The following is a 64,200-nucleotide window of genomic DNA, read 5'->3' as shown; positions in this document are numbered from 1 at the left end:
GTAATAGTATATATGTATGTATATGGTAAACACTTAATATCGTACTAATATATAATTGGGTTCCACATTAGGCTTACTTGTGGAATAAGAGAGAGAGAGAGAGAGAGATTATTTCAACTATGCTAACTCAACTAAAATCATAAATATATATATAGTATATGGTATATAGCTAATACTCGTATCGAACGATAAAACAGTTAATGCTAATACTAGAAGCGAACTAACAATTAGTACAGGTTTGCATTAGAATAATTAGTAAGTAGACTAATAAGAAATGTAAAGAAAGGCAGTCTTAAGATTCACCTGAATAAAGAAGGACGTCAAAGCTTAAGCTTTTAATTCAGACCATTTCATTTCTTGCGCGCTGCGGCAGATGTTGATCCTGCTGTTGACACCATTGATTCCACCGGTCGGTTGAAATATGCTTCAATAGCAATTTTAGTCGAAAAATTTCGCGTCACTTGACGATTTATGGCTCTGGCTTCAATAATGGGCATACACAATGCTTCAGCCAAACTGCGCAGGATCTGCTTACGCTTGTTGTTTGTTCTCCAAGGCAACATAGGGTTATTCAAATCGTAGACAATGTAGGCTGCAAGAGCTGTAATGTCCAACATGTTGAAGAACATCGCTAGTGGGTATCGTTTTGTTTGTCTTTGTGCTGGATATTCCGCAAACATTTTGTCCATTCGATCAACACCACCTTTGGGACGATTATAATATTCAATTATTTCAGTTTTCCCACTGTCAGCTATTTCAGCATCATTATGCATGGTCGAAAGCAAAATTACTGCTTTATTTTTTTTGGGAACATAAGAGCACATTATTTTTGAAGACAAATGTCGTTGAACCAATTGTCTTGTTTTTGTTCTGCTTCATTTCTTGAGGAATATATGATTTGTTTTTGCGCAAAGTTCCAACGATCGTCAGTTTTCAGGTGAGAAGCTGTTCTGCAACTGGCAAGGTCGTAAACAAATTGTCCATTGTAATGTTTCGGCCACTTCCTTGGTATTTGACAGACAAATCCTTCACCACTCGTTCGCCTTGGTTCGTTTCCCTACCAGTTTCTGCTTGGCCAGTATATATTTGTCCATGCAGTGGATATGCATTTGTGGCATCGCAAATCCACCAAACCTTGACACCATATTTAGCAGGTTTTGACGGTATGTACTGCGTAAACCGTGTGCATCCACGGTAAGGAAATAATTGTTCATCAATCGTCAAGCATGAGCTGGGCTTGTAATGTGCAGCAAGATTATTGTTCATCATCGTCCACAACTCACTGATCGGTGCTGCTTTATCAGTTAGTAAGCGTGTTGCACGAGTGTTTTTATCGTCAAATCTTAGGAACCGCAATATCGAACAGAAACGGTTGACTCCCATTGTGGCGCGATATAAAGGATAGTTTTTGACGCTCCATAAATCTCGAACATGTTCTCCATTGCTATGGTTCGCACCAGTCATAATAAGTATGCCAAAAAATGCATACAGCTCTGTTATTGACACAGGCGTCCATGACTCAGGAGTTGTGTTTGGATGCGCATTGTTGTAAGCATTATAAGTTTCTTTTGATAACTTATTTGTGTGGCGCATAATTATATCAGCCATTTCAACGTTCATGAAACATTTGAATGTTTGCTCTATTGACAACATTTCAGGGCATCTAGCTGGTCCAGAACGTTCTCTTATAATATTTTGTCTAAGTATCTGACGACTTACATTTGGTTCTTTCATCCACTCAGTACTATCACGTGCAACGAATTTTTCGGCACTAGCAGGTAATTCATTATTTTCTTCTACTTCTTCATCGTTTTCTTCATCATCCTCACAGTCCGCATAATCAGTAATACTTCTGCGGCACTTTGCGAAACTTCAGCATCGTCATCAGCAATTTCAATGTCATTGATTTTAATTTCTTCTTCATCTTCTGAGTCAAAGTCATAGGAAGCGTCATCGTCACAAATTTCATCAAATAAAGATTGTATATATGATTCTCGCTGTTCCTCAGTTAGCCTGCATAATAAAAAAAAATTAGTATATGTTTACATTGCTGCTTATTTTACATTTTTTACCTTCAATATGCTGCATTTGATAAACATTCGTTTCTTCTTGAAGTCATTTCGTATCCAGTTATTTATAGTTTCAGTTATATTTATTTTCACTTATATTTTCACTTCTTACACTTTTGAGCACCAAAACAATAATGAAAATATCAACAGGCAGCATTTATAACAACACCTCGTGTGAAAACAACCCTTGCAGCTGCATATAAAATACAAAAACCAGTTATACCAGTGTATTTGCTACCTACGTACCCATACCTTGCGCGACCTTTTTGCACATATCTTTTGAACCAGGTAGATTATTATTAAAAACCAAAATGTGTATTCGTTGTTTCTCTACAAGTATATTATTATAAATTATATTATTTTGTTTTGCATTTATCAGGACAACAACAGAAACAAAAATCCACTGTTGTATGTCCTGACTTTGTTTGCCCATATCGCTGGAACCAGTAGGAATATTCGAATGAAACAAAAGTCAAAATACTTGTTTTGTATTAAAATATGAATTAAAAAAAAATATCATAGAAATCGGTTGAATAAGCATTAAAAAACCGCAAGATAAGGTCCCAGGTGTGTGTTTACGTGGTATTTTCTGGGTGTGTGTTCTCGGGATACATATGTACATACATATGTTTAAACGCTCTAAAAGCCTTTTAGAATTTGTTTGCATTTTCCATTAAATGCTTCGTTTTTGAATCAACAAATTTAGAGGCATGTATGGTAAAAGATTTACCCGAGAAGCAGAAAGAGAGGTGTACCACGTGAAAATAAAAAGACATAATATTTTACACTACTACTAATATAAAAGTAGATATGCTTTTATGATAATTCATATCCTATATTTTGCATAAATAGTACCCAGAAGTCGTTTTATGTAGATCGGATTTTTCCGAATTTCGCAACTCCCTGCCACTTTCCTCGGATTGTGCGGATTTACACTACGGCAGTGTTGGCAGCACTGGGCGTCGGGCGGGTATGTTCGACGTGATATATTTTAGTTAGCATGAATGCCAGAATAAAATAGAATTGACGATTAACTGTTGGAACCAACAAAAATGCGAAATTCGTATATGGCAGAATGTTTTGGTAACAATCTACTGCTTGCGGTTTGTGCAGCAGACTCATTTGTATTGCTTAATCGAAAGCTATAAGTAAAAAGTTGTAAGTTCGCGTTAAGTTGTTTGAATAAGAAAAAAGATAATTGTATATTTAACAATCCAGTGGTCGAATTCAAGGGTAAGTTACAAAATTTACGATTTATCGATAAATCCGTTACAATTTGTGTCAGAAGTGGGATTGTCAAATAAATGCCCAAGGAAATATTTAGAAAATTTTATTTTAGAAAATGCCAAAGTTTAACGGTCTGAAATTTCTACAGGGATACACTGAAAATACCGAAGTTCAAAATGCCGACACATCAAAATACCGACAAATCAAAACACCGACAAATCAAAACACTGACAAGCCAAAATGCCGACATGTGAGAAATTTTTTATCTTTTCCGCCCTTATTTCTTTCGAAGCACAGAAAGAGAATTCTACCGACTAAGGGTTATGATCCTGAGCGTGTTCGTGGATGTACGGATATGCGAGGTGAATTCACAAATAGCAGAGGTGTCCTTACGGATTTCCGAAGAACAAGATAAAATTAAAGCTGAAATGGATAAGTTGAAAAAGCTACAATTATATCGGCCAACTATGTCAATAGCCGCTGCCTAGGTAGGCACAGTTCCGTTTCATGTTTTTTAAGCTTCAAATCGGAAAGACGGCATCTAAAAATAATTAGAACGCTGAAGATAAAGTATCAGCGTTGTTCGTTGCATTAAAAGAATTTGCAGCAGATTTATTACAAACAATTCCAACTGCGAGTTGAATGGTTATGAAACGTTTATGAGTGCTTTAGAAAGGCAGTATAGAATTGAACACATTTGAAAAGTCGTCGTCAGAAAGTCAATGAGTCTCTGCAGGAGTTCTCAATAGAGAGTGATAGTGAGGTTAGCTCACCAAGCTTATGCGCATAAGAAAGTACTAGGAGTTCATCGAGGACACACAAATTCAGACCTACGTTAATTGAATTATTGCTTTCATAAACTGTTTCCTATGCTCTGATACAGGAAAGTGTTCAGCAATTAGAAATAGAAGATAACACCTACATAAGTGAGCCAATTACTTGAAAAAGTTAAAGAACAGTTTCAAAAAGTACCGGAAAGATCTACAGAATCGCGTAGTAAAAATCACCATCATCACCATTATCACCAATGCTTCAATTGCGGAAAAAGTAGTCATATAGTATGCAACTTTAACCAGCCCAATAATTCAGTTGTATGTAAACGCAAAGCTGAGGAAGATCGAGCAAATGTCAAATTCAACCAATCGTTAAAATACCGTTTTTTCTCCATTTCACAAATAACCAGGAATACGAGTATCGTTATCGCTAGTAGATGTGTAGGCGGCAAAAATTGTATACTAACTCTGAATATGGGCGCGTCACATTCCATCATAATATATAATAAAGAAGGAAGACCATTAGCTGGGGTAAAGTTGCGTACTGAAACTAAAGAAAAAGTAACGTGCGAGATCTTATTTGGAAAGGCAACCATGGTACAATATGTCATAGCGTCGATGAAGTTATAATTAGAGTAGACTTTCTTGCAAAGAATAAACATTTTCATGGACAACAGTGTTATGGAATTTGTGGGTTGTTGGGACCACAATAGGAGCTACACCAAACTTACTAAAATCCTAACTATGACTGGGCAAAATAAATGTGTTCAAGTAAGAGTACTTAATGGTACTTGTTGAACTTGTAAAAAAACAAGATGGCAGCGTAAGGTTCTGTGAGAACTGTAAAAGTTGAATTAACGTTTCTGCCAGCTTTGAGAGAGTCCAAGACCACGTTTTAAACTGATTTCACTTAAAGACCTGTTTAGTGTACCTCGGCGATATCATCGTTTTGGGTAAAAGCTTCGATCTACATCATAGGAACTTGGAAGATGTTTTTTAGCGGATAGCTTGTGTTGGACTAAAGCTGAACCTGAGGAAATGTTCCTTTTTCAAAAAAGAAGTAAGCTACTTAGGACACATAATTACAACGGCACAGAAGGACGAAAGACAGAGGAAGTAAGGCCACTCTTAACATTTTATATTAATTACGGAGCTATTTTGAACTATGTACTTATTGTTGATGATTGGTTTCAAATTTTGGAGGCCTAGCTTGTAGCTTACGTGAACTCACTAAAAAGAACAGAGTTTTTGACTATAATAAGGAACTGGAGTGGCTTTCCAAACTCTTAAAATTCGGTTTAGTACCGATGTCAGCAAATCCGTACCCCGGGTCAGCGTATATTTTGGATACAGATACTAGTTGGTATGGAGTAGGAGGCGTTTTTTCACAAATCATTGACAGGCATGAGAATTTGGTGGCGTATTATAGTCAGACAATAAGCACGCCAGAAAGGAATTATCATGAAACTCGGAGGGAGTTACTAGTATTGGGAAAGTATACTTTCTTAAGTACTAAATGGCCAGCGTTTACAAGTCAGGACAGATTATGCAGCATTAAAGTGGCTTCGAAAATTCAGGAACCCAGAAGGACTGTTGGCACATTGGATTGGGATCCAATGTTGCAACATCGCAAAGGTAGTAGTTATGGAAATGCGGATGCGATGTCTCGTCGTTCCTTTAGTTTGGAATGCAGACATTGCTTAACAGCTTAGGTCAAAAATGTCATTATAAATATCCGATCAGATAACATTAGACTGGATTCCGGAGGAACTACAAAAATGTCAACAAAACGATCCAGAAGTTGAATTCGTTAATGCGTAGAGTAGAGATGAAAAAACGTCCAGTTTCAGTCTTAATGTATTACAAAATTCAAATCTCGATCATTCGCTATGGAAGAAACAGCTGCGAAAAGCCCAGTCGGACAGGCATATTGAGCACAATGAAAAAGTTTAAAGGAGCTGCTTGCTTTCTTGCATCACGAGTGGGCAAAGCTCCCGAGAGCTAATGAAAAGTACGGACGTAAGATTTCTCGAAATTTTCAACGAGCTACACAACGATCCAAGTGGAGAATGCATGGAATCACTAAAACCTTGGAGGAATTAAAACAACGATGTTATTTGGTTGGTTGTCGTCAATCAGTTAAGGTGCAGAGTGCATTGCAACTAAAGAACCAAGATCCAGCGTTTCCTACCACTGAATTAGGAAATAGTTATGTTTTGAATATTAGTCATCATTAGTCGTAGACTATTTCAGCAAATGGCTCGAGGTATACGCAATTCCTAACCAAAAGGCAGCAACATTAGCGGATATTTTCATCAACAATTGGATATCGAGATATGGTATTTAAAGCAGATTTTTTTAAGTTTAAAAGAACGAGATTTTCTATTTCTTTTAATTTACATAACTCTCTCGAAAACCATAAATTAGAACTCATTCTTTGAGTAAAAACAAATTTCGGAAATGAATGAAAAATTTAAAATAAATTTAAAATAGTTTCATTAAAATGGGAGACACTAAATTCAATATTGCCACTGTAATCTGGCTTAGTTACTTTAAAAAGTTTGCAATTAATCTTCTTAAAATTAGTTTTCGCAAAGTTGAACCGAGAACAAAATTCTTATGTATTATTATAACTAAGTCGATATTAATTTCCAAAGCAGGATGATACGAGTCCACTGACAGAACCAAAGGATCACATCGAACGACAGAGAGTATTGAATCGTTATCAACGTAAACCAGATCTAAGAACTTACCAAACTTGTTTGAAATTAAATTAATTTGGTTAAGACCCAATTGCGAAATTTCTTCTAAGAACTCGTTGAAACATAAGCGAGTACTAATAGGAATGATGTAATCATCAAAGGATTTCCATGACATACGCTGTAAATTGAAATCTCCCAAAAGAGTCACGGAATCAGTATTATTAGCCATGGAGAAAACATTATTTATTAAAGAAGCATGCAGCATATATACAGATAAGTCCGATTGAGGTGGTATATAAAATAAAGTTAAGTAGATATGGCCAATATTAGCACAAATTCGTATGCATTTAAATTTTATGAAGCCTGCATGCGGAACTTCGACTTCTTCAGATGGAATTGAAGAATGAACAGCAAACACGACACCACCTCCTATTCTGCACAGCCGGTCATATCTAAAGATTTCAAACTCGCTATTGAATATCTCATAATCAAAAATGTGGGGCTTTAGCCAAGTTTCTGTGAAAGCAATGATTTTAAAGTTACAATGAATGCTATTCAAATACAAATCAGCAAGTTTTGTATTAAGCCGTCTAAGATTTTGATAATAAATAATCAGCGAATTATTGTTAATTAGTTTTTTGTATCCACGGGATTTCTTGGCATTTTAGTAATAACTAAATGGGGCTTGTAACGTTTGTGCTCGAATTCACGCACAAAGACCCCAGATGGCCAGAATGAGTTGTAAAGCATCAATCGAAAATTGTCAGGGTATACGTCGATCTGAAACGAGGAAATATCCCTGTTGTATTTGTATAGCGTTTTTAATTTCGACGAGATTTAACCTTTTATATCCTCGACTGTGGTATCCGCAGCAAGTCTCGAGATAAAAATTGCCTTTTTTCGCGGTATTACAACTAAGTTTTTATTAGCTGTCTGGAGGTATTTGGAGGCGGATCTTGAGAAGTTTTCCGCTTACCGTATTCAGTAACAGTTTTCTTTGTGTCCTGAGCAGACAGAACCTTCTCTCCTTGAGGACAAGGGGATGCAAGATTTATGAGGTCAATAGTGGGTGGGGGCATTCTTTTTAAGGAAGCTACAGTGGCATCTTCATCAGACGGACGTTTTCGTTTATGTTTTGGATTCTCTTCCTGAATATTTAGGCATTGAAATGATTGAAACAGTGTTTCATAACGCCTAAATTTTTCAGAAAGGATTTCAAGCTCACGGCCAATCTCCTTGAAACCATTGCGCGCCTGCATAAAAACTTTAAACAATTCAATTTCAGTTGGTCTCATTTCAAGCAAGACCAGCGCAATCTCTTATTGTCAAGAATAGAATCCAATATCCTACCTGTCAGTCCAGCACATTTAAGATGGGCCCATCACAATGCCAACAAGACACAAAGCGTTCCGACTAGCCTTTCACAGAGCAGTTCGGAAAGTTATAAGTCAAAATGAACAAAACCAGTATTAAACCAAAATATATAAAAAAAAATGTTAAATAATAAAAGTAAAAAGCGCAATGACAAAAATATTTATAACAAATGAATGCAATAAAATAGTTGGTTATCAAAGATAACAACCAATGTAGCGAGCAGTTTGAGATGCACTGTAACACACGAAAATTATGAAACTCGCAAACAGCTGTGAATAAAGATGGAAAACAAATAAAAACAAGAAATAAATTTAAGTAAGCAATATAAATTAACACTAGCATATGCACTATTTAAAAATGTAGCAAAAAAAAAGTTGAAAAAGACTCGTTCGAGTTCTAGTTGATATTAGTAAGAGGTTGTAAGCTAAGATAATGAATAATAAGTGTATAGCTATTAAATTGGGACTTTTATTAACAATCCAATGATCGCACTCAAGGGTGAGTTAAAAAGTAAACAATTTATCGACAAACTTGTTGCAAATTACTAGTTTGACGTTTGAAAAGGAAACTCTACCGGTTTTGGGTGTCACGAAAACCAGTTTTATCAGTTTGCTATCAGAAACAAAACGAGAAGAAAGTCGCTGACAGATTTAAAATACAAGTTAATAAATAAATTGTTCCAATGAAATTTATTTTTTGAACATATTCAAAATTAAACCTCGAGTACCCTTGGACTCTTTTACCGATAAAAACGTGTTCCCTTTTATTCGTATATAAATTTTTTACTGTATTGAATAATTTATTATATGAATACCACAGCACTAGTGTTACAAATCTGTAAAGTGAGCATGAAATGCGAAATTTAGCTTACATTTTATGTGTTACGAATATACAAATTAAATTCTTCTTCCAAGTTGTTATAAAAAAAATTTATTTTATAGCTTTTTGGCTATTTTTAAATTGTATTTATTCCACGGAATAACTTACATATCTTGTAGTGACTTATGGAGTAAAGTTACAGAGCTGGAGTATTTTCATCCATTCGGGTGACACGATCTAGCCAGCGTATCCGCTGTCTTTTAATTCGCTGAACTACATCAATGTCGTCGTATATCTCATACAACTCATCGTTCCATCGAAAGCGGCATTCGCGTTGCCAATCCGCAAAGGACCATAAATCTTCCGCAGAACCTTTCTCTCGAAAACTCGTAACGTCAACTCATCAGATGTTGTCATCTGATCTCTGCACCATATAACAGGACGGAAAAAATGAGTGACTTATAGAGTTTGATTTTTATTCGTCGAGAGAAGATTTTACTTCTCAATTGCCACTCACTCCGAAGTAGCACCCGTTGGCAAGAGTTATTCTGCCTTTGATTTCGTTGCTGACATTGTTGTGGCTGGTTCCAAGATATACAAAATTATCTATAAATTCGAAGCTATGAATGTCAACAGTGACGTGGGAGCCTAATCGCGAGTGCGACAACTGTTTGTTTGATGACAGGAGATATATGAGAGAGATATGCAGAACTAACTATGCACTCTTATAGAAGATGGTACCTTATCTTTTCAGTTCTGCAGCTCGAATTATTATCTCCAAAAGTAGATTGATAAAATCTTCCTGGTCCTGACGGCTCAATGTGAGTTTACACAACCTTATTAGTTTTGCGCATTGGCCACAGCGAATACCGCATTCGATGGAATGATGAGCTGTATGAGATGACATGGACATAGTTCAGCGAATTAAAATGCAGCGGCTACGCTGCAATTTTTCGCTACAATACAACACAACGGTTCATAATTTAACGCAGCAGTAATTTACCAGTTGTATACACAGCAAACACTATCAGGTGCAGTTCATTGCAATAGCGGCAGTAAGGCCAAAAGTTCTAGTTTGGATATTGCATAAACACAGTTTAGAAAAAAACTAATTAGTGAGGACTTACTGGAAGACTAAGAAGAGCGAAACCAATCACAGTAGCAGAGGATAATTGGCCAAGTTATTCTGTAATTTTCAAATATAAGTACTCAAAAAAAAATATTTTAAATATACCACATAGCGCTAAATTTGTAATTTTCTTAGAGTAATCAAACTTTAATATGTGCCTCACAGCATAATTGTTCCAAATCCTGGTTTAGTTCGCAGGCTTCAATTCTTATTAACAGAACTAGAAAAAAATATTGACGACTGCGAAATAAATGAAAAATGCTCTCTAGACAGCATATAGAGACTAATAGAAAAAACTCGTGGTACTATGCTAGCACGAAAATGAAGAGTTAACAAGTAAATTCTATGATATAAGAAATATATTTTATAAACTCAAATTAAAATCTATTAGCAAAAATATGTTGCCAATTTTACTTTGCCTCCAGTTGACATTCCCATTTTTTCAGGAGATTACGCTCAGTGGCAAACTTTTAAAGTATTGTTTGAGCAACTTGTAGTCTTTCAAAATGTTTCAGACACGTATAAAATATGAATTACTTTAAATTCACTACAGTCGTTTCTGAAGCATAAAGGGAATGCACTAGAAGCAGCACAAGTCTCAAAAACATCACCAAAATTTCAAAATGCAGAATTTAAATGCATAATGGGATGTAATACTTTACACAATATATTTTATTGTTATAAATTTGAAGCTCTTTCTTCCCAGGACAAATGGGATGCAGTAATGAAAACAAATTATGCACCAAATGTCTTAAAACAGGGCACAATATAAAGGAATGTAAAGGCGAAAGTTGCCTTACATGTCAAGGAAACCAACATTTATGGCTCCACAAACATAAATCCTTTAAGGCAAAAAGCACGGTAATTAAAAATACAAAAAGTGGAAGATTAAAAAGTGATTCTAAACATGTCCTACTAACCACAATTATGGTACAAAATATTGTGTCTCATGTTCACACAAAATTCATTAAAGTTAAAAAAATTCCAGAGAATATAAAACTAGCAGCCGCTTCATTTAATGTTCCAGGTAAAATTGATTTATATTAGATGCGGGCATATTTTTTGATTTATTAAAAGAAGGAAAAATAACTATTGAAAACATGATTACAAACTCCAGAACAGTGTGTTTGGGTGGTTGATATACAGATCAACTAACATAAGCTCCAAATTAGCTCACCGTGGTGTTGTAACATATTTAGATAAAAATCCAGATAATCAACGAAAAAGTTTTGGAAAATAGAATCCCTTGAAAGATGTGTTAATAAAACCAAAAAAGAAACACAATACGAGAAGCACTTTCGTAATAATTTAAAATTTTCTGCACATAGTAAATTTACTGTAGGCTTCCATTCAAAAAGGAAAATATAAGCTTAATAGATTCTTCTTCACAAGCAAAAGGAAGATTAATCACTCTAGATAGAAAACTGAAAAATAATAAACCACAAAAAAGAAGTAAATGCCAAGTTTCTTTTCAAAATATTGACATTGGTACATTGGTACTTTTTAAAGAACAAAATATTCCACCATTGCAGTGGAAGAGAGGACGAATTGAAAACGTCATTTTAAGTCAAGATTGCAAATGTAAGGATAAGCAATGGTACATCGTTAAGAGCGATGCACATTGTTTACCCTTTTTCTATCGGTCGACTCGAACTAAAAAGTAAGAAAAATAAAAAGCTTATATTTACTTTGTTAAGCTTACTTATGGTTTTACCATGCAAAAAAAGTTTAAATATAAGTCACTTTAAAAATATTTCTGGAGTATTTTTTGAAAAAAGAAGATCTGTTGGGTTGACCAGGTGTTCATAAATATATGAACATGAAAGTCTTATTACATTAAGATTGAATTATATGTAGAACATTATATTTTTGACACAAATACATTAATACATAAAAATACACATGTAAGCAATAAATTAAATAAAAAGTATATACAGTCAAGTGCACTGATAAACAACAAAATTGTAATATGAGACTTACTCATAAAAATGTGAAAATTATTGCATACGAGTATAAAAGAACGCTCATAAATTAGAGTATACATAATACTAATATTACTATACAAAACATACATAAGTACTACAAATATTAATGCACACAAGCAAGAGATAAGAAAGTATCAAGCGTATGTACCAGAGAACTGCAACGAGTAATAAATTTTTGTTTATACTTAAGTACTGATCCGTTACTCTGTCTGATTCTGTCAGTTCAGTTCATGTACACGAAGCGAACTGTTTGTCTTCAAATCCGAGATAGAGAACAACTTTGTATCACTAGCGATCGGCTTATGCCTGATTTGTTTATGAACGTTCGTATCAGCAGAAAATACCCAAAGTGATGCAAACTCATGCTTCAATGATTGAAATGATCGACAGCGTTCGGTTTGTATATCATCCCCTAAACACTGAATTTCTCTTGTGCACTTCTGTTCTATTTCAAATACATATGTTTGTATACACATGTATGTATGTATATATATATGTTATATGTAAAATGGAAATTCCATCGAGTACATACATACATACAACAAATGTATGTATATATGTATGTACATATATACGTATTCGACGCAATTTCCATTGTTTACGCTTCGAAAATTTGTAACAGGCGCACATTTTCAAAGCTGATACATTTTTTGCCACACATGATTTAAATCAGTGACATGATACGATTGCAACCGAAGCCAGCCATACGTTTACACGATCGTGATTGCCGAAGAACAGATTGTCCGTGTTGCATGAGGTCAGTTGACGCTGGCAGATACACGAATTGATTAACAATGTTGTCTATGCTGAACTGAATTGATTTGATTGTGTTTTTGGCACGACTGTTTGTTCTGATTTTATCATACTCGTTGCAGCTCTCTGATGCATACATATATTTATGTCTCTTCTTATTCTCTGCTTGGGCATACACGTAGGGATGCAAACATCGTGAAATGAAACATCGATGGTTCGATGTATCGATGTTTCTTCAAACAACATCGAAATCAAAAACATCGGCCATTGAAACATCGATGGATTTTTGAACTTTTTTAATGTATTTTATTAGTGAGCATAAAAAGCTACGCCTTTAATTGATATTTATTTTAGCTGCCCATTAAAACCTTTTCTCAATAAATAAAAGATATAAATAGTTTTTGAACAAACAAAAAATTATTTAAACAGAATTTAAAAATAACAATTTGGAAAGTCTTTTCCCTGTCAAGCGATTTCTTTGCTGTGTGATCGTTGCTGCAGCTTTAGAAAACAGTCGTTAACTAGGGACTGAAGCGGCCACAATGGATAAATATTTGGAGGCTTGTTTATACAATTCAGAAAATACATTTTTCATATCATCCCACATTTCTGTTGGATTCTGATTGATAGAAGCAGCAGTTGATCCAAGATACATTTGCACTTCAACTTCCGTTGTTGTAATAGCAGATAAATTGGAAAACTTACATTTCATATTTTGGTGGGCCAACTGTTTATGATGGCTCCAAATATCAAACGGGTTTTCCGTTGCACACTCATTCGAAGATTCCGACGTACTAACGCCATTATTTGCATCTTTTATGAAATTATTTAAATACAAAACTGTTTTGTTTTTAGCCAGTTCATCTTTAAAATGCAGAAATTTAAATCTCGGATCCAATACAGTAGCCAACGCCAGAACTGAATTAAATTCAAGTTTGCCAAATCTCTTATTCATGTTCTTTTGCAGTTCACTTTTTAGCTCCCTACAATAGCGTCTTGAGCTGAAATTTTTGTCAGAGCTTCAGTTAAATAGCTTACTAAAGGTATAACCTTGCTAATGGTAACGTAGGTATCAGCCGAAATCTCCCTGGTCACAGTTTTAAAACACTTTAATAACTCAATCACTAATTTTGTTCAGTTCGTAGGCATTAACCATAGAGGGTGCTTCTGGGCGAGTGAGCAGTACTTCACTTAAAATAGGGGCTAACTGGACCAATCTCTCTAACATATAAAAACATGAATTCCATTGCGTTCTTACGTTAAGAATCATTTTCTTGGTATTACTTGTATCGGGTGATTTTTTAAGAGCTTGATAACTTTTTTTTAAAAAAAACGCATAAAATTTGCAAAATCTCATCGGTTCTTTATTTGAAACGTTAGATTGGTTCATGACATTTACTTTTTGAAGATAATTTCATTTAAATGTTGACCGCGGCTGCGTCTTAGAGTGGTCCATTCGGAAAGTCCAATTTTGGGCAACTTTTTCGAGCATTTCGGCCGGAATAGCCCGAATTTCTTCGGAAATGTTGTCTTCCAAAGCTGGAATAGTTGCTGGCTTATTTCTGTAGACTTTAGACTTGACGTAGCCCCACAAAAAATAGTCTAAAGGCGTTAAATCGCATGATCTTGGTGGCCAACTTACTGGTCCATTTCTTGAGATGAATTGTTCTCCGAAGTTTTCCCTCAAAATGGCCATAGAATCGCGAGCTGTGTGGCATGTAGCGCCATCTTGTTGAAACCACATGAGTCAACATTTAAATGAAATTATCTTCAAAAAGTAAATGTCATGAACCAATCTAACGTTTCAAATAAAGAACCGATGAGATTTTGCAAATTTTATGCGTTTTTTTTTTAAAAAAAAGTTATCAAGCTCTTAAAAAATCACCCGATAGAAGCCCCACTGTCTATTTGTTTCTTTCGCAATTTATCACTGGCATTAAAAATTCTTTTAATAAACTTAACAATGTCGCGCACCTTAGTTATCAAAGCTGATACTTCCGTGGACTTATCTATTGCGTTACAACCAAATTAAGCATGTGTGCGAAGGACGGTATTATTTTTTTTTCGCCAAACAAGCTTCTATTTAATTTCATTATGGTTGAATCATTATCAGTTACACAAGCAGAAACCTTATTTATGGAGACGTTCCACTCGTTGAAAAGTTTAAACATAGTTTTTTCTAAATAAGCTGCTGTATGACTTTCGTGTAGCTCGATTACTCCTAACGTCCCACTCAACAAAAGTAAATTGTCCAAAAAATGAATTGTTACCCCAAGGAACGACCATATGTCATACGTTAGGCAATAACTGACGCACTTACGAATATACTCTTTGAAAATTGAGGACAGCGCTTCGTATTTTTCATCCATTCGTTATTTTATTGTTTCTCTACTTGGAACTTTAAAAAGCGGATCCAGTTCTTTCATCATCTGCAGAAAACGTTTTCCTTCTACGGTGGAAAATGGCTTGTTGTCCATTATAATATATTTCACAATTGCTTCAGTAATTTTCCTTGATTTAGGGCCATCTTGATAAGAAATACTTTTGACCTGCTCAAAAAAGTCTTTCACATTTGCAGTACTTACGGAGTACATGTACTAGGAGACGATTCAATACATGCAGTCTTCTTATTACTATTGTCGGATAACTCACTTGACGCTGTCGTCCCAGCGGTTGGTGACATGTTAATTATTTCAGAAATTTTTCGCCGTGTTGGTTCCGAGTGCGGCGTAGTTTTGGAGGAGCATTCTGCATTATCAACTTGATCGAGTAATACCTTTTTATGTACATTCTCAACGTGACAGCGAAGATTCGACGTGTTACCTGTTGTTTTTAATTTCTTGTTGCAGAGTTTGCATGTGGCGGAAGCGTCTGAATTTCTTATGAAGAAGCTCCAGACCTTGCTTTTTAATTTTGAAGGCAGCATTTTGAAAATCTGAAATATTCTGTACATATTTAAACGTCTAACGCAATTATTTACATATATTTTATATTCACTACACCTGTAACAAATTTGTGATTGACAACAGATGAATTCGCAACAAAACTTACGAGGTGTGTTCAAAAAGTATCTCGAATTTTGAATTTTCGCGGGTTACGTATATTCGAATTTCGAATTTTTTGTGGCGTTATGTTGGTACCCATGTCTCTCACTTATGCCAACAAACTCGGCCATTTTGAATGTGCATTTAATTGTTGACAGCTGCTTTGTTTGCACGTGTTTTGGATCGTCTTCGATTTTGCGCAGCAACGCCCGGATTTGTGGAAGAACAAAAATTGGCTTTTGCACCACGATAACGCCCCTGCTCACACATCGTTGCTTGTGTGCGACTTTTTGGCCAAAAACAACACACTAATGATGCCGCAGCCACCGTATTCCCCACATCTGGCCCCCTGTGACTTTTTCTTGCTCCCTAAACTGAAGAGGCCCATGAAAGGACGACGTTACGCTTCTCTTGACGAGATAAAGACGGCATCGAAGGAGGAGCTGAAGAAGATAAGAAAATGATTTTTTGAAGTGCTTCGAAGATTGGAAAAACCGTTGGCACAAGTGTATAATATCTCATGGGGATTACTTTGAAGGGGACAAAATAGATATTCATGAATAAATAAATAATTTTTGAAAAAACACAAAATTCGCGATACTTTTTGAACACACCTCGTATATTAAATGCTCAAAAACAACTTCTAACACACATAACACGAAATAGACTGTCACACAAAATGTATTTTCGATTTTTTGTAAAACTTATTTTGCATTAATTCATAAGCGAATTCTCAGTATTATTCAAGTTCAACATTCAACCAACGAATTTTCCGTATTTTACAACAAAACATATGACAGTTTGCTAAAGCGTTTCACAACCACATAATTCATGCTGTGAAATGTTAACATTTTTAACAGTTCTCCGCATACTCAAACAGAGAATATGAAGAGAAATAAATATATGTATTTTCGGCATATGATGCCATAGCATGTATGCCCAAGCAGAGAGTATTGAAGAACAATAAGTTCTTTAATATTCCATTTTTAACAGCGAAAATCGTGTACAAAGCCCATCTCTCACACAGAGAACATAAAGACATTTTTTTATGTTCTCTGTCTCACATACCCAAGAATATGAAGAGACATAAATATACATATGTATGCATGCCCATGATTACGCTCACAACGAATGTAAAGAATTTCGTTTTGCTTGTTTAAATTTTTGCTTTCAACCAGGCAATCGCTTGTATGTGCAATGTATGCACATATGTATGTACATATGTTTTTTTTTTATAGTAGGAGGAAGCATCGAAAGCCGGAGTGCGGGACTGTAATCCGCTAAACCTAACCTACTCCCACCTTATGTCTCTCCCACGGGACCACTGGACAAAGTATTACTTCATGGGAGAGAAGAAGACGTTTAAGTCTCCTCTATTGCACGGACTGACTGACGCCTAATCTGTTCTAACTGTCTCAATTTTGTCATAATTAGATTTGTCGCTCCGCTAACAGCTTTCCACTTTACAGAGGACTCGCACATAAGTGCAGCGGAGAACGTATACATATTTATAGAGAAGGTTCACGGCGCGGAGAGCGTAAAAATACTTTTGGCTAACAAAATGCGATGAGCGTGTTTCACCACAGAAAGATCAGAAGGAGAAATCTTAACAGTGGCGCGTGAACAGAGCTGAGCATTTAATGAAAATTATGCTCAGAAATATACATACATTGCTATACAGACGTATGTTGGCCTTTCGCTTATATTTTTATACGTTTACATGCAAATATATTAATTGATATGAATATCATTTTGCGAATTTTTCTGAATTCGTTCAAAATTGATAACATTATCATTAAATTATGCTATTTTCAAAGTAATATTTGTAGGTAATGTACAAATAAGAGATACCTTTTAAAAATTTCATATGTGAATATGTTTGTATACATGATCTATATACATATATGACATACTATCATAATATCTTAAAAAACATAATATACATATGTATTACAATAATATTGTATGTAAATTACATTTTTTCACTTAAATTTTCAGATGCATATAGATATTAGCACTAGTTACATACATATGTATGTATGTAAGTAGAATTCAAATTCAAATCGTGAATTATCATTTATCAGTAAAAAGTGTGCGCGCACTGCTCTATATGTACTTACATACATATGCATATGTGTACGACATTGCCGAAGAAATAATGTATATACAAACCAACATACAAATATGCGTACAATGGCCATAGAATCGCGAGCTGTGTGGCATGTAGCGCCATCTTGTTGAAACCACATGTCAACCAAGTTCAGTTCTTCCATTTTTGGCAACAAAAAGTTTGTTAGATTCAACAAGATGGCGCTACATGCCACACAGCTCGCGATTCTATGGCCATTTTGAGGGAAAACTTCGGAGAACAATTCATCTCAAGAAATGGACCCGTAAGTTGGCCACCAAGATCATGCGATTTAACGCCTTTAGACTATTTTTTACGTGGGACTACGTCAAGTCTAAAGTCTACAGAAATAAGCCAGCAACTATTCCAGCTTTGGAAGACAACATTTCGAAGAAATTCGGGCTATTCCTCCGGCCGAAATGCTTCGAAAAAAGTTGCCTGTAAATTGGACTTTAAATGAAATTATCTTCTCAAAAAGTAAATGTCATGAACCAATCTAACGTTTCAAATAAAGAACCGATGAGATTTTGCAAATTTTATGCGTTTTTTTTTAAAAAAAGTTATCAAGCTCTTAAAAAATCACCCGATACAACACGTAACAACAATATTTCCATTCATGAACGCGAGCGCACTTTCAACAGGCAAACTTGCTTCATTCATAAAAACAAACACCATCACATCTCCCCGAACAAGCCTTTGCCCACAAGCGACATTTCGCGACGATGGCAAAAGCTAAAAGTCATAAATTGAACAATTTCTGATATTTGTATGAGAAGGAAAAAGTGACAACCCCGCCAATATAAGTATTAAAATATGTATATTAGAATAAAATTTACAACATAGTTTATTTGTCGATTCTCAAGTCAAGAAATGTGTCAAAGAAAATATTCAATGTTCCTCTGATTTATGTGTGCAGTGATTCCCGGTTAAATAGTACTCCGCTTAAATGAAAATCATCCCTCTTAACTGCCTATATCTTGCTGCATCTCACGGTTTGTTTTTTAAAATACATAGAAATTATTGTTTTAAGTACCACTAGATTAAGTATCCGCACTCGCTTATGTGCCATATTAATTTTTTTTAACAAACCACAAAAATCTGTATCTTTGATTGTGGCACATAATCGGGATTGACTGTATTTGTCAAGGAATGCACAAAATATTGTTATGCGGTTAGCAAAAATCTGCGTCGATATGTATACAAGCTCGCACACAAACATACATATCTACGCTGGTTTGTTGGAGAAGCTGGTACAGCGGCAAGGGAAGCAATGGCAATTGGCGGTCGTTCGTTTGTGTTTTCGGCACAGCTCGGATTTTCTACCAACAACACAATGTTGTGACGCGTCAGTCTTTCGACACATTGACTCTTTGACATGAAAGCAAAAAATATGAGCTTCACATTTGTTGCATGTAGACAAATTTACAAACATTATGCGTATGGTTCTTTTATATTTGTTTACATGCACACATATTTATATATGGGCAAATGTGCGACCGCTTGGTCTTTTAACATGATATCGAAAAGTTTAATGACCAAAGCAAATATTTATTTAAGTATATACAGTGGACTCGCGATAATATGAACTATTTAAAAACAGGATTGTTAATTTTTACGAGATTGTTCATATTTACGAAAGGTGCAAAAACGAAAAAATGTAGTATTAAATTACATTTTTTTTATTTTAAACATCAAAATAAACTTGTTTTATTAATTTTTTTCGTTACACAAGTAAAACAATGTTGCATGTAAACAAAACAGCTTAGATATAATTTCATATTATACATATTTTAATTTTATAAAAAGTTGAAGCACATTTTGGAAAAAAATCGGTAATACTCTTTTGCTGTTTCTTTTGTTCAACCACCTTAAAAACTGTTTTTTCCCTTAGGTTCTTTAATACATTTAATTCCTTTTGTTCAACCATTTCACTTTCAGCCCATTCCACAGCATTATTAAATATGTCAATAGCTTCTCTTGCTATAATCGTCTTACTCTACAGTATAGTCGTCTTCGTCGGATATTTCTTGTATTTCATTTTCTTTGAATTCAATAGCATCCTCGTTCCATTCTCTAACGTCACAAGCAGTGATTCCAATCTGCAGTGAATTATATATGTAGTAAATACAACTTTTTTGAGTTTACGTTTCTGATAAAACAAACCTCAAGTTAAGGATATTCAAAGGAATTTCATCTTCAGGATCTTCTTGATTTTCAAGCATACTCAAAACATTGTTCCAGCATTTTGATAGCACAGCCTCATCCCCTTTATTCCATGCAGATTCAAGGGTAATAATAGCGTCCTTAAGTGAAATTTGCTTCATAGACTCTAGCAAGTCACATCCTGTTGCAGCAACGGAAGCCAAAAGACTGTTTCTGTAATAAAGTTTTGTAATCCTGATTGCATTTTGGTGAATGAACGATGGAACCAATCTTTGAAGATAGCGGCAGTCGTCCAAACGGACTTTGAACGTCTATAATGAACAGGGCAGTCAAACCCCTTAAAACAACGGGAGTTTCTGGCCTTGTCTATCACAAGGAGCTCGAGTTGATGAGATCCTTCCGCATTTGAACAGCACAAGAATGTTATTCTTTGCTTTTCCATCTTTGCTCCTGGGGCTGTTTTTGTCTTTTGTGGTAAAAGTTTCCAAAATAAACCGGATTCGTCGGCGTTGTAAACTTGCTCCCGACTTAAACCAATCTCTTCCATTTTCGTCTTTAGAGCTTTTTTGAGTGGATCGACCAACTGGGGCTGTGAAGATAGTTTTTCCCCAGAAACTTGGAGCAACCGAACGCCATATCTCTTTTTGAAATTTTGGAGCCATCCATCACTGGCATTGAGGTCAAAGCAATTTTCTTTAATTGTACAATGAAGCACCTTCGCCTTTTCTTTTAACATCAGTCCGCTCACCGGAAGTTTTTTGTCCCTCATATGCAAAAACCATTTATACAACGATTTTTCCAATTTTGGATACTCTGATGGACGCATAGTTTTCCTTTTTCCAGGACCCATAAATGTATCGTTAACACATTTAAGGATAGCGTTTTTATTTTTCTTTATTCCACATGCTGTAGACTTTGCCACTCCATATTTAGTTGCTAAATTTGCAACACTTGCACCTTTTCGTAAGCATTCCAAAATATCGGATTTGTCTCTTAAAGTCAGAAACGTATGCTTTTTTGTGTGCATGTTTCAAAATTATTTACATTTGATTATTTCTTAAGAAAATAAAGAGGCACTTATGCTTGCGTGCAATCACCAACCAAAAACACTTAAAAATTCTTACAGACGACTGACGTAGACAAAATCAAACCCTGTAATGAGCACCTGTAAGCATTTTCGAGCGATCGGTAAATACATAGTATGTATGTACATGCATATTGAATGCGAATAACTAGGGAATTCCCCAAATTACAAAGCGCTTTAAATTCCTTATTGACAACAATATTGTTCATATTTTAGAGCTTTTGTCATGTTTTTTGTGTTCATATTACATACATATATAAAAAAATGTATGTCGTACCAAACCTATATAAAATGCATAATTACATAGGTAGTAATACAAATCTTATTCAATTATATATTTGAAAAGATTTTATGGAATTCATCAGAAAATAGCTCAAATATATACATATGTATATACGTATGTTAAATGAGCTTCTGCGCCCCCCTCTAATTCTAACACAACACACCACATCTTCACACCATCCATATCATCCACAAATCATACTCAACACATCTACATACACCATATTCATCATCCACACCTGACACTCAACACACCTGCATCATACACCACACACGAGGACATCGGATATAATTAACAAAAGGGACCGACGGACGGCGACCGGCACTTTTTTGTTCTTCAACCGCGCGCATACACGCATCAAGCATCACGCATCACATCCACGCTCGCTATAAGTTCCCAACAAAAGTGAGTGTTGGTAGACGTGAGTATTAAGCGTACCGAGCTTTCTATATGGTCCTTCGAGCCGTACCGGACGGCACTTGTGATAAAAAACATAAAATCTTAAAAAAAAAAAAAAAAATTTTGGTGACAGTAACGCGACGGTAACGCGATAACCAAATCATTAAAAACCAAACTAACAAAAAAGTGGTAACGTGGCAAAGTTAACAAGGGAAAAAACATGTTCTAAACGAAAGTGACGTGACACAGTTAACAAAAAAAAAAAGGGAGTAAAAGAAAGTGACGTGACACAGTTAACAAAGAAAGAAAAAAGTGGTGACGTGAAACAGTTAACACAAAAAAAAAAAAATGTTCTAAAAGTTGTCAAAAGACAACGGTGGTGAAGTGACACAGTTAGTAACACAGATAGCAAAAACAAAAAAAAAATACTAAAGTGGTCAAAAGACAACGGTGGTGCGGTGACACAGTTAAAAAAAAAAAAAAAACATATATACATATATAGACATATATATGTATGTACATACACATATGTATATCCATATACATATGTACATACATAACTATATTACGTGTGCATAAGTGCTGTAACAAACTAACGAAGTGTGGTGGCAAAGTGCAGTGATCAAATAACATATACATACAATACACATACATATGTATGTAAAGAGTTAGTGTTTTCAAATCTAACCCAAAGCGAAAAAAAAAACCGAAAACGAAAACCAAAAAAAAAGTGTGGTGACAAAAAGTGCAGTGAAGAGAGAGAAAGCAGAGTAAAATAATAATTACACCTGCGATATATGTACATGCATATGTATGTACATATAAAGTGATAGTGCAGTGACATAACCTACGAACAAAAGGAGAAAAATTCATACAAAACACGAGCACAGCTACAGCGCCAACAACAAAAGGACAGGAGAAGCACGAAAAAGAGGACAGGCACAAGCACAGACAGGCGACAGCACAGGCAACCCACAAGCACAGGCACACGCACAAGGCCCACACATACATACATACACACGTAAACTCCTACTATCCCCAAAAGCCCATGGAGGAAAGCAAAGTGAGTGTATCGTTCCTTTCAATTTTTTATGTTATACACATGTACCTATGTATGTATGTATGATTTAATTTCACAAAATTAAATTTACGGCTTGACCAAAATTCCGGTCAAAAAAGTAGTGAGAACCGTTACCAGGCTGTTTTCGGTAATTCGGTAATCGGTATATTTTCCGGTAGAAACCGAGAAACCGCAAACAAAGCAGTTTGGTACTGCATATAGCGGATTATTCATTGCCGGTAAATGCTTACTGTTGTGTTATAACACAAAAACTATTCCCAAAAAAAAAAAAAACAATAAAGTATTCAAGTATTTACTTGCAGAATTTTCCAGCAATACCCTACGGCAATCATAAGAAAAAAAAAAAAAAAGACATGCGCAAATAAAATTCTATTTCATACATACATACATATATGTCGCTTATACCACTATAACATACGAAGAGCATAACTTGCTCTTTCTCTCAAATCAATATACATATTTCAAATACATACATATGTATATATACATTCATACATATATCTACAATTAAAAATTATTAAATTCTTCTTTCGCGGCTTCTTACCACTGCGAACATATGTATATACATGTACATGTATAAGTATATGCGGCGCAATATAAAAATATATATATAGAAAAACGAGTGAACTTGAGAAAATTACCTGCGGTCGGTTAATTCTCTTTTCGGTGTTTTTCGTACAAACATATATACATATATATATACATGCGTATATATATACATACTATATGCACGTATGGGCGCATATAGATATAGTCAATATATACTGGAACAAATACCCAATCGACATTGGGTACAAATTATACAACAATAAAAATAACAAAAAGGATTTTTATAAAATACAAAGTTTGTACATAAGTATTGTCGCATATGTAGATACGCTCACTGCTTCAAAGTCCACATTGGCATATATTCCGCGATACCCCTTGGTTTTCATCTAACAAAACCAAGCAGGATTGCGTATAAAATATATTCAAAGTCCACATTGGCATATTTCCCACAATACCCCTTGATTTTTGATCAACAAAAACAAGCAGGATTGTGTAAAAAACAAAAGCGTAATACATATGTACATATATGCATATGTACAAAGTGCAGTGATCTCTACAGCGAGCGCTCATTAGCACATAACAAATAAAATATCCACCTATAGGTATACCCTATAGGACTTTGGAACATAAAGCATATATAAAAGAAAATACACAAAAAAACAAAATAAAATATTTCCGGTCGTTAATAAATAATTAAATCAAATTTAAGCGATTAATTATTTATCTCATTTGAAAACTCTTATTAACGTAAAAGAGTTCGCGATTACAGATATTATCAAATACGTAAAGCGTTATTTATATCAATTCCGTTCAAAACTCTTATTTACATAAAAGAGTTCTCGTCAAATCAAATAAATACATATACATATATACGAAAATATTTTTGAAATCTCGGTTTACTAAAAGGCCATTGATTTTATTGATTTTTTTTTGGAAACTCTTACACACAAAAGAGTCTTCTATTCAACAATTCATATACGAAATTTTTACTAAACATCTACAAGTCTAGTTTGCACTAAGACCTTTTGATTTATTCTATACATATTTTAAATGAGCTCAGACTCAAAGGAATCTAAAACAACTCAGTTGCTAAAAGTTCCAAAAATGATTACAGACGAAAAAAGTCCGTGTACACCGGCTGAAGCTACACGCTCAAAGCAAGGTGCTACAAAACTAAAGAGGGGTAAAGACATTTCTTATACAAAATTCATTGCTGAGAGTGACAGTTTGATACGATACTGCACTCGATTTTCATCTTCACCGATTCAAGACAATTCTGAATCGGTCTTAGAAATCAAAAAGGATAATTTAGACAATTTCTGGACACGTCTCCAAGCGGCGTATGACGCAATCGTAGAATCTGACGACTCAGATCTACCGGAAAATTTTAAATCCTCGGCATACACCAAGTATGAACACTGCCTAGACCAGTTCGAAGACACAAAAGCAATGATTTCTGATCAACTAAAGCTTTTAAGAGCAATTGCACCTACTCCACAACCGAGGGTAGAGCTGCCACAAAGACAAGCCCAAGAGGCAAGTTCAGGCATTCACCTTAAAGTGCCAGTATGCGACACAGATATATTTCATGGTGGTTATGAACAGTGGCCGTCCTTCCGGGACATGTTTACAGCTGTGTACATAAACCATCCTAAATTATCACAAGCGCAGAAATTGTATCACCTCAGATACAAAACCAAAGGTCAGGCAGGCGTAATAGTCAAACAGTTCGCTCTCAATGACGAAAATTTCAATTTTTCTTGGGAAGCTCTTAAAGCACGTTACGAAAACGAGAGAATATTGGTCGACAAGCAAGTGACGATACAATGAATTTACCAAAAATTCAGAAAGAAACCAGTGAAGAATTCATAAAGCTTCAATCCACGGTTTCAAATTGTTTGTCTGTTTTATCAACACAGAATATTCCCACAGATAATTGGGACCCCATTCTGGTAAATATATGCACAGCTGCATTACCAGAAAAATCTTTACTTTTGTGGGAGCAATCGCTCTCATCGCGAAGAAAGTGCCCAACGTGGCAGCAAATGAAAAGAATTTCTTACTACCCAATACAGAAATTGCAGAAAGGGTAGATAAAAACTAGTCAGAACGAAAAACGTTCAAAACGACCTCAATAGAAGCTTCAATAGACCCCAAGCAAGTAGCCACAATAATTCAAATAGAAACTTTTTTAAAAATCAATCGTTCTCTTCCGAACAATATAAACAAACGTCATGCGAACTGTGCAGAGGAGGTCACAAATTAAAATTGTGCGAAAAATTCAAAAAATGAATGTTAGCGATCGAAACAATTTCGTAAGAACGAAAAAATTATGTACCAACTGTCTGTCACATGCGCATACGCTTAAAGATTGCGAAAGCAAATTTAATTGCGTTTACTGCCATAAAAGACATCATTCAATGTTACATATAACAAATTTTCCAGCTCACCCCGAACAATGCAAACGTAAAACGAGCAACAGGATTAGTTGCCACAACAAATTCTGAAAACTGCCAAGAAGCACCATGCTGCTCAAAGGCCATGAAAACCCAAACGCTACATAGCGAAAACCACAGTAGGGTACTATTACCCACAGCAGTTGTCTCCATCGAACACCGAGGAGAACTGTTTAAACTCAGAGCTTAATAGACCAAGGATCACAGCGATCATTTATAGCGTCTAGGGCACAAAACAGGCTACAGTTACCAACAAAACTGGCCAACTTTGAAATCACGGGAATGGGCGGAAGAGTTGTTCAAAACTCAAATAAAATCTGCCCCATTACCCTCTTTTCCCCCAAAGCGGATAAGCGCATACAAGCAGAAGCTATTGTCTTATCGCAATTAACCAACATGCTACCAAGCTATCATATAAATAGCAAGCATTGGCAAAAGGTTTCACACCTTAAGTTGGCAGACCCCAACTGCAACACTCCCGCTCAAATACATCTCCTATTAGGCAGCGATCTCATACCACAAATTATTCTCGAAGGTATTGAGAAAATTACCAAAACACTTCTGGCGCAAAATACCATTTTCGGATGGGTCCTAAGCGGACTAGTTGCGGAACCAGTTACAACATTAACAACTCAAGTTGAGGAAGTCTCAAATGAGTACCTCAATTCACAATTGAGAAAGTTTTGGGAACTAGAAGAACTCCCCCCCATATCAGTCACAACCCCTGAAGATCAGTATTGTGAGGATTTTTACAAAGCCACAACTACTAGATCAGAAAACGGTCGGTACGTCGTACGATTACCACTTAAGCAACAATTTCCTAACACACTCGATTTAGGTCACTCTCGCACCTCTGCAATTCAGCAGTTTCTAAGTATGGAAAGAAACCTACTTAAAAAAGGCGAACTCAAATCTGAATATGATGGTGTGTTAGAAGAATACCTCCATTTGGATCACATGGAGGAAGTAACCCCAGGGGAGAAAATCGTCAACGGCAAATACTACTCCTTTTATCTGCCACATCACGCAGTAGTGAAGCCAGACAAAAAAACAACAAAAGTAAGAGTTGTTTTTAATGCCTCGAAAACCACTAGTTCAGGGAATTCCCTAAATGATATCCTATTTACGGGACCCACACTCCAACCAGATTTAATGCTTCTGATATTAAACTGGCGTATATTCAATTACGTTTTCAATGGGGACGTTGAAAAAATGTATCGGCAAATAGTCGTACATAAAGACGACCAAGATCTTCAACGTATTATGTTCCGAAGATCCCCTACAAGTCCTTTACGCGACTTCAAACTAAAAACAGTTACATTTGGCGTTAACTGTGCACCATATCTAGCCATTCGAACACTCCACGAATTGGCAGACAACACAAAGTCAGAATTTCCTCTGGCAACTGAAGTGTTGAAAACTCAAACGTATGTAGACGATATTCTGTCTGGAAGTCACACTCTTCCACAAGCATACGAGGCCTTATCACAGGTAATAAAAGCCCTCAATTCCGCAGGGTTTCCATTAAAAAAGATTACGGCAAATCACCCAAATATAATCAAAAATATTCCAAACGAAAATTTGTTGGACACTAATTTCCTTATATTCGAAAAGGAAAGTACAACAAAACACTAGGCATCAATGGAATGCGATATCGGACCAGTTCTCATACACGACAGAGTCCATATCCGCATTATCAGCCATAACGAAAAAGACAGATTTTATCCTCGGTGGCAAAACTTTTCGACCCGCAGGATGGCTTTCGCCAATATGATCCAAGCGAAAATCTTAATACAAGAGCTATGGCTAGATGGAACCGACTGGGACGAACAAGTGAAACCTCTTCGCTTAGAAAAATGGTCCCAGTTCGCAAACAATCTGAATGATATTTCTCAGATACAAATTCCACGATGGGTAAACTACTCCCCCGAACACAAAGTCGAATTACATGGCTTTTGTGACGCCTCAGAAAAGGCATACTGCGCTACTATCTATGTGCGCACGCAAAGTGACACCACGACCACAAGCCACTTATTAGTAGCAAAGGCTAAGGTGGCACCTTTAAAAACTATAAGTCTCCCCCGACTTGAGTTATGTGGCGCACTACTACTGTCAAAATTAGTAGCCATGGTGCAAATGCATTTAAATATGACGAAATGCAAACTATATATGTGGTCCGATTCTGAAATTGTACTAGCCTGGTTGGAAAAACCACCACATGCATGGAAGACGTATATTTCTAACCGAACGTCTCAAATACTTGACCTAGTGGGATCAGCCACTTGGCGTCACGTAGCCAGTGCTGACAATCCTGCCGATCTAGGTTACAAGAGGGTGCAAGCCACTGCACCTTGCCACCACCACCCTCTGGTGGAATGGCCCCCGATGGTTGATAGAATCTCCTGATTCTTGGCCACAATCCCCCATGCGCAACATTATCGCACCAGAAGGTCGAAAAATCGCCACCTTTCACACAATATTGGATGAGGCCGACATCCTTGAATGATTTTCATCGTTTCCAAGAGCTCTCAGAGTAGTTGCTTATATGTTGAAATTTATAGAACAACTCAAAAGCAAAGTGAAGGGATCACATAATTTCCCATGCAACACAGTGACGCACCTAGAGTTACAAAAGGCAAAGGTCGCACTAATAACATATACACAAACGCGCTATTTCAGCCGCGATATATCGCTACTAAGAGAATCGAAGCCAATTGATAAAAAGAGCTCACTCTTAGTCCTCAACCCATTTCTGGACACGAAAGGTCTGCTTCGTGCCAATGGTCGGCTTGCTAATTCGAGCCTGACATACAATGAACGCCACCCCATAATAATTCCAGAGAGGTCACCATTTGCCACATTATTCCTCCATTACATCCACATCTTAATGCTACACGCCGAACATCGTCTCATGCAACAGATGGTACGCCAGGAGTATTATATCCCCGTCTTAAGCCGCAAATCAAGAAGTGCATCTTCACGTGCAAGATTTGCACTATGCACAAGCAGAAGATGCGAACGCAGATTATGGCAGCACTTCCACCGGAACGCTGCAATTTCGCTCTGCCTTTCACCACAACAGGTGTTGATTTTGCTGGGCCTTTCCAGGTAAAGGCGTCCATGTTAAGGTCTCCCACTCTCATGAAAGGATATGTGGCTGTCTTTGTATGTTTCACGACAAAGGCAGTACACCTTGAGCTGTGTAGTAATCTGACGACGGAGGCTTTTCTCGCGGCATTTGCTCGCTTCGTCGCTCGACGTGGCTACCCATCAAAAATCATGAGCGATAATGGCAAAACCTTTATCGGAGCTCAACGAGCCACAGAAAAGCAATTTGTGGATTTTTTTAAACAAGTGTCATCCGACATCGTACAAAAGTACGCCCCTCAAGGTATCAATTGGCAATTTATACCCCCAAGCGCTCCTCATATGGGCGGTTTATGGGAATGAGCTGTAAAAAGCTTCAAATTCCATTTCAAACGGGTAGCTGGAAATTATAAATTCAATTACGAAGAGTTCACGACGTTATTAAATCGAATTAAAGCCGTTCTCAATTCACGGCCACTCACAGTACTATCGCAAGACCCCTCTGATCTCACCGCCTTAACTCCAGGGCATTTTCTAAAGGGAGCACCCATCCTGGCCATTCCTGAGCCAGGCGTGGAGTCGCTCTCCCTATTAAATCGATGGGAACGAATTAAGATTCTCCATCATGATTTCAGTCGCCGATGGAAGAACGAGTACATAAAGGATCTCCACAAAGATACCGCTGGAAGACTCCTGAACAAGCGCCTAAACTTGGAGACTGTGTCCTCATTCACGATGATTGTCTACCCCCCACCGAGTGGCGGCTTGGCCGCATAGAAAAGCTACATTATGGCTCCGACGGTCACATACGAGTCGTGGATCTCCGTACGCAAAACGGAACACTAACCCGACCGCTCGTGAAGCTATGCTTTCTGCCAACTTCCGATGATCGCGAATCCGAACACCTCATAAATAAACCGGTATTATCGCTACACAATAAACGAACCAAATGAAACCAATAAAACACGAGAAAGTACGCAACTAACAACCCGTTAAAAAATAACAACCGTCCGAAAATAACAAACCGTAAATAAAGATAACAAACCGTAAAGAAAACTAACAAAAAATGGTCGATCAATACGACGACCCATTCATGCCACATATCGTGGCACGATGGCTCATATCTCACTGTACGATAAATTTATAACAAATAATCTTCTCTATACAGATTACTATGGAGGTAGATACGCCAGTTACAACCACGCCGACCGCTCGGGCTACCAATGCGCCACGTACCGGGCCCTCACCAGCGCCCCGAACTGTGGTTGCAACAACGTCGGCAACTGCACCGGCAACCACGCCGCCCCCTGTACCGGCAACCGCGCCTGCAGCGGCCCTTCAAGCCGCACCTCGCGGTGGCACTCGGCCACCATCACACCCATCACGGACGTTGGAGACCCTAAGGTGCCCCATCTGCCGGCGCCCACATCGCCTGCACCACTGTGGTATATTTCGGGGTATGCATTCCGTGCAACGGCAGCAAGTTGCCCAGGCCCACGGGCATTGCCGGAACTGCCTGTCACATACACATGTGACTGCAGCGTGTGAGTCACGAGGGCTGTGCCAAATATGCCACAGCCCGCATCACACGCTGCTACATCGTAGCGCAGCACGTGAATTGACTCGGACAGCCATCCATCGCGGCCGCATACCCCGAATCCAACCCGCATCTCGTGGCGCACCCCAGCGGAGCGGAACTTCATTGCGGCGTCGACAGCCTGGGCCACCACCTCGTCGGTCTACGGGGCTGAGCAGCGTTGTGGCAACGCTGCAACAGTTGCAGCGTCTTTTGGGCTAAACCATCGTTTAGGGGGGCCTGGATGGTTAAATGAGCTTCTGCGCCCCCCTCTAATTCTAACACAACACACCACATCTTCACACCATCCATATCATCCACACATCATACTCAACACATCTACATACACCATATTCATCATCCACACCTCACACTCAACACACCTGCATCATACACCACACACGAGGACATCGGACATAATTAACAAAAGGGACCGACGGACGGCGACCGGCACTTTTTTGTTCTTCAACCGCGCGCATACACGCATCAAGCATCACGCATCACATCCACGTTCGCTACAAGTTCCCAACAAAGGTGAGTGTCGGTAGACGTGAGTATTAAGCGTACCGAGTTTTCTATGTCCCTCGAAGGACCACATATATATTACTATGACACTTTCAAAATGTAATTTAGCTTTTCGTGGCCATAAAGAAACGGTATATGGCAACGATTCTGGTCCAAAAGGTAATTTTTTGAGTTTTGTTGAGTTATTAGCCAAATACGATCCTATTTTACAAGAGTTGCTAAGCAAACCTAAGGGCCAGATTAAATACTTAAGTCCAAAAATACAAAATGAGCTCATTGCTGTTCTGGTTCAAAAAGTGGAAAATGCTCTGGTAAATGAAATAGTCACCGCACCGTTTTATTCCATTTTGTTTGATACTACTCAAGATATTTCCAAAACAGATCAATTGTGTGAACTTTACCGTTACTGTGTAATCGAGAAAGATGAAAATGGAACTCCAAAGGCGCTCGTAATTAAAGAGTAATTTTTAGGATTTCATGAGGTTAAGGATCAAATTGCCTTAGCAATGTCCAAGCAGATAATAAAATCCATAAATGACAAAAGTACTTTTCTGAATAAGTGCCGTGGACAAGGATACGATGGAGCTAATACCATGAAAGGTACTTATGGCGGAGTTCAAAAACTCATAAGAGATATAGAGCCAAATGCAGTGTATGTCCATTGTGCTGCTCATAATTTAAACTTGGTAGTAAATGATGCAGTAAAAGAGGTCATAGAAATACAAACATTATTCGAAACTGTGTAACAAATTTATAATTTTTTGGCCATAGTATTAGACGATGGAATATATTATCTAGTTTTATATCTGACAATAAAAAAGGAGAAACCGTTGTATCATCAAATTCAGTAACATTATAAACAATGAATTCAACTAGATGGGCAGGACGCTTTGATGCCATGTTTGCTTTAAAGGTTCGATTTGTTGATGTTCAAAAAGCGCGAACAAAAACCATTTTATCAAATTCCAAATCAGATGAAAGAAATGAAGCTATCTTGCTAAAGAAGAAGGTAGAGAACTACAATTTTATTATGTTGCTGGTTTTCCATTGCAAAGTCTTACAAACCATAAACGCGGCTTCTAAAGCACTTCAATCTAAAGCTATCGATCTTTCAAATGCTTCAAATCGTTTGGAAGTCTGTCTAGAAGAACTTGAAAAGTATCGACATGAATTTGAAGATTTAATAATAATAAAAACGGAAGCAAATAGTATTGCAGTTAAATGGTCTATAAACCCTGAATTTCATAAAACTCGTCAGAGAAAAGTGAAACGTCATTTTGATGAAATTTGTGAGGATGAACGTCTCCAAGATCCTGAAAGCTTGTTTAAAGTGAACGTATTCTATCGTGTATTAGACATCATCATTAATCAACTTAGATCGCGTTTCCTTGGAATGAATGAAATTGTTTCCAATTTTAGTGTCTTGCAGCCTGCCACTTTGCAAAACTTGAATGATACTGATTTATTGGAAAAAGCTTTAGCATTTGTCCATTTATATAAAAAAAGATATATCTATGTCGTTTTCCAAAGAAATTCACAGTTTTCGATCCTCTTTTAAACACGAAATAGAAAGATCATCTTCTATAAGAGAACTTGCTAACTTATTAATAATAAAGAATCATTTTATATCTTCAAGCTTTCCTGAAGTGTGCACTGCATTTCTGTTATTTCTCACCATTCCTGTAACTACGGCTAGTGCCGAGCGATCATTTTCAAAACTGAAATGGATAAAAACTTATTTAAGAAATTCTATGGGACAAGAAAGGTTAAGCAATTTGGTTATTCTATCCATCGAAAATTCTATGGCACTTTTGCTGAACAGAAAGTCCGAAGAAAGGAATTTTAATAATTAAAATTGTGTACTTAAAATAAAATTGTGATTTCAGTTCAATATGTACTTTAAATTAGGCACCCTTAAATAAAAGTGAATAATTAGAAAATCAAGAAATTATAATTATAAATATATATATATATATATAAAGTATGTACTTACTTCACGTAGTGATTTATTAGTTAACTCTTACAAATAAAAGTGTATAAATAAATATTATAAAATAAAAAATACTATTGTTGTTGGTTCAGCTTCTTTATATAATGGGGAAGTGGGAGGGCAGGGGGCCCATTCGATGAATTTGCCACGGGCCTCGAACGGTCTAGTTGCGCCACTGGTGGTTGTTTAATCCAAGCAAATACTCCTCTGCATTACTACCACAAATTACATAAAGTAATAGAGGCGTAATGCAGAGGAATATCAACCGCCCCAACTTCACTCAGCAAAACAGAAGGAGAAACAAAAGAAGACGATATTACCGCGTTTTTTCTTAAGTAAGGCATATTATCCCGCCAACACAGCAGCGATATGTGAACACGGAGAACAAAATTAAGTAAAGTTTATTACGATACAGTGAACACGGAAAGTGAAAGTGTGTCATCCCGCCACAAAAGAAAACATTTTTATACCTTTTCCTCAACAAAACTAAGTGAAGTTCATCATTATAAAAAGTTCGATCAACAACAACAACACAGGATAAAGGAATTAAAATCCACAGCAGGTTACAACACTTGAATTAATTAACCTAGAATTACATTGATCTACAAATTAATACAATTAACCATTATTGATAACACACACACACCCATATATTTATATATACACAATTGAATATTAAACTCGAATTTTATAACGTTCACACTTAAACGAATTACTTTTAATTATTCGCCATCGGCCCCTTACGTCGACATACCCCGACAGTGTTTTAACCGATTTCTAACCAACACTGCCGTGCCACAATTAGGGATGCAAACATCGTGAAATAAAACATCGATGGTTCGATGTATCGATGTTTCTTCAAACAACATCGAAATCAAAAACATCGGCAATTGAAACATCGATGTATCGAAACATCGATGGATTTTTGAACTTGTTTAACGTATTTTATAAGTGAGCATAAAAAGCTTATTTCAGAACCATAAATAAGTGAAAAACAGTAGTACGCCTTTAACACATTGAGCCAAGGGGTTTTGACGAAAACCTTCCCCGGGTGCCAAGCACATTTTTTGCTATAAACTGGTGTAAAAGTAGAAAATATTCAGTTATATATGTAAATAAAAGTGCTGTTACCAGATTTTCTCGAAAAAAAAAATTGGATACCAACAACAGATTTTGAAATGAAGAAGTTTCTTGGCCTTATGTTGTGGATGGGTTTGGTGCAGGTCGGGTGTTTAAAAGACTATTGGTCCAAAGAAGAGCTCTACAACTTTTCAATTTCGGGGAAAGTAATGTCACGCAATCGCTTTCAGCTATTGCTTAGTTTCATGCACTTCTCAGACAATAACTCAATTATACCAGGTGATAGGCAATAAAACCACTATTGGACATGCTACAAATGAGATACCAAAGAATTTACGTACCAGGTGAAAACATAGTAATTGATGAGACCATTATTCCATGGCGAGGCAGACTATTATTCCGACAATATATACCAAATAAAGCTCATCCTTATGGTATAAAGCTTTTTAAGCTCTGCTCTACCGAAGGATTCCCTGGTCAGTGAAAATATACTCCGGAAAGTCATCAAGTGGATTGAGAGAAGTCGGTTTGGCTAATACTGTTTGCGAAGATCTGATCATTGATTTGAAAGGTCAGGGTCGAACTTTATATGTAGACAACTTTTACACAAGCTATGAAATGGCTCGTTCAATGCCAGATCAAAAAACACATGTAGTCAGTACACTCCGTGCCAACAAGAAACATTTCCCAAAAGAAGTTATGGTTGCTCCTATAAAGAAAGGCGAAGTAGTGGCTAGAGAAGATCCCTATGGTATAGTTGTTCTAAAGTGGAAAGATAAACGGACGTCAGAATGCTATCCACGAAACATGCCCCGATAATGGTATCCATAACAGATGGAGCACTCCGCACTTCAACTAGTCAAGGAGCGAGACTTAAAGGACGAGCAACAGAAAAGCCACTGGCTGTGGTAGAATATAAGGGGAAATCAGGCATTGATCTTTCCGACCAAATGGCTTCATACGCAAATGCCCTTCGCAAAGGGTTAAAATGGTACCGAAAGCTGGGAATTGAAGTTTTACTTGGGCTTTCCGTGGTAAATGCCTAGAGAAACATTAAAATACGAACATTCCGTGAACGCGTTGCTAAGGGCCTACTAGATCTCACATCCCCGCAGCCTGTATCGCAATCAAATCATATTATCACAAAAAGAGTAGATGAAAATATTTTATTTTTTATTTATTTATTTAAATGAGAACTAATTATTAATAATTAATACACAGAGATTAAGCACTGGCTTCTAGGGCCTTCGCCTATCTATTACAATAGTTATGTCTAATTAAAATTAAGTGTAAAATTAATACTTAGTTTTTATTTGTTTATAATATTTAAATGTTGTTTATCTTACATATCTTAAGCAAATTGTTGATAGCATTGATGTTGTCAATATTTGGTGTTTTCAGTAGACGGGAGGGTTCCCTGTTTCCAAAGATGGTTTTCCTTTTTTGTGCTAGTGCATTGCAGTCGTTTAGGATGTGGTTAACTGAGTCGTTTGGATGATTGCAAAGTGTGCAGCTAGGTTTTTCCGTTTTGTTCAGCAGATAATTGTGTGTTCTTTAAGTGTAACCTAATCTAAGGCGCACAAATATTTTTATGTATGTATTGGTAGGAACAGTCGGATGGGTAGTTTGCCTTGACACCAGTGGGATTGTGTTCCTTGTATTGGTGTTGATAGTTTATCCAGTCTCTATAGTTTGACTCGTAAAGCGTGTTCGTACGAGAAAACTGGTTCTCTACTCGCCTTTTTGGCGCGATCGTCTGCAAGTTGGTTACCTCTAATACCAGCGTGTCCAGGGATCCACATGATCTTGATTATGTTTTTATGTTTGTATAAAATATCTTTTATATTCTTGATCAGTACTGAGTTATTTGTATCATTCAACAGCGCGGTAATTGTCGATTTGCTATCACTGCATATGATGTGTTTTTCTTTAGATTGTGCAATAAATAGCACCGCTTCGTATGTATATCGCAGCCGCTTCAGCTGTAAGTATAGAGCAGTACGGTGGTAAAACACCGACGGTTATATTGACACCTTGGTCGTTTGTCACTGCAAACGAAGTGTGGGTCTCCGATTTTGATCCATCGCTGTAGATAATTTTCCACTCTGGTTCATAAGTGTTTACTGCGTTGTTAAATAGCTGGTTATATCGTTCTGCGTTGGTGGTTGATTTTTGATACTTGAATAACGTACTTATTATGGATGATTTTAACGTCAGCCAGTGAGGATGAGTGTTCTTCTTTATTAATTGTGGTTATATAAAATACTGTCAACACAACCGGCACTCACCTTTTTGAATCGAAAAAACAAAATGGAAATGATGAAAAGGCGATCGCGATTGTAGCGTATATGCGCACGGATAGAGAACGAAAAAGTGCCGGTCTCCGTCCGTCGGTCCCTTTTGTTAATTATGTCCGATGTCCTCGTGTGTGGTGTATGATGCAGGTGTGTTGAGTGTGAGGTGTGGATGATGAATATGGTGTATGTAGATCTGTTGAGTATGATGTGTGGATGATATGGATGGTGTGAAGATGTGGTGTGTTGTGTTAGAATTAGAGGGGGGCGCAGAAGCTCATTTAACCATCCAGGCCCCCCTAAACGATGGTTTAGCCCAAAAGACGCTGCAACTGTTGCAGCGTTGCCACAACGCTGCTCAGCCCCGTAGACCGACGAGGTGGTGGCCCAGGCTGTCGACGCCGCAATGAAGTTCCGCTCCGCTGGGGTGCGCCACGAGATGCGGGTTGGAATCGGGGTATGCGGCCGTGCTGGATGGCTGGTCGAGTCAATTCACGTGCTGCGCTACGATGAAGCAGCGTGTGATGCGGGCTGTGGCATATTTGGCACAGCCCTCGTGGCTCACACGCTGCAGTCACATGTGTATGTGACAGGCAATTCCGGCAGTGCCCGTGGGCCTGGGCAACTTGCTGCCGTTGCACGGGTCGCATACCCCGAAATATGCCACAGTGGTGCAGGCGATGTGGGCGCCGGCAGATGGGGCACCTTAGGGTCTCCAACGTCCGTGATGGGTGTGATGGTGGCCGAGTGCCACCGCGAGGTGCGGCTTGAAGGACCGCTGCAGGCGCGGTTGCCGGTACAGGGGGCGGCGTGGTTTCCGGTGCAGTTGCCGACGTTGTTGCAACCACAGTTCGGGGCGCTGGTGAGGGCCCGGTACGTGGCGCATTGGTAGCCCGAGCGGTCGGCGTGGTTGTAACTGGCGTATCTACCTCCATAGTAATCTGTATAGAGAAGATTATTTGTTATAAATTTATTTATTTATTTTATTTTATTTTATAAAAGCTTACATAATAATACAATTATTATACAAACTTAAGAAAATACGCAGCACTAGCATCATGGGCTATCGGCCGACTGGTTATGTTATATGCGTCGAAGAAGGTCGCTGTCTTTCAAAAAGTTGTAGATTTTCGAAATGTTGTTGCTTGAGGGATCCATCAATAAAATTATTGGATCAGTATTATTGAAGTTTGACAGTCTATGAGTTTGAAGTGCTGGACAATGTTGCAGAAGATGCAATAGATTTAAATCTGAATCACAAAATGGGCATTGGTTGATCTGAGTGCCATTTAGTATGTGAGCGTGTGTGATAATGGAGTGGCCAATGCGAAGTCTGATATATGGAATGATATAATTAGATGAAAGCGATGACGGAAAGGGATGGTTTGATACGATTTGAATTTATTCTAGAGTAGTGGTGTCTGTAATTCATCCAATCAAGCGCCAATTTAGTGGATCTTTGTTGAATAATAAGCCGTTTTATATCACTCTTAACAAACAAGGCAGATGTAGTTGTTGGAGTGATGCACACCTCCTTAGCCACCGAGTCCGCAAAAGTATTTCCAATGATTCCAGAGTGACCGGGTATCCACATTATTTTTAGTCTATGTGCTAACGAAAACAACAGCGATCTAATGCCAATAATGACGTCATTGTAGTTACTGCGGTTTTTTAAAGCTTGAAAACACGATAGACTATCTGTACAGATGATGAATTTACCAAGGTTTTGTTGGGCATACTGGACAGCTTTGAGAATACCCGTAGCTTCAGCGGTAAAAATTGAACAAAATGGAAATAATAAACCATACGATATTCTTTGTTGGTTATCATCAACTACAGCAAAAGATGTATGCGACGATTTGGAGCCATCAGTATATATAAACTTCCAACCAAAAGATTTGAAGTGCGCAGATAATTCCAAAAATCGAGATTTATACACAGTGCTTGGAGTGATGGATTTGCGAAGAAAAGTAAGATCACTAATGAAAGAAGATTCATTTACTTTCCACGGTGGAATATATTTACTGCAAGGCAGCAATATTTTAAGCGGCAACTCATTGGTTTTAGCAAACAAAGCACTTTTAAAAATAGAAGACGGTATTTTAGGAGACCTCTTTCTGCAAAGTGATGATTGAAAGTCCTTTTTTATAGTAAAGTTCGTGCTGAGTATGAGTTTTGAATAAAGCTTATTTAAGCTATCTTCCACTGCATCTTTTAGAGAAGGTAGGCCAGCTTCCGTCAGTATGTTTTTAATTGGCGATGTTGGAAACACTTGAAGAGAACAACGAACTGGAAGAATGATAGGCGCAGCAAGCATCTTTAGATGATTCTTAGAATGATGTCCATAAATTTCCAAGCCATAATTAATTACAGATGAGATGAGGGTTTTAGTGACGTTGACCAGTAAAGCCGAGCCGATGAGTGAGCGCTTACATGAGAGGTATTTAATAATATTTAAATTAACAAAAAGTCTTTTCTCTTATATACTGACAATGTTTCTTAAATGTATACTTAGAGTCTAATACAATACCAAGGAACTTAATACTATCTGTACACAAAATGTTTGTATTATCAAATGTGAGCGTTGGGATAGTACATTGATGTTTTTTACAAATATGAAAAAGTTTCGATTTAGGAAAAGATATTGATGTGCCTGAAGTAGAGGACCAACGAGAAAGACGCAATAAAATTTCAGAGAAAGTAATTGTTACTGAAGTCAAATTTGAAGTTTTTGAGAATAAAATTAAATCAATATCAGCATGTCTGATGCCGGATAGTAACAAAATCTGATAGAATGGTACTGATTTCATCAAATGCAATAGGTAAATAGGATCACCGAGAGCGGTGACCCTTGTGGGGTACCATTATTCAATGGTAGAACAGAGGATGAAACATTGGATATGATAACACTTAATTTACGGTTGGATAGGAAAGATTTGACAAAGTTAAAAATACGAGAACCCACTCTCCACCTACTAAGCTGTCTTAACACTACATGAATCCCAATCCTGTCAAATGCTTTTAGGAAATCTTAAAGAAAGAATAGAAACATGATTTTTGTGGGACAGAGTATCAGAGATAAAGTGATCAAGGTGCAGGAGAGCATCCAACGTACCCTGCCCTCTGAACGCAACTTGGTTGTGCGAAATGAGATTATTAGATTGAGCATACCAGGCGAGTCTAGTAGCAATAATCTTTTCAATCAATTTACCAAGGCAAGGAAGAAGGGAAATGGGACGATAACTGCTGACCACACCAGGAGGTTTACCAGGTTTTAAAATAGGAATAATCGCGCTAGTCTTCCAGAGGACAGGGTAGTTGCCACTGAGAAAAATACTATTGTAAAGTTTGACTAGACGGGATATAAGGAATGGAGGAAGGTGCTTGATGATAAGGTAAGAGATTTTATCAATGCCAGGAGTTTTGCCCTTGACTGACGAGAGGGCTAAATTAAAATCAAGTTCAGATATATCGGCATCTAAATATTCAGCTGATTGAGATAAGGTGGAAGGAGGAAGGTAAGGAGAGCAAAGAGAAGAAAGTTTACTAGAGGAAAAATCAGAAGAGAAATTGGAGTCCAAAGAAATATTGGAAAAGTGGGTGGCAAACTCTAAGGCTATATCTTTGGGATATAGTAGAGTGCCCCGAGGAGTATTTAAATAAGTGATAGGAGAAGAAGGTGATAAACCAGCCAGTCTTTTCATATCAGTCCAGATTTTTCTAGAATCCGAAGAAGAAGTGATATTATTCGTAAATTCTTGGAAACAATGAACCTTAGCAGCCTTAGCTTTATGGCGAAAAAGTGCATTGGATTTTTTGTAAGCTATTAAGTTTGCACTAGAACGTAAACGTTTAAATTGATGCCATGCGATCTGTTTCAGATTTCTTAGTGCAGAAAGCTCATTATTCCACCAAAGAGGAGCAAGCTTGACTGGTTTAGAAGAAGAAAGGGGAAAAGAATAGTTAGAAGCAGAACGTATAATTTTTTGGATTCTAGAAGCCTCTTGATTTATATTGGAAGAAAAGGGGAAATAACGTGAATGCGAAAAACAGGCTTCTTCAAACCTATCCCAATCAGCCGAATCAGTTTTAAACCGAATCCTGGGCTTAAAAAATGAATGAGGGCGAGAAGTAGATATTTTGGAAAGGATGGGAAAATGATCACTGCCATGGAGATCATCAATACAACACCAGGATATTTTTAGGAGAGGGAGGCAGAACATATGGAAAGATCAATATTAGTGAAGGTAGAGTGAGTGGAAAAATGGGAACAATGCAGTTGGGTCTTAGTAAGGCATCCTCAATGCTACGTCCCTTGGAGTTAGCCGAAGCAGAGCCCCAAAGGGGACTCCAAGCATTGAAGTCACCACACAAGATAAAAGGATTTGAACCGGAAGGAATAAGATTTAAAAATTCAGTAGTAGAAAATGATTGATCAGGAGGGGAATAAGCACAGATGATTGAAATTTTATAGGGGGCGAGGATCTCAATAGCTACAGAAGAAAAAATTGAAAGGGGTATGGGAAGTAATACGTGAGGTAGATTTCTTTTAACTAGGATGGCAACTCCCTGCTTGTTGGTGGTGCTATGTGGGAGATTAATAAAATATCCCACATAAGCCCTAGGGGTAAAAGCTGAGGCATTATAAGATAGGTGAGTTTCATTCAACAGGATAATAGATGGATTGTACGATCCCATAAGTAACTCTAAATTAATATAATTATTAACATAACCGTTAATGTTCCATTGAAGAAGTGTAAATCATATCATATGTAAACTTATAAAAGAAAAAAAGTTAAGCTACGAATATTTTATTTAAACTAAATGTCTTCATTGTAAGAAGGAAAATTGGGTAATGCAAGAGGATCTTGCGAGCAGGAGAGGGTGGGGGAGGGTGGCGATAGGACAGGAGGAAAGGATATTGAGAGGAGAGTCAGAGATGGATAAAGGGGAAAAGAGAGGGGAAGGAGAAGTGACAGAAGAGGAGGTAGGATGGGTTGGAAGGGATTGTTTAGATGAATTGATGTCTGTAGTTGTTGTTAGATTAGTTTTGGTAGGATTGTTGGATTTGTTATTAAGTGTTGTTTCATTATTGATTTGATTAGTATTGTTAGAAATTTTAGCTATAGAGGCAAAAGAGTTTGCATTAGAAGTTGTATGAGAAAATTGAATTTTATACTTGGTAACAGCTTCACGCATACTACATTTATAAATAGTTTTAATTTTTAATATTTCTTTGGATTGTTGATATTTAGGGCAAGTATTAGATGATGCCGGGTGGTCGCCCGAGCAATTTGCACACATTATTCTCTTACATTCAGTAGGTGGGGTATGATCGGAAGGGAGGTTGTATGAGACACAAGAAGGTGAATTACGGCAGTATTTTGCTGTGTGGCCAATTAATTGACATTGCTTACAACGCATAGGATTAGGGTAATACGGACGGACAGTGAGGTTCCTCCAGGCAACATCAATTCTTTCAGGAAGTTCGTATTTATCAAAAGTTAATAAAACTACACCCGTAGAATTACGGGAGCCGTCAGCAATTCGTGAAAACTTATGTACAGCAGAAACACCCTGCTCCTTAAGACCATCAACAATATCTTCTTCTGATAAGTTATTCAGGAATGGGGCGTATATGGTGCCTTTAACCGTATTCAAAGTATTATGAAGCTTGACATTGATATGACCTCCGCCAGGTAAAATTTTTGCAGAAAGAAATTTGCTAGCTGTTTTGTTGTTATTTACAAAGAGCAGTAGGCTACCATCACGTAGCTCAGTAACTTTACTTACTTCCTTACTGATTGCTTGAATACCTTTATACGTAGCGAAGCATGATAACGAATTAAGTGGCTTGTTGTCGTCCAGCGATGACATGACCAAAAATTTTGGATCATCCGTGTTTGAGACTGGTAATTCTGGAAATTGGTCTAACGGGATCGGATTTGGTTTTTTTCTTTTCTTTTTCATTATTGGAGATAATAGGGAAAACCTATTATCCCCTAATTTGGTGGCCCCAGGGGCCATAGTAAACGCGAATTTTAGTTTAACAAATTAAGAAATTAAGTGATTGAAAAGATATAAAACGATAAAAAATTAATTCACAAACAAATCACGAGCGTAATATAAACGCAGAACAAACCGTTATACCGTTTTAACAAACTCAATAAGCACAGAGCGAAAAGCAACCGGTTACGATGACAGTTCGACGGTGATTGTGTTATAAATTTATCGTACAGTGAGATATGAGCCATCGTGCCACGATATGTGGCATGAATGGGTCGTCGTATTGATCGACCATTTTTTGTTAGTTTTCTTTACGGTTTGTTATCTTTATTTACGGTTTGTTATTTTCGGACGGTTGTTATTTTTTAACGGGTTGTTAGTTGCGTACGTTCTCGTGTTTTATTGGTTTCATTTGGTTCGTTTATTGTGTAGCGATAATACCGGTTTATTTATGAGGTGTTCGGATTCGCGATCATCGGAAGTTGGCAGAAAGCACAGCTTCACGAGCGGTCTAGTTAGTGTTCCGTTTTGCGTACGGAGATCCACGACTCGTACTCGTATGTGACTGTCGTAGCCATAATATAGCTTTTCTATGCGGCCAAGCCGCCACTCGGTGGGGGGTAGACAATCATCGTGAATGAGGACACAGTCTCCAAGTTTAGGCGCTTGTTCAGGAGTCTTCCAGCGGTATCTTTTGTGGAGATCCTTTATGTACTCGTTCTTCCATCGGCGACTGAAATCATGATGGAGAATCTTAATTCGTTCCCATCGATTTAATAGGGATAGCGACTCCACGCCTGGCTCAGGAATGGCCAGGATGGGTGCTCCCTTTAGAAAATGCCCTGGAGTTAAGGCGGTGAGATCCGAGGGGTCTTGCGATAGTACTGTGAGTGGCCGTGAATTGAGAACGGCTTCAATTCGATTTAATAACGTCGTGAACTCTTCGTAATTGAATTTATAATTTCCAGCTACCCGTTTGAAATGGGATTTGAAGCTTTTTACAGCTGATTCCCATAAACCGCCCATATGAGGAGCGCTTGGGGGTATAAATTGCCAATTGATACCTTGAGGGGCGTACTTTTGTACGATGTCGGATGACACTTGTTTTAAAAAATCCACAAATTGCTTTTCTGTGGCTCGTTGAGCTCCGATAAAGGTTTTGCCATTATCGCTCATGATTTTTGATGGGTAGCCACGGCGAGCGACGAAGCGAGCAAATGCCGCGAGAAAAGCCTCCGTCGTCAGATTACTACACAGCTCAAGGTGTACTGCCTTTGTCGTGAAACATACAAAGACAGCCACATATCCTTTCATGAGAGTGGGAGACCTTAACATGGACGCCTTTACCTGGAAAGGCCCAGCAAAATCAACACCTGTTGTGGTGAAAGGCAGAGCGAAATTGCAGCGTTCCGGTGGAAGTGCTGCCATAATCTGCGTTCGCATCTTCTGCTTGTGCATAGTGCAAATCTTGCACGTGAAGATGCACTTCTTGATTTGCGGCTTAAGACGGGGGATATAATACTCCTGGCGTACCATCTGTTGCATGAGACGATGTTCGGCGTGTAGCATTAAGATGTGGATGTAATGGAGGAATAATGTGGTAAATGGTGACCTCTCTGGAATTATTATGGGGTGGCGTTCACTGTATGTCAGGCTCGAATTAGCAAGCCGACCATTGGCACGAAGCAGACCTTTCGTGTCCAGAAATGGGTTGAGGAGTAAGAGTGAGCTCTTTTTATCAATTGGCTTCGATTCTCTTAGTAGCGATATATCGCGGCTGAAATAGCGCGTTTGTGTATATGTTATTAGTGCGACCTTTGCCTTTTGTAACTCTAGGTGCGCCACTGTGTTGCATGGGAAATTATGTGATCCCTTCACTTTGCTTTTGAGTTGTTCTATAAATTTGAACATATAAGCTACTACTCTGAGAGCTCTTGGAAACGATGAAAATCGTTCAAGGATGTCGGCCTCATCCAATATTGTGTGAAAGGTGGCGATTTTTCGATCTTCTGGTGCGATAATGTTGCGCATGGGGGATTGTGGCCAAGAGTCAGGAGATTCTATCAACCATCGGGGGCCATTCCACCAGAGGGTGGTGGTGGCAAGGTGCAGTGGCTTGCACCCTCATGTACCTAGATCGGCAGGATTGTCAGCACTGGCTACGTGACGCCAAGTGGCTGATCCCACTAGGTCAAGTATTTGAGACGTTCGGTTAGAAATATACGTCTTCCATGCATGTGGTGGTTTTTCCAACCAGGCTAGTACAATTTCAGAATCAGACCACATATATAGTTTGCATTTTGTCATATTTAAATGCATTTGCACCATGGCTACTAATTTTGACAGTAGTAGTGCGCCACATAACTGAAGTCGTGGGAGACTTATAGTTTTTAAAGGTGCCACCTTAGCTTTTGCTACTAATAAGTGGCTTGTGGTCGTGGTGTCACTTTGCGTGCGCACATAGATAGTAGCGCAGTATGCCTTTTCTGAGGCGTCACAAAAGCCATGTAATTCGACTTTGTGTTCGGGGGAGTAGTTTACCCATCGTGGAATTTGTATCTGAGAAATATCATTCAGATTGTTTGCGAACTGGGACCATTTTTCTAAGCGAAGAGGTTTCACTTGTTCGTCCCAGTCGGTTCCATCTAGCCATAGCTCTTGTATTAAGATTTTCGCTTGGATCATTATTGGCGAAAGCCATCCTGCGGGGTCGAAAAGTTTTGCCACCGAGGATAAAATCTGTCTTTTCGTTATGGCTGATAATGCGGATATGGACTCTGTCGTGTATGAGAACTGGTCCGATATCGCATTCCATTGGATGCCTAGTGTTTTTGTTGTACTTTCCTTTTCGAATATAAGGAAATTAGTGTCCAACAAATTTTCGTTTGGAATATTTTGATTATATTTGGGTGATTTGCCGTAATCTTTTTTAATGGAAACCCTGCGGAATTGAGGGCTTTTATTACCTGTGATAAGGCCTCGTATGCTTGTGGAAGAGTTTGACTTCCAGACAGAATATCGTCTACATACGTTTGAGTTTTCAACACTTCAGTTGCCAGAGGAAATTCTGACTTTGTGTTGTCTGCCAATTCGTGGAGTGTTCGAATGGCTAGATATGGTGCACAGTTAACGCCAAATGTAACTGTTTTTAGTTTGAAGTCGCGTAAAGGACTGGTGGGGGATCTTCGAACATAATACGTTGAAAATCTTGGTCGTCTTTATGTACGACTATTTGCCGATACATTTTTTCAACGTCCCCATTGAAAACGTATTTGAATATACGCCAGTTTAATATCAGAAGCATTAAATCTGGTTGGAGTGTGGGTCCCGTAAATAGGATATCATTTAGGGAATTCCCTGAACTAGTGGTTTTCGAGGCATTAAAAACAACTCTTACTTTTGTTGTTTTTTTGTCTGGCTTCACTACTGCGTGATGTGGCAGATAAAAGGAGTAGTATTTGCCGTTGACGATTTTCTCCCCTGGGGTTACTTCCTCCATGTGATCCAAATGGAGGTATTCTTCTAACACACCATCATATTCAGATTTGAGTTCGCCTTTTTTAAGTAGGTTTCTTTCCATACTTAGAAACTGCTGAATTGCAGAGGTGCGAGAGTGACCTAAGGCGAGTGTGTTAGGAAATTGTTGCTTAAGTGGTAATCGTACGACGTACCGACTGTTTTCTGATCTAGTAGTTGTGGCTTTGTAAAAATCCTCACAATACTGATCTTCAGGGTTGTGACTGATATGGGGGGAGTTCTTCTAGTTCCCAAAACTTTCTCAATTGTGAATTGAGGTACTCATTTGAGACTTCCTCAAATTGAGTTGTTAATGATGTAACTGGTTCCGCAACTAGTCCGCTTAGGACCCATCCGAAAATGGTATTTTGCGCCAGAAGTGTTTTGGTAATTTTCTTAATACCTTCGAGAATAATTTATGGTATGAGATCGCTGCCTAATAGAAGATCTATTTGAGCGGGAGTGTTGCAGTTGGGGTCTGCTAACTTAAGGTGTGAAACCTTTTGCCAATGCTTGCTATTTATATGATAGCTTGGTAGCATGTTGGTTAATTGCGGTAAGACAATAGCTTCTGCTTGTATGCGCTTATCCGCTTTGGGGGAAAAGAGGGTAATGAGGCAGATTTTATTTGAGTTTTGAACAACTCTTCCGCCCATTCCCGTGATTTCAAAGTTGGCCAGTTTTGTTGGTAACTGTAGCCTGTTTTGTGCCCTAGACGCTATAAATGATCGCTGTGATCCTTGGTCTATTAATGTTCTGAGTTTAAACGGTTCTCCTCGGTGTTCGATGGAGACAACTGCTGTGGGTAATAGTACCCTACTGTGGTTTTCGCTATGTAGCGTTTGGGTTTTCATGGCCTTTGAGCAGCATGGTGCTTCTTGGCAGTTTTCAGAATTTGTTGTGGCAACTAATCCTGTTGCTCGTTTTACGTTTGCATTGTTTGGGGGTGAGCTGGAAAAATGTGTTATATGTAACATTGAATGATGTCTTTTATGGCACTAAACGCAATTAAATTTGCTTTCGCAATCTTTAAGCGTATGCGCATGTGACAGACAGTTGGTACATAATTTTTTCGTTCTTACGAAATTGTTTCGATCGCTAACATTCATTTTTTTGAATTTTTCGCACAATTTTAATTTGTGACCTCCTCTGCACAGTTCGCATGACGTTTGTTTATATTGTTCGGAAGAGAACGATTGATTTTTAAAAAAGTTTCTATTTGAATTATTGTGGCTACTTGCTTGGGGTCTATTGAAGCTTCTATTGATCGTTTTTCTATATATATATTTTTATATTGCGCCGCATATACTTATACATGTACATGTATATACTACATATGTTCGCAGTGGTAAGAAGCCGCGAAAGAAGAATTTAATAATTTTTAATTGTAGATATATGTATGAATGTATATATACATATGTATGTATTTGAAATATGTATATTGATTTGAGAGAAAGAGCAAGTTATGCTCTTCGTATGTTATAGTGGTATAAGCGACATATATGTATGTATGTATGAAATAGAATTTTATTTGCGCATGTCTTTTTTTGTTTTTTTTTTCTTATGATGGCCGTAGGGTATTGCTGGAAAATTCTGCAAGTGAATACTTGAATACTTTATTGTTTTTTTTTTTTTTTTTGGGAATAGTTTTTGTGTTATAACACAACAGTAAGCATTTACCGGCAATGAATAATCCGCTATATGCAGTACCAAACTGCTTTGTTTGCGGTTTCTCGGTTTCTACCGGAAAATATACCGATTACCGAATTACCGAAAACAGCCTGGTAACGGTTCTCACTACTTTTTTGACCGGAATTTTGGTCAAGCCGTAAATTTAATTTTGTGAAATTAAATCATACATATGTACATACATAGGTACATGTGTATAACATAAAAAATTGAAAGGAACGATACACTCACTTTGCTTTCCTCCAGGGGCTTTTGGGGATAGTAGGAGTTTACGTGTGTATGTATGTATGTGTGGGCCTTGTGCGTGTGCCTGTGCTTGTGGGTTGCCTGTTGTTGTTGGCGCTGTAGCTGTGCTCGTGTTTTGTATGAATTTTTCTCCTTTTGTTCGTAGGTTATGTCACTGCACTATCACTTTATATGTACATACATATGCATATATATCGCAGGTGTAATTATTATTTTACTCTGCTTTCTCTTTCTTCACTGCACTTTTTGTCACCACACTTTTTTTTTGGTTTTCGTTTTCGGTTTTTTTTTTCGCTTTGGGTTAGATTTGAAAACACTTACTCTTTACATACATATGTATGTGTATTGTATGTATATGTTATTTGATCACTGCACTTTGCCACCACACTTCGTTAGTTTGTTACAGCACTTATGCACACGTAATATAGTTATGTATGTACATATGTATATGGATATACATATGTGTATGTACATACATATGTATATATGTCTATATATGTATATATGTTTTTTTTTTTTAACTGTGTCACCGCACCACCGTTGTCTTTTGACCACTTTAGTATTTTTTTTTTTGTTTTTGCTATCTGTGTTACCTCACTCACCACCGTTGTCTTTTGACTTCTTTTTTTGTTTTTTTGTTTTTTTGCTAACTGTGTCACTTCACCACCGTTGTCTTTTGACAACTTTTAGAACTTTGTTTTTTTTTTTTTTTGTGTTAACTGTTTCACCTCACCACTTGTTTCTTTCTTTGTTAACTGTGTCACGTCACTTTCTTTTACCCCTTTTTTTTTTGTTAGCTGTGTCACGTCACTTTCGTTTAGAACATGTTTTTTCCCTTGTTAACTTTGCCACGTTACCACTTTTTTTGTTAGTTTGGTTTTTAATGATTTGGTTATCGCGTTACCGTCGCGTTACTGTCACCAAAATTTTTTTTTTTTTTTTTTTAAGATTTTATGTTTTTTATCACAAGTGCCGTCCGGTACGGCTCGAAGGACCATATAGAAAGCTCGGTACGCTTAATACTCACGTCTACCAACACTCACTTTTGTTGGGAACTTATAGCGAGCGTGGATGTGATGCGTGATGCTTGATGCGTGTATGCGCGCGGTTGAAGAACAAAAAGTGCCGGTCGCCGTCCGTCGGTCCCTTTTGTTAATTATATCCGATGTCCTCGTGTGTGGTGTATGATGCAGGTGTGTTGAGTGTCAGGTGTGGATGATGAATATGGTGTATGTAGATGTGTTGAGTATGATGTGTGGATGATATGGATGGTGTGAAGATGTGGTGTGTTGTGTTAGAATTAGAGGGGGGCGCAGAAGCTCATTTAACCACTTATGTATGTGCTTTCATGACAAATATATGTATGTATGTATGTATAAATTATATGCAGCGTCGTTTGCGCATAGTAGATATGCGAATCTGTAAGCGTACATTCCTTAACATCGGAGTTATCATTATTTTTCTCATTTAACACTGAAAATGCTCAATTCTGCTATTTTCGACCCCTTCATGTTAAATATTGGTGAAATCCGCTAATAATATTTTTGTGGTGAAATCCACTAATAGAAAACTCAACCCCTCCAAAAAGAGGAACGTGATGACAATCGGCACGCCAGGAACCTTCTCTATATTATACTTTCTCTGCTTGAAAACCGAGGGCATACATACATATGTATGTATGCTTTTGCGTTTTGCCCTCAGCAATTCAATATTGACATGTAAACATAATTATGATATGAGTATAATTTTGTATGAAAGCATGCATAGTAATATTTATAGTTAATTTGGACTTGCATATTTAATAATTTTATTTAATTTATACATAATATGCTATACTAATAAATATTTTTGTATTATATTTCTTTTGAATTGAATTGAAATGAGTTTATCAAAACAAAATACATATGTATGTAAGTTAATGCAACCCAAACCCACTAAAATAAACCTGTATCCCATTTATCTCTAGTAGACACATATGTAATGTAAGTCGACACCTCATTCATCCATAGGATCAATCCAACCGCCTATCATAACAAATAGAATTAACGTAAACAAAGAATATTAAAATCAACAATAGCCAAACAAAGAATATTAAATCAACAATAGCCAATTGGCAAAGTCATCATAAAATCTACCGGAATACAATTACAGAACTTGATCATGCATCAAGAAATGCCACAGCCATCCTTTTTGCATGGTCAGCATTATAATACTATAAGAACTAAAATTAAGAGATAAATAGGACAGTGATGAGTTGTATATCATCAGTTATTAGTAATAAGTCTTAAGCTATAGTTATAAGTTCTTTTTAAAAAAACCAATAAATAAAATAAAAAATTAATTTGTATAAATACATCGTCTATCATATTAATCTTATTATCTGCTCATACAGAGAACATAAAACATAGAGAAGGTGCAGGTTCGATATCGAACATTTTCTAAGATTGGAGTAAGGAATTCACCTCACAACCTCAGAATTCACGATGTGAATGTTAACATTTTTAACAGTTCACTCACATACTCAAACAGAGAATATGAAGAGAAGTAAATATGTGTATTTTCGGCATATAATGACATGGCATATATGCCCAAGCAGAGAATATGAAGAGACAGAAAGAAGAATTTCGTTTTGCTTTTCGTTTATATTTTTTTCCATTTTGACAGCGAAAAATCTGCACAAAATACACCTCTCACATAGAGAACATAAACAAATTTTTTATGTTCTTGTCTCACATGCCGAAGAATATGAAGAGACATAAATATACATATGTATGCATGCCCATGTTGATACTCCCAAACAGAGAATATTGAAGAAAAATAGTATCTTTGATATTCCATAGGAAAGGTACTTATGTATGAATGTATGGAAATATGTATGTATGTAGAACTTTTATTCATTATTTGTCAATTTAATCTTATTTTAAAATAATTCATTTTAAATAAATAAAAGATTTACTTAACATCATTATGATATTTTCATGATTCATGTAAGCTTTCAACCAGGGAATTCCTTTCATACGCAATGTACAAATGTAAGGAATTTCGTATTGACGTCGGCATTTCTATTTCTCATACTTCAATTTTTGCTTTCAATCAAGGAATTGCTTGTATGTACATATGTATGTGCAATGTATGCCTTTGCGTTTTGCCGTCGGCATTTCCATAATGGCATGCAAAAGTAATTATGCATTTCTTTGTTTCGTTTTGGCCCAATTTTGTATGTTAAGACAAGTGTCAATAATTGCGCCAAAATCAAATAAATATTTACATATCACTTACCAGGGAACCTGTAAAAATCTTCTTCTTACATGTTCTTTGTATATATCATATGTATGTACCAGAGACCTGCACGATTAAGGTAGGCATCGTACGATTACGTTACTAAGTAACACTTCTGACGATTACCACGATGCGAAGGCAACATTGCGCATCGGCATCGCGGCATCGTGGCATCGTACGATTACTATCTGGTATCGTCAATGGCAAATGAAACGAAGTATGTACATACATAAAAGAAAATTCTTGTGATTTTTCTTTCGTACTTACCTTATATTAGGAAAAAATTAATAAAATTCTCTTCATTTAAACATAAATTAATTCAATAAAACATAACATAACACAACATAAATTAATTCAATAAATAAAAATAAATTAAATATATCTCGTTATTTTCGATCAAAATAAACAACGAATTAAAAATAAAAAAATATTTAATATGAACTTAATTTTTTTGTTGTGAATGCAAAAATAAAATGACGTCCAGATTTTCTCCTTTCAAATTTGTTCTTCTTTCTTCTAATATACGGTTTGCCAAACTAAAACATCTTTCGCTTGCTGCACTAGACACTGGAATACATAAAATTTGTCGTGCCAGTCTAGCCATCAATGTAAACTCATCTTCATGACGCGCACAATACTAATTGAGTAACATGTTAGTAATCGGCGATGCCGCGATGCCGATACCCACGATGCCGATGCCCACGATGCCAAAGTACCGTTACGTAGCGTGTACTCGCCGCATCGGCATCGCCGCTTGCTAACATGTTACTTTTTTAATTACTCGTGCAGGTCTCTGGTATGTACATAAATAAGTATTGAGCTTTACACACAAATGAAAGTAACCATCCTTCTTGCTCCTACTTTTATGTATATTGGCCCAATTGACAAGTGTCAATAATTGCGCCAATTTTCATAAAGTTGGTGATTTTGTGAAGTGCGGACGGATTTTTTCTCAGTCGTGTTATTTTTAAAAATCGAAATAAAATGCCGAAAGTTCGTAAGTGTCGCGTGCGCGGGTGTGAGAGTACCAGCGGTGGGGTACTACGTTTATTTAGTTTCCCAAATGAATGTGAGTTGGCTGAAAAGTGGAAGGAGAATCTAAAAATTTCTCCCACTGACCACGTTCCAGCCAGCAACTCATTTATTTGTGAGAAACATTTTCAAAAAGAGGCAATTGGCCCAAAAATGCTTAAAAGGAATGCAGTACCTACATTACATCTGGGTAAGTGTAGTTCTTTTTTTATCTTGGGGGTTGCTTAAATATATACTAAATTTATTGGGGAACACACACCACTGCTTTGATTGAAATGAAAATATCTGAATTTTAGGTTTGTATTTAACAATTTTATTTAAAGCGTTAAGTTTGTATTTTTACAAGTTAATAAATATGATGCCGGTGCTGGCGATCGAGTTGCTTCAGATCATGGTCGAACGCAAAATCCGGAGCATTAGTGAGACAGCATCCGGCTGTTTTAGAATTAAAAGCTGAGCGTTGCGCGCAGGATAGGAGGCGATCGAAGTGTACAGCTTTAGCGCGGCGGAGATGGGTGGAGACGATGTCGAACGTTTTTATTACAACTTAAATGCGAAGGATGGGTGTCGCAAACTGAAAGTTGAAGTGCTGTTGATAAGATGTGTACCGAAATGTATGTGCTGGCGAAAGGTGTCGACGGGGCGCTGGGTAGAAGCGAATGTTCCAAGAACGAATGTGTCCGCAATCCTTTTGCCCAGCCTTTTTGTTAAGTGGGTTGATTGATGGAGAGGTGTGGTGAGTTGTGTCGTGTGGTGATGTATGAGTGTGCTGTCATCGGAAGTGTTGTATTAGTGTGTGCCAGTTTTTCCGGGTAGAGGGGGCAGGTGCTTAACTCATTTAAACATCCTGGGCTCCCTAGGCGAACGTTTTGCCTAGTATTATACGTATGTGCGATATATGCGATTGCATGTATAGCGGAGTACTTCTGGTAGAGTACCCGAGGGCGCAGAATACCTGTAAATGGTAAAAACGGCTTTGGTTTTAAACATATTTGGTACGCATTTGCTTTCGTTTCCTTGATAGGTTTACTATTGTGGATTTACTAAAAATTTCTTTATCATCGGTTTGTTCAACTGGCTGTTTATTATTTGCCTTTTCTGTGTTATCGGCTTATAAAGGATAGTAACTCCACGCCTGGCTCAGATGTGGCCAGAATGGGTACTTCTTAGCCCTAGAGTTAGGACTATAAAATTAGAGGGATCTTGAGTGAGAGTGGCCGCTAATGGAGAACGGCTTCACTTCGCACAGTAGAGAATTCTTCATAATTACTTAATGCTTTGTATAGCTGATTCCCCTTAATCACCAATGTGAGGAGCGCTTATGTAGATGAATATTATTCAACTTTTTGTACAATTTTATTATAGGAAATATTTAAGTGCATATGCATTAATTTTACAAGTAATGGCCCGCCTACGTTCTAGAATTTTTTTTTTTAATTGTTTTTTTTCTCATTATTGGCGAAGGCCATCCTACGGGGCCGAAAACTTTGTATGCGCTTTTAATATAGGAGGAAGTCTCCCTATATCCGGCTCCAAGGACCATGAATAATTTTGGGGCAAGAAAAATGCTTTTGTTCGTTTGAATATAATTAAATTTAATTTCCAATGTTAACTTTGATATTTTACATTTCACAATAAAATGTGTAAGTGAAAGGAAAGTGTACTCGTTACGTGCGTATGTGTTATTGAAATCCACAGCGAGCAGACGAGGAAGTAAAAAAGGGACGTACAGGAGCTCGGTCGAATAAAATGCTGAACTCAGCGCGCAGGATCCATCCGATCGTTGATATGTGACGAATGTGTGACGAATTGTGTCGAATAGCTTAGTACGAATCATGTTTCCTATCCTGCTGTCCATCCTTTTTGTTTAGTGGGTAGGGGTACAGGTGTGGTGAGTTGTGTTGTAGTCATCAGCAGTGGTGAATTGCGATCTAGCATTAGGATGCGCCAGTTTTACCGAGTTGAGGGGTGGATCCTTAACTCATTTAAACATCCTGGGCCCCCTAGGCGAATATTTTGCCTAGTTTTATATATATAATCTGATGCATGTAATTCGGCTTACTGTTGGTGGAGTAACCGAGGCCGCAGAATATTAGATGTAAGAAGCCATTTTGGTTTTAATAGCCAATTGTATTTTGTGTAAATATTGGTGCCTGAGGTACTAATTGATTTTGCGTGCTTTGACGACTTAAGTTGTCAAAAGTTGTTTGCTTTTATTAATTTTATTAGCTGTTATTTACAATTTATTTTTTATCGGTTTGGCATACCGGTAGTTGCCTTTTCTGTATGATCGGCAATTGTTTGCATTTAATTTATTCTCGGCTTATGAAGGATAGTAACTCCACGCGTGGCTCAGATGTAGTCAGAATGGGTACTCCTTAGTCCAGGAGTTAGGACTATGAAATGACTATGAGGGATCTTGCGAGAGAGTGGGCGGTAATTGCGAACGGCTTCATTAGAATTATAATTTTTTAAGTGGGATGTTCAAGTTGTACAACAGATTCTCACCAACTACCCTTATGAGGAGCGCTTATGTAGAGACGATAAGAGCGACCTCTGCTTTTGTTAATTTTTTATTTATTCTATTTGAGAAATTATGAAAAAGGTCGATTTTTCGACTTTTTGATACAACTGTGTTACTTTTTATGTTTTTATGTATGCACTGAGTTGGCGTTTAGTAGCCCGCCACCGCTCAAGGATTTGTTCGAAATTGTTTTTTTTTTCCATTATTGGCGAAAGCCATCCTGCGGGGCCGAAAAGTTGTATGTGCTTTTAATAATTTGGAATGTCAGAGGTAACTCTGACTTTGTTTTTTATACCGATTTGTGGAGTATTGGAAAATTGTGGCTCTGGTGGTAATCGCACGACGTACCGGCCATTATTATTATTTGATTGAGTAGTTATGGGGGGAAGTTTTCTTAACTTTTGACATTTCCTTAAATGCGAATTAAGGTATTTGTTTTTATTATACTCAACTTGAGTTGGTATGGTGGTGACTAGTTCTGTAACTAGTCCATTTTGTGTTTCGCTGTGCAGCGCTTGAGATTTGTGTGCCTTTGAGCAGCATGGTGTCTCTTGGCAATTTTTAGTATTTTGGCTTTCGGGATTTGCTTTTGTAAGTAAAGCTGTGGTTCTTTTTGTATATGCGCTCCTTTGAGGTGAGATGTGATATGTGCTGTTATGAAGCATTGTATGATGTCTTTTATGACAATAGAAGCAATTATATTTGCTTTTGCAATTTTTAAGATTGTGTGTATGGGACAAGCAGTTTGTACAGAGTCTTTTTGATCTGACAAAGTTGTTCCTTTCGTTAATATTTAATTTTTTAAACTTATCGCAAGTTTTAAGCTTATGCCCTCTTGTGCATAGTTCGCATGACGTGTGTTTTTTCTGTTCGGATATGAACGAGAGCGTTTTGTGAAAGCTTTTGTCTAAATTTTTGTTGCTTCTAGCTTGAGGTCTATTGAAGCTTCTATTTTGGTCGTGTTTAATGATCTTAGTTTTGATTATTTTTTCTTCTAACCTTTCCGCAATTTCATATTGGGTGGTGAGAAAATCTGTCATTTGTTGCCACGTTGGGCACTTTTTTCGTGATGAGAGCGATTGCTGCCATAGAAGTGACGACTTTTCTGGTAATGCGGCGGTGCAAATGTTTACCGGAATTGGGTCCCAGCTGTCTGTGGGAATATTTAGTGTCGATAAAATCGACAAACAATTTGAAACAGTGGATTCTAGTTTGATGAATTCTACACTTGTTCCTTTCTTAATTTTTGGCAAGTTCATTAGTGTCGTTACTTGCTTATCGACTAGTATTCTGTCGTTTTCATATCTAGCTTTTAGAGCTTCCCAAGCCAAATTGAAATTGTCGTCATTTAATGCGAACTGTTTGACTACTTCGCCTGCTTGACCTTTAGTTTTGTATCTGAGGTGATACAATTTTTGCGCATGTGATGATTTAGGATGGTTTATGTACACGGCCGAAAACATGTCCCGGAAGGACGGGCATTCTTCATAACCTCCGAAAAAGGTTTCTGTGTCACATGCGGGCACCTCGAGGTGGATGCCTGAACTTGCCTTTTGACTGTCTACGAGTATTTGTGGCAGCTCTACTCTACTGTGGAGAGTAGGTGCAATTGCTTTAATGAGCTTTAGTTGATCGGAGATCATAGCTCTTATTTCTTCGAACTGGTCTAAGCAGTTTTCGTATATGGCGTAAGCAGATAATTTAAAATTTTGTGGTAGATCTGAATCGTCAGACTCTACAATGGCGTCATGAGCCGCTTGGAAGCGAGTCCAAAAATTTTTAAGATTTTGACTTTTGATTTCTAGTAGCGATTCAGAGTTTTCTTGAATCGATAAAGAGGCAAATCTAGTGCAGTATCTTGTTAAACTGTCACTTTCTGAAATAAATTTAATAGCCTGTTTTGAGCGTGTAGCTCCTGCAGGCGTATATTGGTTTTTTTCGTTATTAACCATTTCTTTATTATTATGTGATAAAGATGTTGTAATTGTAAATATAATTTGTAATTTAATTATTAAATTCGCACTTTTTCTTTATGTGTACTTTTTGTCCTTATGTTGGTATATGGGTATACCCTAATACTTGGACTTGTATGTATGAGTTGTTGTGCAATTGAGAGCTCGTTGAAGATATCAATTTGCTTTGTACATATGTAAGTATGCACGAATTGTTTGTGCTAATGTATCGCGCAAAGTGTAGCTGTAATGTTTTGTACAATCCCGCTTGTTTTTATTTGACAAAGAACAAGGGGTATTGCTGAATATTTACCAATGTGGACTTTGGATAGAAGTATAGTTATATACAATTGTATACTTATGTACCAATATATATTTTTGTTTATTTTTTTTTTTTTTGGTATCAAAAATTATTTTTTATTACTAAAATAATCAGTGTTACTTTACCGGATTGTTTAATTATTTAAGGAATAATTCGATCACCCTTTTATGAAAATTATTTAAGACTTAACATATAGTAACCAGTGCAGGGTATAAATTCGAAGGTGAACTCTATAAAGAAAATGAGCGCGAAAACGGATTAGGTAAACCAGATGTTTTCCGTATGCACTATTACACATATAGTATGTATATACTTATGTTTATAAGTATGTAAATGTTCTAATATGTATGCATGTAAAAAAAATATATTTGCACCAGGTAGATACGCATATATGTATGTTTGTAAGTATGTTTTCATTTTGTGTTGCTTTTTCTGTAATAATTTCAATTATTGCCTTCGCTTACTAATTTTAAGCAGGCATAAAGGGTATTGCCGGATACTGGTGCAAGTGAATACTTGAATTTTTATTTTATTGGTGCGTTAATACAGTTTAGACTACACAAAGGTAGGCTAGTACATAGGCATCGAAAATTTTGGTATTTGTATTTATGTATGTATGCATATGTGTACATATATATATTATACTGAACAGTTTTCGGGTTTTCCGGAAATTAAACCCAAAAGTTAGCACCGTTTGGTAGCCGCATTAAATTATTAAATGTGTCATACATACATATGTATGTATGTGCATATAATATATATTATATATATACATATATATTAAGGGACTTGATACGCTCACTTGGTATTTTGGTACGTTTGTGCAGGGTATATTTCGTTTTGCGTTTTGTTCCTCTTCCTTTGCTCCAGCAGGCTACCTCCTTCTGCCGTTGTTTTGTTGTGTGTATGTATATTTGTTGTAATGTGCGCGGCCGTTTGTTTCTTTTTTGTTTGTTTAATTGGTGTTTTAGTTATTTGCGTCGGATTTGTGTTTAAGCTTATTGTTTAAATTTCCTTTTCGCCCACGATTAATTATTTAGTTGATGTTTTGTGTTTAGGTAACGCGCGTTAGTTTGTTGCTCTTGTCTTTGTTGAAATTGTTTATTGTTCGTTTTGTTGTCGTTACACTTTATGTATGTATGACTGTATGTATATATTTTAAATGTACTGCACGGCACCTTCTGCTGATTATTATTTTTGTTTATTATATGTACATAAGTATGCGGCTATGTTTTTTTTTTGTTGTGGTTTGGCAAGCACTGTTTTCTATTCTTTTTTTTTTTGTTCTTTTTCTCACAGCACCCTTTTTGTTTTTTGTTCACCGCACAAGTATATATTAATTTGTTTATTGTGGTTTATGTTTTTCCACTAGTGCCTTTCTGTGAGGCTCGAAGGACCATGAATAAATATATACCCAATTTATTGGGGAACACACACCACTGCTTTGATTGAAATGAAAATATCTGAATTTTAGGTTTGTATTTAACAATTTTATTTAAAGCGTTAAGTTTGTATTTTTACAAGTTAATAAATATGATGCCGGTGCTGGCGATCGAGTTGCTTCGGATCATGGTCGAACCCAAAATCCGGAGCATTAGTGAGACAGCATCCGGCTGTTTTAGAATTAAAAGCTGAGCGTTGCGCGCAGGATAGGAGGCGATCGAAGTGTACAGCTTTAGCGCGGCGGAGATGGGTGGAGACGATGTCGAACGTTTTTATTACAACTTAAATGCGTAGGATGGGTGTCGCAAACTGAAAGTTGAAGTGCTGTTGATAAGATGTGTACCGAAATGTATGTGCTGGCGAAAGGTGTCGACGGGGCGCTGGGTAGAAGCGAATGTTCCAAGAACGAATGTGTCCGCAATCCTTTTGCCCAGCCTTTTTGTTAAGTGGGTTGATTGATGGAGAGGTGTGGTGAGTTGTGTCGTGTGGTGATGTATGAGTGTGCTGTCATTGGAAGTGTTGTATTAGTGTGTGCCAGTTTTTCCGGGTAGAGGGGGCAGATGCTTAACTAATTTAAACAGGGGTGTTTATTCGAGTGTAATATTTGCTTGTGGGTGCTCTTACAAGTGCATGAGTGTGTTTGATGATTTGCGGGTGCACATACAAGTGTGTTTTGATAATTTGCCCAGCCAGCATTTAGACATAAAAATAATCGTTTTGTGAGCGTTCTGTGACCTTTACAAAATAAGAATATATTCTAAATATAACAATAATAATAACTAATCCTGTGCAAATATGCTGAACTAAATCTTTTAATTTCATCTTTAACAAAAGGTATATTCAGAACTGAATAAAGAATGGCTTTATTTGTTATGAACCAAGGCGCGTTTGTAATTAATCTTAGACTTTTCGATTGGTATCTTTGTAGAATTTCAATATTTGTATTACAAGCAGTGCCCCAAAGTTGAACACCGTATGTCCATATAGGTTTTAGTATAGGTTTATGTATATATAAAAGTAATTTATTTTCAAGATATAACTGCGATGTATGCCCAAGTATCCAATATCCTTGTTTGGTTTTTATTTTTAATTGTTTATTTTTGGCTGGTATGTGTGTGTGCTTAATTAAATTTCCTGTGGGTGCATATAATATTTAATATTACATATGTGTATGTGCATATGTATGTACATACACTTATATTGAAATTTAGTATTTATTATATATATTTTATATTTATCTTTATATTTACTTACAATTTTAGATGAGGCCCCAACGCAATTATTTCAACCGGTGCGCCCGTACAAAAGTTGCTGCGTTAGCAACTGTGCCGGTGGAGTAAAACTTTTTACGTTTCCTAAAACGGAAGTTGCTAGAAATAATTGGGTTAAGGCCTGCAATCTTCAGTTACCACTGAAAAAACATTTATATATATGTGAAAGACATTTTCACAATAAAGATATCTCGTCAAGGCGCATTTTGAATGAAGCTCTTCCTGTGCTAAATTTAAAATTTGAAGTTGACGAAACTAGTCAGCAATCGCCACAGTGGGTTTTGCCGCCGGTTGTACAAACATATGATGTTTTAAAAACCGAGTGAACAACACCAAATGATATGTCATTTGAAGAGATGGGAAATCCAAATGACATATCATTTGAAGAATTTGAAAAATATTCCCGCCTTCATGGAATACAAATGAAAGCGAAGATAGTGAAAATATCACTGTTCGCCACCACGAGCATTACGCTCAAGTAGCTAGGGGTTTTCAAAGCAATTCTTTGAGGCAAATGAAAAAGATTAAAGAGCTAAAAAGGAAAGTTTTCCTGTTGACAAAAAAATGTCAAGCTCTCGAAAAAAACGTCATAATAACAGGCGATGCTAATGAACATGCGATAACATTCGCAAAAATGATTTTGAAGAAAAAAAAAGGAGAAATCAATGGCTTTAAACATAAATTATATGTCGACTAAGACAATCAGAAAAGATCTGACGTACAACAACGTACGAGATGTGATTGATGGCTTCGTCGATAATGGAGAAGGTCACCGGGATAGCGTGATCGGCAATAAGTGTTGCTTCTTTATGTTGAAAGGCATAGTCGCGAAATGGAAATATGTAATTTCCTATTATGTGGCAAAAGGTAGCGTCAAAAGTGAGAATTTGTTGGATTTGCTCAAGAGCAATATAAATGCCTCGGAACAAATCGGGCTTAAAATTAAATCAATAGTGTGCGACCAAGGTACACCAAATACCAAATTGAGGCACCTATTAGGCGCTACGAACGAAAAACCATAGTTCTTTCATAATGAAAGAAAAATATATATGATGTTTGACTATTGCCATTCAATAAAATGTATGCGCAATATGTACTTAAAGTATGACGTTGAAATGCAAGATGGGCTGACAACTTTTAAAGATGTCCGAAAAATATATGCCATAGACCAGGCGAACGTTAATTTTAAAATGTGTCCTAAATTAACCTATTCGCATGTGTACCCCGGAAATTTAGAAAAAATGTCAGTGCGTTTTTTGCTGCACAGAGGCGGGTGCGAATCTATGCTGCAACAATATAGTGGTCCGAGTCGATGTTAGGACCTCGGAGCGCACGCACATCTAAGACACTGGAGACTTGTCTTCCGTATATCACAGCATGATCGATCTGGTTGGTGGTTTTTCGATGGGAGACACCCAGGTGGCTTGATGTATTTTCTTATACTGGAATCTAGTACTACTGGAATTTCGGGCCCCGGCGAAGTCTATCAGCATCAACCCATTTAGGGATTATTCATCGTGGAGGCTGAATTTACAGACCTAGTGCCAACGATACCTTCTTTGCTCACTCTGGAGTTAAGGTCGCCAAGCACGATTTTGATATGGTGGCGGGGGAAGCTCTCATAGGTGCGCTTCAAGCGCTCATAGAAGACATCTTTGGTCACATCGTCCTTCTATTCCATCGGGGCGTGGGAGCAAATCAGAGATATGTTGAAGAACTTCGCTTTGATCCGGTTTGTGGCTAGACGTTCATCCACCGGGGTGAATGACAGTATTCGGCGACGGAGTCTCTCTTCCACCACGAATCCCACACCAAAATTTGCGCTCCGTTATATGGCCAATGTAGTAAATACCACAAGGACTTGTGATGTCAGCCTTCACTGTAACGAAGACATCAACCAGCTGGGCAGCAGCACCTTCCCAATTAAGGGACCGGAGATTACAGGTTAATGCCATGGTCGTCATTAAAAAGGGGGCTAACTCATCCGAGGCTTGTTGTTCTTTTTCATTGGGTGCGGTTCTTACAAGGCGGGTCGCAAACCCAGCGCACAACCCTATGGAGGGGATGTTTCGCCTTCAAACGGGTGTTGTTAGGCTACCCAGAGTATTCTTGGTAACAAAAGAATCGTTTCTGGCCACTCCCAAGTGAATGGCGATCAGAGAAATTTCCTCACTTGCGTGATCTTCTACAAATGACTCCAAATTCCATGACTCCTGCAGCCTGAACATTCTGGAGAAATTTTAAACGTTGGCGTTACGTCTAGGCAGGCACCTATAAACAGAGTGGAGGAGCGCGAAAATTTGCCTATGAAAGCTTTGGAGAAGCAGGCCGAAACGCAACAAAGCCTTGTCAGTATATTACAAAACTTTAACTTAATACTCGTATGCAATGGAATCGCTAAGTTTGTATGTATAATAGAATATTTGTGAATTAAAAAAAGAAAATTGGCACCGTATAAAATGATAGAAGAATGAAAGAAGAAAGGAAATATTGAAAAAAGGCGACATATAGAAGAAATTAATTAATGGAATTGGAATTAAAAAAACTTACAATACTTGAAATAAAAAACGTATTTCCAGCAATTCCAAATTAATTTCGATTATTTTATTGTATGTTACATATACGAGTTAAAAAAACTTTTTTTTGGTTTTTTATAAAAAAATAATTTGGGAGCGATTCTCCTTTATTGAATTCTGTCTTAGAACTAAAAATTACAATTAATTATTATTATTAATTATTAGCCTACGTTTGCCGCTGCAACGGGTATGGTGTTCGTTGACGCTGCGCTTCCCACAGGTTGACACTACACTCTCAGCGATTTAGTTGGTGTCGTATTTTATTGCTTTGTATCGTATGTGTGGAGTGCTAACTAGTCCCCCCTTGAAATTCAAACGTCGTCGTTTGAATCTTGAGGTGTATTGAAGATTTGATAGAGTCCGTCTATTGCCGGTTGTGATAGTATTTGGTTCATCTTCCTTGCGTTGTTTTAAAAGATTTTTCCCGGAGATTAAGGCGATCACTATTATGATGGCGATTAGGGCGATGCTGGTTGCATGTTTGGCTCTATTTGCTGCTTCTAACAAGCTTACTTCTTTTGTATTGTTGAAGTTTAGCTGTTTCATCATCTCCAGCGAAAGGAATTCCTCTATGTTGAGGGGTGCGGATGACGGTTGTAGAATGGCTGGTAATGGTTTACTTGCTGTTCTTTCTTCGTTATATGTAGATTTTTTTCGTGTTGATAATAATGCTTACGTTGGTATACAAAATGATGAATGTCCCATTTAAAAATATTGATTCGTTATTTATTGAAATTTCTCCATTGAATTTGTTTAGAAGCAGTATGCCAGGTCCCATTTCCGCTATAGTTGAGATTTGTTGGTTGTTGACCTCCGTGCGGTCTGGCAAACGACTTTCTAAAAGATTGTTTATACATATATGAATAATTACTTAAATCTACTACATTATTATTTTACAATAATTTCTTATTCCATAGATTCTCTTTTCGCAATTTATAATTGTATTGAAATTGATTTTATTAATTTTCGCATTATTTTTACAGCTCTAATGTCTAAAGTTTTTCAAATATGGTTATCTACGGTTGGGAGGCTTGCAATATAGATTATAATTTTACCATTAGTTGAAATTTTTATTTCAGAAAATTCACTAGATTTACATATGGGATATCGTCATTGTCTATTGCTTTCTTTTCAATATTTACTTCTTCATTTGACATATGAAAACGAATGTATTGTGTTCTTTAATTATTTCAAACTTATATTTCAGCTGTAAGAATGATTCCATTTCTAAACTTTTTTCATTTTGTATAGTTTTAATTATATTATTTCACTAATTTTGTGTATTGTAGGTTATTATTATTTTTTAAAACATTATTTATTTTATTTGAAATTACTTCGTAGTCTTCATGATCTGGACTTTCTGCAATCCATTCCCATGCGCTACCCGAGAAATTTATTGATCTTTTTAGTTTCTTTTCAACTTTTAAAATATTCAGTTGGGCTCTTATTTGTGTTATTAGGTGGAATATGAAGGGGTAGTTAGGATTTTTGCCGATAATTTCGGTTTCGATGGTCGCTTCTATATGGTCAAGTGTCTTCGTATATTTTTCTATAACAGCCGTTTCCTTTATTACTGTTATGAGTTGTGAGTTTCAGTAATCGAGTATCTGTACTTCCGCCATTCTGAAAAGAATGTCAGTACATATTTAGTTACGTATCCTACCTTTGTGAATTATTTGTCCTTTTTCAGTTAGCATGGTACTATTTCTATCTTCCTTAACTATTTCCTTGCTGTAGGGTTTATTTAGCTGAGTTCCTAATCACCTATTTTTCT

The 64,200-nt window shown here is 37.2% G+C and overlaps 5 protein-coding genes across 5 annotated transcripts; 2 read left to right on the top strand and 3 right to left on the bottom strand.

Annotated features, from left to right (window-relative positions):
- Nucleotides 1–350: 350 nt before the first annotated feature.
- LOC120779842 lies at nt 351–773 on the bottom strand. Its single transcript, XM_040112205.1, has one exon. The coding sequence runs from the start codon at nt 771–773 to the stop codon at nt 351–353; it is 423 nt and encodes a 140-aa protein (XP_039968139.1).
- A 14,483-nt stretch (nt 774–15,256) lies between these two features.
- On the bottom strand, nt 15,257–15,765 carry LOC120779903. The gene is made up of 2 exons (XM_040112251.1): nt 15,484–15,765; nt 15,257–15,380 (listed from the first exon to the last, which is right to left on the bottom strand). Exons 1-2 carry the CDS (start codon nt 15,755–15,757, stop codon nt 15,349–15,351), a joined length of 306 nt encoding a protein of 101 aa, XP_039968185.1. The 5' UTR covers nt 15,758–15,765; the 3' UTR covers nt 15,257–15,348.
- Nucleotides 15,766–28,905: 13,140 nt separating this feature from the next.
- Nucleotides 28,906–30,903, top strand: LOC120779841 (cyclin-dependent kinase inhibitor 1C-like). Its single transcript, XM_040112204.1, has 3 exons — nt 28,906–28,941; nt 30,274–30,509; nt 30,684–30,903. Exons 1-3 carry the CDS (start codon nt 28,906–28,908, stop codon nt 30,901–30,903), a joined length of 492 nt encoding a protein of 163 aa, XP_039968138.1.
- A 5,723-nt stretch (nt 30,904–36,626) lies between these two features.
- Nucleotides 36,627–49,142, bottom strand: LOC120779898. The gene is made up of 2 exons (XM_040112247.1): nt 49,071–49,142; nt 36,627–37,511 (listed from the first exon to the last, which is right to left on the bottom strand). Exon 2 carries the CDS (start codon nt 37,503–37,505, stop codon nt 36,882–36,884), a length of 624 nt encoding a protein of 207 aa, XP_039968181.1. The 5' UTR covers nt 37,506–37,511; nt 49,071–49,142; the 3' UTR covers nt 36,627–36,881.
- A 2,627-nt stretch (nt 49,143–51,769) lies between these two features.
- LOC120779840 lies at nt 51,770–60,248 on the top strand. The gene is made up of 2 exons (XM_040112203.1): nt 51,770–52,528; nt 59,842–60,248. Exons 1-2 carry the CDS (start codon nt 52,291–52,293, stop codon nt 60,174–60,176), a joined length of 573 nt encoding a protein of 190 aa, XP_039968137.1. The 5' UTR covers nt 51,770–52,290; the 3' UTR covers nt 60,177–60,248.
- The last annotated feature ends 3,952 nt before the right edge of the window (nt 60,249–64,200 follow it).

This window comes from Bactrocera tryoni, unplaced genomic scaffold (assembly GCF_016617805.1).
Source record: "Bactrocera tryoni isolate S06 unplaced genomic scaffold, CSIRO_BtryS06_freeze2 scaffold_11, whole genome shotgun sequence".
NCBI classification, from domain to species: Eukaryota; Metazoa; Arthropoda; class Insecta; order Diptera; family Tephritidae; genus Bactrocera; species Bactrocera tryoni.
Note: the sequence above shows the minus strand (reverse complement) of the source record. Positions and strands in the feature narration are given on the sequence as shown.

Excerpts from the sequence above, each read along its gene's own strand:
- LOC120779903 (XM_040112251.1), bottom strand. The coding sequence starts at position 15,757 with ATGCTGCCTTCAAAATTAAAAAGCAAGGTCTGGAGCTTCTTCATAAGA. Across the intron at positions 15,381-15,483 it reads CGCTGGGACGACAGCGTCAA|GTCAAAAGTATTTCTTATCA; the intron begins GTGAGTTATCCG and ends TTTTTTGAGCAG.
- LOC120779842 (XM_040112205.1), bottom strand. The coding sequence starts at position 773 with ATGCATAATGATGCTGAAATAGCTGACAGTGGGAAAACTGAAATAATT.
- LOC120779840 (XM_040112203.1), top strand. The coding sequence starts at position 52,291 with ATGCCGAAAGTTCGTAAGTGTCGCGTGCGCGGGTGTGAGAGTACCAGC. Across the intron at positions 52,529-59,841 it reads AGTACCTACATTACATCTGG|ATGAGGCCCCAACGCAATTA; the intron begins GTAAGTGTAGTT and ends TTACAATTTTAG.
- LOC120779898 (XM_040112247.1), bottom strand. The coding sequence starts at position 37,505 with ATGGAGGTAGATACGCCAGTTACAACCACGCCGACCGCTCGGGCTACC.
- LOC120779841 (XM_040112204.1), top strand. The coding sequence starts at position 28,906 with ATGCTACACGCCGAACATCGTCTCATGCAACAGATG. Across the intron at positions 28,942-30,273 it reads ATCGTCTCATGCAACAGATG|ATTACTATGGAGGTAGATAC; the intron begins GTACGCCAGGAG and ends TTCTCTATACAG. Across the intron at positions 30,510-30,683 it reads CGGACGTTGGAGACCCTAAG|CCCGCATCACACGCTGCTAC; the intron begins GTGCCCCATCTG and ends AATATGCCACAG.